Source organism: Micromys minutus (genome assembly GCF_963924665.1).
Source record: "Micromys minutus genome assembly, chromosome: 14".
NCBI lineage: Eukaryota > Metazoa > Chordata > Mammalia > Rodentia > Muridae > Micromys > Micromys minutus.
The window spans coordinates 46,899,469-46,971,557 of record NC_137983.1 but is presented as its reverse complement, the minus strand read 5'-3'; the positions used below and the strand labels follow the sequence as shown (position 1 = coordinate 46,971,557).

Here is a 72,089-nt window from a genome sequence, read left to right as displayed (position 1 = left end):
ATTTTTAACTATTAGCACTACATACAACTTTGAGGGTTTAATAAATGCTTTTGATGAGAAGACTATGAAGCTCTGTGCATGTGTCAACTCAAACCTACAACGAAACAGCTGTAGGAACTAGGTGTGTTAGCTGGCAGCTGGCAGGGGTTGGGGTGGGGCAAGGCATCCGAACTTTACCAACAGCTGTTTCTCAATGAAATTATGGCAAAGATGTATGTTTGGTTTTTGTAAACTCACAGTTTCGCTGCTGCTTAGTAGACTTGTTAATTAATATGTTCCATTGTTCACATTTACTTGAGACTATGCCAATATTTTGGGCAAAGAAAAGCATGAACTGTTGCTCAATCCTACTATCCAGGGAACATTTTCTTCTGCTTGCAGACTGTGTGGGAAGCAAGCTAGAGCTTTCTGGACAGCAGTGTCACTATCTGGCTATGAAGTGCCATTGCAGTGTGGACACAAAATGAGTGCTTCTAGAACAGAGCTTCCAAGGAAGGTGCTAGCAAGTGCTTGATCTCAACAGAGACTGAACAGTGGCTGGAATTCTTGGCTGCCAATCAATTTTGGCTTTTGAGTTAAGTATAAAGAGAATGAAGAAGACAAGAATTGGATCTCAGTTTTATGATCTCAGTTTTGAGATCTTGTGATCTCAGTTTCTTCAAAACACAGAATTGTAATTGAAATGCATTTTCATATCCCTCCCAGGTGTAGTGGATGGGAGTGAGTTTACTTCCGATTTCTCATTATTGCTTGCTGTTGCTATTCAATTAAATATTTAAATACCCTTATTATGCCTGCTGGTGGCATGGCAAGAGGAAGAATTATACACCAGCAGTGTACAATTATTCTGGTGTATAATACTAACAAGTTCTTCTGGTGTATAATACTAACAAATTAGTATATCCACTGCTTGAATTGGCAAGAAGGCTCCTGGAAAGACTAAAAGATCATGTGACCTAGCTATACTTTTTCTAAGTATAAATCCTAGCAAATCAAAACCAGCGAACGTGTATTTACTTAGCAGCGAAAGGTGGATCTAGGCTGGAAGGGGAACAGATGAATGTTGTAGGAGTTTTGGGTTGTGCCACTTTGTGCTTTTGGCAAGTCATTCTGGAAGGTTGCTCTGGAGAAGTCATTGTCAAACTGATTATCTGTGGTAACAATATTCCTCAGTGAATTGTCTAGTATCAGGTGAGGGGAAGCCTCATCATGGGGTGATCAGACTACAAGACTTGCTGTTTCTCAAATCCAAGGTGACAATGACTTATGGCAGTGACTGGAAACGTACATGTGTCTTGAGGGGCTGGTTGTAAATATGTGACAGTAAAATTCTTTATTTACTCTTGGTTTGTGTCTTCAGTCTTGAATGGGAAAGGATACCCACTTTAGATAAATATCCCATAAATGATTAACATGCCTATATATAGAGTACAGATGGAACCTGGCTCAAAGTATAAGAGACAAATACAAAATGAAGGCACAGATAACCAGGGTTATCTTGCTTTAACTCCCCACCAAGTGTGTGCCTTACAGCCAAAGTTCTTAGTCTTGTTTTGCAACCTTTCCCTGAGTCTCCAGTCTACCAGTCTCTGACTCTAGCATATTTGACACCTTACACTTTCCATGCTCCCAAAATGTAATAGATCAATTCCCCTAAATAGAGGAACTGCTCTATTTCTCTGCAAAACCCTGGACATTGACATCTAGTCCTAGGTCTTTGAAACCTTGGGTATCAAGAATGTTGGTCATAGATGGGAGGAGGTTCTTGGGAGGTAGTGAGTTGTGAAAACTGTCGACTGACTTGGGAGCAAGCCCCACATATCACTTCTGAAGATCCCAAGAAGGAAGCAAATGATGTCAGAATGTCTCCAAAGCCTTGGTTAGCCAGGGTTTCCCTGGTAGTGATCTCCCTTGTCTCAATCCTAAGATACCCTCCATTACTTGAATGTTCCCATGTGAAACAAACACAGTTCTCCTTACTTCACACTTCCATCTGAGGTTGGAAGATGAAGTCAATAGAATAATAAATGAAACTTGCCTGAGTATGACTCAATGCTGCTATAGCATTATTCTTATCAAGGAGACAAGGTAAGGGGAAGAGAGAGATGAACAAGGGAAGGTAGAGAAAGATTGAGTGGGTGTGGGGAAGGAGCTTAGTTTAATAAATGCCTGTTTCCCAGAAGCCCAGGCCACTGCCTTGATAGACTGAATATCCAATTGAAGATAGAAAGAAAAATTGCAAGTCCCTCTGGTCTTCAGCTTGGAATCAAAAAGTGGGTAGCAATCAAAAATGTGAGCACCATGCTAGGGGAATGACAAAGGCGAGGCCAATGATTACTTAAGCATACTGAAGAGGTCATGTAGATATAGGTGAAAGAATATTAGTTATGTTTCATAAGTGTCAAGAAAAGTTGAGCCAGTTTTTACCTGGTCAAATTGTGCAGCAAACTTAATGATTCCAAAGCAGGAGCCTCTAAGTATATTGAATATATTACCTGGATACTAGAGGAAGGCATAAAGAAGGTATATAGTTTGTATTAATCTAAAGGGAGAGCGGTGAATTTGAAGAATAAAAGATGAAGACTTTAGAGGTTGCAACTGTGCTCTGTCCTACCAGTAGAGGACAGCAAAACACCTTAGCATGTTCTCAGGACTTGGGGAGCTAAGGCTGTTTGTCTGCTGAAATGAACTTTCTATATACTATCCAACTATTTTATCGAAAGACTTTACTGAAGACCAGACAGTTTTAGAGAAAACAGTGGAATTCAAGACTCAAAGAACCAGTCATCTTGGCAGTACTCACCCCTCCTTGTTGCTCTCAGGCCTCACCTGCCACCTACCACTGTTCTATAGCTGCATTGTGAGCGATACTACTCACTACTTCCAGGAAGATGCATTTTTCCCACCCCGTCTCGTCTCTTTGTTTACTAAGCTATAAACTTTATCTAAATGCACACAAGTAATCTTCTTTTATTGTTCTATTCAATAAAAATAAGATTTGAGTTCAATAAATATGATCAGAAGAAAGCATAGCAAAGAGAGAGGAAAACAATATCTGTGAAAATATCTGATGTGGTTTTTGGTTTATTTTTAACTTTTATTTATTATTAGTGTTGGAGAGAAAATCACACGGAGGTCAAAGGACAACTTTGTGGAGTCAGCTCTCTCCTTTTGTTTTATGTATGTTCCAGGAATCAAACCTGAATCACTAGGATTGCATAGTAAATATCTTTACCCACTTTAAACAGAGAATTGCCGTTGGGTTTGCTTCCTTTCTTGATTGCAAGGAAGCTACGCCTATGCACTGCACAAAAACTTTTGACATCTTTTGACATATCCCCCAACAGATTTACCTTATTATCTTTATATTAACTTAAAAATAAATTGCACAAATTTTACTTTATTGAGTCAATAATGTTATTAAGTTTAAAGGAGAAATTTAATAAACATTAAAATTATAAGCATAAACAGTTCTTTCAAAAATAAATTATTACAATATAAATGCTGTTTGGCAAACTAAACTCAAAGCCATACTACCATAAGACCTATAAAGAGCCTGTGTCATGTTTGACTCATGGTATGAATTCAACAGCTCTGGAATTAGTCATAATGAACTTGCACATTATGGGCCAGAGGCAGAGTTCATAAGTCACCTTTGGCCCATGTTCCAGCATTGGGTGTCATTGCTTCCAAGGATGACCCCTGAGTAACTGGTCATTGAACTGATTGTCCTATAATACTCCGCAGGAACCACTTTCTCCTTCAACTTGGGGTTTTAACAGTCAGCTAGAGCTGCTGTAACTAAACATAACATATAGTGAGTGTCATAACAGGATTTATTTCTCACAGTTCTAGAGAATGGAAAGTCCAAGATCCAGGTTGACTCCACAAAGAGGCCTGCCTTCTGGCTTTAGACTGGCATTTTCTTACATCTTCACTTGGTGAAGGAGAAAGATCTGGGTCTTCTGTGCTTCTTTATGATGGTGCACTACCATCAGAATCTCCTGTAGTCCTAATGACTTCCCAACATTTTCGCCTCCAGTGCCATCACTTTGGGAGTGAGGGTTTCAACATTTGATGTTAAAGGAAGACAATCCAGCCTGCAATGACATTCCTAGAGATCCCTTCACAGGAACCAAGAAAATTTGGACAAAGCACTGTTTGGAGACTGACTTCAAGTGCACCTGGAGAGAAGACAGTTGGTGAAGTTTATCCTATAAAAGAAAGTTGACAAAATTCATCCTGTGGACATCACTGTTGTTCCGTCAAGAAGACAGGAACCATCAAGAAGCCCAGGATTCACAACACAAGTGTCAGGGAAGAGCTCTTCCTCACCTATTTTCTTTTACTATGGAAGCACCCTGGGTCCAAGTCTTCGCTCTGTATCCATCTGGGCTGAGGTTATTTTAAAAACACATGAAGAAATGGGCTTCATTTTAGAAGCTGGGGTTCCTCTCTGAATTAGGGAATTCTTAGTTTATGTACTGATAAGCCATAGGTACCCCAGAACCCTTGTATCATCTTGATCCCTCAGAAGGATGAATGAGAGAAAATACTTTACTTGTAGATTAATCAATTGTCACAATAGGAAACAAACTACCAAGCTCCTTGGTAGCTGTGTGGCTGCAGACAATAAGGTTCCTTTTTGGTTGTGCTAAATTCCAGTGTGGAATCCATGTTCGTTCCGCCCGATGAGTGATCATTTTTCATGAAGGACGTCCTAGTGTCACTCAGACAGTAGGCAGAGATAGATGCACAGATCCCAAAGCATATATCCACTGTTATAAGGCTTATTGTGGATGAAATATCTCATTCTAAATTTCACCCATCAGGACTAAGAAGAAAGGCAATATAGAAACTGTGGCAAAGAAAGCTTACTTTGTGCTAAAGAACAAGAAGCAAGGTACTGATCAATCAATTGGCCTTTGATGTTATGGTCACCAAACATCTTCCTTTGGACAAAGATCATACTTGTTCCTTTCCCTAAGGGGAAAAAATCTAATTTTCATCTACCTTTGTGTCTAGGGCAATGGATCTCAACCTGTGTGCTGTGACCCCATTGGGAGGGGCATCACATATAAAATATGCTACATATCAAATATTTACATTATGATTCATAACACTAGCAAGATTATAGTTAGGAAGTAGTAATGAAATAATTTCATGGTTGGGGGTCACCACATGAGGGGATGGATTAAAGGGTTGCAGTGTTAGAAAGGTTGAGGTTATCAGGACCTGCTGGCTGCTATTAAAATTTGACCAGGAACCTCAGGCACATGAAGTTACTGGTTTAGAGGATGACCACTCACCTTCATTAGGTCTGCAGGTAGCTGATTGTGGTTCAGCGATATACAACTAGAACATTGTCTTAGTCAGGGCTTCTATTCCTGCACAAACATCATGACAAAGAAGCAAGTTGAGGAGAAAATGGTTTATTCAGCTTAAACTTCCGCTTTGCTGTTTATCACCAGAGGAAGTCAGGACTGGAACTCAAGCAGGTCAGGAAGCAGGAGCTGATGCAGAGGCCATGGAGGGATATTACTTACTGGCTTGCTTCCCCCTGGCTTGCTCAGCTTGCTTTCTTATAGAACCCAGCCCTACCAGCCCAGGGATGGTACTATCCACAATAGGGAGGGCCCTCCCCCCCTTGATCACTAGTTGAGAAAATGCCTTACAGCTGGATCTCATGGAGGCATTTCCTCAACTGAGGCTCCTCTCTCTGTGATAACTCCAGATTGTGTCAAGTTGACACAAAACCAGCTAGTACATTTGACCCCTTGACAACGTGACAAACAAACACATCACTACTAAGCCTTAACCCTTACTTTCTTATTCATCCCCGAGATCTATATAATCTTAAGAGTTCCATAGTCTACAAAATCTTACATAATAAAATTTTAATCCCTTTAAAAGAACTGATATATTTTAAAATTCAAAGTCTTTTTTTTCAATTCAAAGTCTCTTAACTGCAGCTCTAGTAAAATAATTTCTTCCTTCAAGAGGGAAAAATATCAGACCATAGTCACAATCAAAATCAAAATCAAACTCTAACCATCCAATGTCTGGGATCTACTCACAAACTTATGGGTTCCTCCAAGGGCTTGGACCACTTCTCCAGCTCTGCCCTTTGTAGCACATGCCTTGTCTTCTAAGCTGCCTGTTCTCCACTGCCGCTGCTGTTCTTGGTGGACATCTCATGGTACTGGCATCTCCAAAGCACTGCTGTCTTCTGCTGCAACAAGGCTTTGCCAATAGCCTCTCATAGGCTCTCTTCATGGTGCCAAGACTCAACTCCTCTGCATGACCTCTTCAATCCTGGGGCATTAATTGCAGCTGAGGCTGCACCTTCACCAATGGCCTTCCATGTCTTCTCACAGTACAGAAAGCCTCAGCTGCACTTCATGACCCCTTTATGTCCTCAAAACCAGTATTTTGACTGACTCTTACACATTACCAAGTCTAGCCACAGCATGAGGTACAACCTTGGCTGTCTCTGGAACTCAGCCTCTTTGTGCTCTCAGAAAACACTTCCCAGAAGATTTCACCACAGTGATGCTGGTCTCTTAATCACCACTAATTTCTTAGCTCCAGCTGACCAACCTCAATAGTCTCAGTAATGCAAACATTTTGCTTTAGTAGTTCTGGTATCTTGTTAATCACAGCTGATTTTTCAGCTCCAGCTACCAAAACCACAGAATCTTCACAATCAAAACAGCAACAGCCCTAATAAGAGTCTTTAGTCTTCCCTCTGAAATTTCAGAAGCCAGGCCTCTGTCTTCTGCACTGTTCTTATCATTATCTTCCAAACTCCTATAGAACATCCCACAGAGCTCTTAATATCTCAATGGCTCTCCTAGCTCAAAGCTAGTAAGCAACATCCCTCCATAGCCTCTGCATCAGATCCCACTTCCCGACATGCTTGAGTTTCAGTCCTGACTTTCTTAGGTGATAAACAGCAATGTGGATGTGTAATGCAGAATAAACCCTTTCCTCCCCAACTTGCTTCTTGGCCATGATTTTTTGTGCAGGAGTAGAAACGCTGACTAAGACAAACATAATAGGTGCAAGAGAATGGGCTGTCAAGGTTTGTGGTTTGCCTTGCAAGCATAGCTCTTGATAGGGTGTCCTTTCTCTGTTAGGTCTGATTGCCATTCCATTCTCTAACTTAATAATGATGGATGTAATCATCACTAACACTTAGGTCATGCTTAGGCGTGCCAGGTTTCAGTTGGCATATTATTGATCCATTCCTTGGACAACTCTACAATGCAGGCTCTGGTAATGTTTACACACACACACACACACACACACGCACACACACACGCACACACACATACACACACACATACACACACACATACACACACACACACAATTTTTAAAGCCTGACTCATATAGTACATGGCAAATTGTCTGTGTTTTCATCTTTAAAGAAGTACTAGGGCTTGAGACCCACTGTGCCTTCTTCTAAGGCTCATTTACCTTGATATGCAGCCTTGTTTGGGCTAAACTGCTCAGGATCTGTGGATTCCAAGAATCCCCAGGACTAAATAAAGGAGGAAGCGTGTTCTTCAAACACACTTCCTCCCCCCTAAACAGAAAACATGAACATGAAGTCACTGTTCCGGGTCATATTTTAGTAGTAGCCAGCAGGTCCTGACAAGCTGGTTAGGGAGTGTACAGAAATGGCTCCCTCTTCACCCCGGAGCCCTGCCATGCCTACCTCTCAAATCTTTGTCAATTAAGTATAGGACAACACTGCATCTCTAGTCATTGGAATACAGCCCTAAGAGAAACATTTGATCAGTTATTTGATACTGCACTCTTGGGGACCTGCATCTCATTTTTTTTTCTAAAGCTAGAAACTGAAATATTAATCCTCAATCTGTTGTGGAGCATATGTCTTCTTAGTTCTAGGACTAAAACAATAAACAGAGACACTTTGTAAAAACATCCAGCAGCTGTACAATTTGTCCCTTATCTTTCCTGTCCCTTTCCCAAACCATTTCCCACACATTTATTAAAACAGCTCCCTCCTAGGCCTCCTCTGGAATGAAGTACAGAAGACCTGTGTTATGACTTCCAGTGTACTCTGTGGTATCTTCATATCAAATGCTACATGTTTCCAAGTCTTTAGATATAAAGTCCTGGCTTCAGGGTTAGTTTATATTGCAATTACCCAAACAGAAGGATAAGAAAAAGAACGGGGTCAGGAATTCCAACCAGTGTATACCTACAATTCTATGAATCTCTAAATCTCCAAATACTTCAGTACCTAGGCATCATTTATAAACACTACAGAACAACCTTACTAAAGTGATAGAAAGAGCTCTACTTTCAGACTGTTCTCAGATGTAGCAGGTTAGAGCATCTGACCCGGACTCTATTTACTCAGTTGATGTTGCATGTTTGAGAATTGTTCTGGTAGTATTTGTTATCCATTGCACTAGCATGGAAGCAGCATTTTTTTGAACTGCTCTGGGCATAGGCCTGGCCAAACAAAATCAGACCCCTGAAACAGTTGGCCTTAGTTTATCACATCTGCACCACAACACACCAGTGAGACAACATCACCACCACCTATAAAGGAGAAATCAGAGACTCATGGAAGAAAAGTTCTGCTGTCTATAGGCTTCTTCTTCAACCACCTGAGGATATGCAACCACTCAGAAACTGTCCTAGGCTTCTCAGTATGGACCATTAGCTAGAGGTGACTGGCAGGCTCTAGCAACACCTGAATACTTGAGTAAAACTGGAGTTAAGGGGATATACCAGTCTTCATGTTGGAGGGAGTGTGTGTGTGTGTGTGTGTGTGTGTGTGTGTGTGTGTGTGTGTGAATTTCTGTGAACCCACATGTCATACCTATGTAGACACTGCGAACATGTATTGTACATATGCACACACGTATGTTTGTGCATGAATGTGTACATTTTTGTATTTATGATTATTGGTGGCTGATCCATTAATTGACCCTGCTCAATCCTATACAAGGTCCTTCCTCATTGCTAAATTCTCTGTTCAAATAAATTTCTTAGATTCAACCTTTTATAATACATATATATCAAACTAATTCCTTGTCCTCTTTTTGCTTCACTTTTATACAAACCTTTTTCTGCTTGACACTACATTCACACACACACACACACACACACACACACACACACACACAAACACACACACACACACACAAACACACAGAAAGAAACAGAGACAGAGAGAGACAAAGAGAGAGACAGAGACAGACAGACAGACAGACACACACACACACACACACACAGAGAGAGAAAAAGAGAGAGAGAGAGAGAGAGAGAGAGAGAGAAGATGAAATAGAATGGGCACCTGGGGAAGGGCAGCTCATGAGCTGCAAAATTTTAGAGGAGGAAGAAAAGTAAGTTTGGATGCTATGGACTCTGACTTGTGTGATAGGCGAGCCTGGGGACCAGCATGTGCTTTGGTATGCTAATCAGCACTACAGATAGCTGATATTCCCTTCTGCCAGTAATAAAGGAAATTATATATTTGGTAGAGAGAAATTAGCTTCCCAAGTTCCTGAAGAATGCTGGTTTTTGACTATCAGACAGAATTTGGGAAAATAGAGTTCCTGTTGAATCTGAGAAGCTCCACACTGGCAACCTCACTCAGCATAGGCAGAGGAGTCACATGACAGCAGTAAGGAGTGAGTAATGGATATTTCTGAATGAATAGACAGAGATATACTTAGAATAAAAATAACATAACAGAAAGGAAGGGATCAGTAGTAGATATTTCTGAACAGATAGTTGAAGACATATTTAGAATGGAAGAATGTAACAGAAACATAGATGTCTTTGGTGTTCAACATTTATTCACTTTGGATAATAATGTTTAAAAATGTGCAAAGTGGCACTTTCCAATGCACATTGTTAACAATTTGCATAGTTCTCAGTTAGTAGAACATTTGAATGTATAACATTTGTAACCTTTTTTAAAAATTGTTGGCTGTTCTTATCTCCAGAAGAAAGACAGAAACCTTGTGCAATTTCCTTCAACCTGCTCTTATCTTAGTGTGTAGTGAGCAGGCATCTGTTTTTGTTCTCAGGCACTAGAGGGTTTCATCTGCTTGTGGGCAGGGTCAAAAGTTTTTTATCTCTGAAATCCTAAAGCTGAAGCCCTGTGGTTTTCTGTTGAGTAATAAGACTAAAAGGAATGCACAGCTGGCTGCATTATTAATCCTCCTTGATAAGATAAAACTACCACAGACTTCATTGTTTCCAATCAAGACACACTGTAATATACTTTTCTAGATCCAGGCTTGTCACGACACAGGTGGCAGATGATGTGGCTGTCACACCCATTGAAACAGGATAATATTTTATAGCATGCCAAGAGAGACATTCTACCTTTTTAGCTGAGGTTCTCAAACCTCAGCTCCAGTGATATGTAGTCAGTCAATCTTCTGTGGTGGGAAGCCACCCTGTGTCTCATGGGATTCTGGGCAGCTCCCCTGACCTCAGGCTCTCAGGTGCCATTGGCACCAGCTTACCAAAAATGTCTCCAGATATTGCCTGGTCAATATCAGCCACTAGAAAAAAAAAGCACTATTACTATTCTAACTTTATGTAAAAACTTAGGGGTAATTTTGGGACAGGTGTAACTCTCACCCCTCAACAAAGAACACTTCTTTGTGCAACAAACAGAGATTACAGTGGTTACAGAAAACTACTGTAGAAAACAAGTGACTGTATGATACCCAGCACAACTGACTCATCTATAATATAACTCCTCACACAAGACTCAAAGATCATAATGGAAGAAAGAGACAAAAAAAAAAAAAAACTGTAAAAATCATACCAATAGGGAATTTGCTGTGAAACTGTGTCTCCTGCAATAGCAAAGAAGCTATCTATGTTCATAAAATCTCATCAACATAGCTACCTAAATAAGACCTGAGCAAGGACATCACCAATAGACATGTTAACATGAAAGGGAGAAATATCCTGGAGCCTCAACCCTAAACAAAGAACTACAGGTAACTAAAGGATGTTGAGAGTGGAAGAAGTAGTCTTTTTCAGGGGAAGGGGGAAACAACTATACTTTAATTTTAAAAAAGAAAAAGAAAATTCAAGAGATACAAATATTCAGTTCATAAGAGGAAGAAGTTCAGGAGATCAGCTGTAAAGTGTGGTCACTAGTTAGTAAATAGTTATCAGTAACCCTACAGAATACTTAAAGAATTATTTAAATTATTTTAACGACAAAGAGGAGGGATCCTAGATTGTGGGCACATTAATTGGGTTGAGATAGTTGATCCTTGATATGTGCTTACTCTAGAGAACTATGAGGATGCTGCTAGATTTCTGAGGCAGCATAAAGAGACATTAGACAAGAAAGAGACAGGAGTCTGACCTTCCACAGATGGGACTCAGCTTATTGCTGCATACGGTGAGAAGCAGCCTCTTTCTTGAAGGAAGTTGAAAGGCCTGCCAAGGGAAAAATCTGGCTGTAACCCTTATAGGGGTGAAGAGTTCAAGAATGGGAAACTGTTACAGTCATGGGAGCTGTGAGCAGTTCTATAGTCTCTTTTTTTTCTGGAACTGTCTGCTTCTACCAAGAGACAGATTATCTTGAGAGATGGGTTATCTGTACAAACATTCCTTTCTAGGCTGAAAGGCAAGACAGATTATCTTGAGAGATAGGTTGTTTTTATAAACATTCTTTTCTGGACTGGCCCAACAAGATCATCTGCAATCCTGTAGGAATTGGATTTACACAGTCTTCTATCAGCTACCAGAAACACGTACCATTTCACTTGTCAGTTTAAGAAAGCATTTCTTTAAAAAAATAAATTAGGCTAAATGTGTTAAAGGTAGGTTTTCTATGTGGTTGTTCTCTGGGACTATTTGGTAGCAACTTTCCAGAGAACAAATTCTTTGAGCTCTTAGCTCACTACCCCATACACTATGCTAGAGGCTTTTCCTGCAGTGATTTATTAAGTAGGTCCCTCACTCTGCAATGATTTGGTACCACCATTCTTCACCTGTAATGTGAGGTGACAGAGAGATAAGAGGTCAATATCAGTTGATCAGTGTGCTGAGAAGCAAGACTCCTTTTACTGGCAGGCTCTGTTCTCCTCCCTAGTCTATAACTGTTTATTCTCTCTTCTCTTTCATGTGTTTCTGAAGTGAAAACTGCTGTTAATTAGATTTCTCAGCCCATGCCCGGACAAACACACCAAGCGAACACGGTTCTACGTGGAGAGGTTTAATAGAACGGGGACGGAGCAGGGGTCAGGGTCAAGAGAGGAGAAGAGAGGAAAAAGAGATAAAGGAGGAGGAGTTTCCGTCTTTTGTAGGGGTAGTGACGTCACTTGCTCCCAGCTGGCGGTGGGATTTTGAACCCATGTCTTCTGGGAATGTTTTGGCTGTTTCCATTGCGATGGATGTACCATGTTCCTGTCACCTGTGGGTGGGGCCATCGCTGAGGGAGGGGCTAGCCTAATGCCAACAAGAACAAGAAGTCAGAAGCAGGCATCACTCACTTTTCTGAAAACAGAAGCCTTTCTGTTGCGGTGAGAGATGTTTTCTGTCTCTTGGAAAATCCTCTCTTCCCTGTTGCCTGTTTGTAGGGATAACAGTATTGTCTGTGCTCAGAACTGTGAAGTTGATCTCCATCATTATGTATTCTTCTTGTCTACTGACTTAATGGCCAGCCAAGACACTGTTCCTATCCCACTGACTGAGACAGTCAATTAAGTAAGACACCTAGCTTAGATAGCCATAATTCAAGTAACATTTGTGCTATTTAGAAGCTATTGTAGGTACAGTGCGGTAGGGTACAAAAGGTGTGCATTACAGGCTAAAAGCCTAAATCTAAAGGCTAGCAGCTCTTCTCTCAGATAGCTCTGAGGGCTTAAGTTTATGTTCAGAAGTGTGCAATGTAACTTGTGTTGCTTGGCTGTTCCAAGGGTGAAATGAGGTGTGTGGAAAAACCATATGGTTGGTGATAATGTGAAGAAATTAGAATTTTTGTGCAGTCTTGGTTAACACATGAAATAGTACAGCCACCTTGCAGTTATTCAAACAAACAAGCAAACAAACAGCTACTACATAATTCTGCAATTCCAATTTTAAGTACATGTGTAAAGAACTAAAATCAGGGACACAAACAGGTACTCATATCTGCATGCTTCTGGCAAAATTATTCACAATAGCCAAAGGGTAGAAACATCTCAATTATGGGTTTGATAGAGACATAGATCAAATAGGGTCTATGTGAGCAAAAGAATATTACTGAGTCCTGAATAGGAAGAAGTCCCTGTTACATGTAACAACACCTTGAAGGCAAGATGCTAAATGAAATGGCCCAGTCAGGAGAGGACAAAGGCTGATGAATCCATATATATGTGGCATCTTGAGTTGGTCATATTTATAAAGAATAAAAATAAAACAGAGGCTGTCTGGGCTGAGGGGAGAGGGAATGGAGAAATAGCCTTAAGTGGGTAAAGATTTCGATTCTAGAAGGGGACAAGATATGAGGATAAATATGCATAGTGCTCTAATGTGTGCAAAAGTACTAACTGCATTATTAAAAATGCTTATAATAGAGAAATCTCAATTATTTGTCTTTAGAAGTTAAAAGCGGAACAGTACATGGCATAATAAGCACTGGATACACTAGGGCTTGCTTTATCTGCACATTGAAGAGAGAGATCAACAAAGTTTTCACAACAAGCCCAAATGTGGGTGAAATTATGTGGGATGGAAGAAAGTTTCTTTTAGCGGTAGAGATTTGCATCCAAGTCTGTATCCCAGCCTTTGTTCAAATTCCTCAAGGCACTAAGGGGCCATTAGAGATCTCCTACTAATGCTTCCTCTCCAGTATGCTTGCCTAGAGAGTCCCTGAGAACTCTTGAAGAGTGGGAGCATTAGGTACCTTTCCTCTTCCACGAGATCCACTCAGCCCTAGAATCAGAACATCTGCCATCCATCAGCTGGGTTTTGTGGTGGATGATGCTGCTGGTACCTGGTGGTTAGAGGCCAGGAAAGGTGGTTATTACCATGCCCTACAATGCAGGGGAAGCCTCCATGCCAAGTAATAACACGGTCCTGGATGTAAGTGGTACTGCACGTCACACTCTTCTGGTTAAAAGATGCTTTGATGTATCCTCAGTTGCTTGATAGCCCCCCACTGGATCTATTCCTGCCTATCAAAATTCCTTTCAGTGATGGTGCCAACAGAGGCCCAGTCTACCTAAAGAAGCATAGGCTTGGTCTGCTTGGAAGTGTGGAAGCAGAGGAACAGAAGCACCACCAGGGATACTCACTCAATTTACCCAGCATTCCCTGAGAGCATAAACACTAAAGCATCAGACAGCAAGTGAAGACCTCAGGGTGCTTAAAGAAAGACCAAAGTCAGCTCACTTTAATTTCAAAAGAGATACCAAACTCGGGGCTGTGTGCATGGTTTCACCAGTAAAGTGCTTGCTGCACAAACCTGAGATCTCCAGAACTCACACAAAAAGCCAGATGGTAGCGTATGCCTATAACTCCAGTTCTAGGAGCACAGAGATGTGATTCCTGAATCTCACTGGTACCAGCTGACACAAGCTGAGGAGCCTCTGGCTTAGTGAGAGATGGCATTGCCTGAAATTCTAGAAGTGGATGAGCTCAGTGGGTAAAGCACAAGCACCACATTACCAGAGCTCTGGGATCCACAAGGTATAAGGAGAGAACCGAGTCTAAAAATTGTTCTGTGATCACCACATATGTGTCATGTGTACACACAAAATAAATATGTGTAATATTTTAAAAGGAGTTGCTCATTTAAATAAATAATAATGGGGTAGGCAGTTGAAGAAAGAGATCTAAGGTAGACTGCTGGCCCTCTATCTAACTGTGTATCACACACACACACACACACACACACACACACACACACACACAAACACAAACACACACCTAAAAACAAGTAGAAACCATATTTATTTTTTCCTAAGGGAGGACTCAAAATAGGTTCTCCTATACAAATCAGAGTTTTTCACTTAATTTTCTTAAATAGAAAGTGGTAAAATAACAGCATGTTTGTTCGGGAGCGAGCAGCTGGTTGGGAAAGCCCCTTGAACACAGCATCATATTTTGCCAAATATTTCTACCTGTTAGTTTTGCTGGTCCTCTTTCCTAATGTGCCCATTAGCCAGTCCCTCTGTAAACCAGAGCCTTTCTCTCTAGCTATCCTGGGTGAATGTCCAGGTTGGGAGTCAGCACAGGGAGGGGGCAATTTACTGGGTGCATTTTTCAGATGTCAGAGGGTGACCTTGGTGAGAAAGGGTCAAGGAGAGCTTGCCACAGCATAGGTCATGTGATCAGTGGATAACTGTGGGTCACTGACTCATTGGTGCCCCAGCATATTCACATGGAAACAAACAAACAAAACAAACCAGAAAAACGTCCAGGTCAGTGCACATGCCCAAATATAAATGCAGAGCAAACAGCTAGGTGCCTAAGAAAGCAAAACAGTCAATTTAATTACCAACACCCTACCCCACCTCTCCCAGAAAAAGGAGTGGGACATTTAGGAAGAGAAAAAATAAAATCCGAGCTGGGTTGCCTCAGGAAGGATTTCCTTAATTATTATATGAGCATGACTTACTCTAAAAGTTTTAATGCCAAATCAGTTTTATAGGTTTGGCCATGCTCTATTTAAACACATGCTCATGTTAGAAAATTCCATGGCCACATACAATTGAATAAACTCTACATAGGGTAACTTAGATTTAATATATCAACATAACTATTAGTTCAATGAAAATAAAAAGCAGTCATTGAAAGCCCAAAGCCAGCGGCATGTTCAGGCAACTGACCCCAACTCCAATGCTGTCCTCATATTCTGAGCCCAAGTTTGGGAAATTCATGGTTCTAGAGTAAAATAAAGTCTGTGGACCTCAGGTCAGAGGATATCACTGGTAGCCCAATAGACCACACTATATGCAGGTAAGAGGCACATCATCTCGATTCACATGAAGCTCCTGTCTCACGGTGGGGTGGGCATGTAGCCAGGTACCTAACGAAGAGACAGAAACAACCCAGAAGCACTTGCTGTATCCAGCATGGTTATAACTCTGTAATATATTCAATCCCCACAATGATCTAACTAACTCAGGAGAGACACTTAGCACTAATGTAGACTGACTCACAGAGAGATTGAGTCATTGGGAGTTAAGCACCTCTCCTGAAGCCACCTGAGTTCCTCAGGAAGGACCCAAGTCAGCAGGTCCAGCTTGTCATATGGCACTACCTAACCCCACAACCCAAGTCATATGGAAAAGGGATGTTATGATGTCACTCTCCTGATAGGAGGTCATCTATTCTGCATCCCAGATTTAAGCATAGTACAGTATTTAAGGGCTTGGGAATCATGTGGTACAAGTACACTTGAGAACATGACTGATAGACCATACCAAGTATGGGTGTACACTCCTGTGTTCGCAATGAGATGGAGGCAGGAGGTTCTGGTTCAAGATTGGCCTGGGATACAGAGTGAGACCCTGACATAGGAGATAGGCTCACACACACCTACACACTCCCACACCCACACACACATACTCATACCTATTCGAGAACACACACACACACACATTCACACACACACACACACACACACACACACACACATACACACACACATGCTTGGGAGTGATGCAGAGAATTTGGCTTGTTGACAATTGTGGCTGAGCCCTTGTTGAGACAAAAGGTTTCTCCTTTGAGAAAGGCCCTCATATATGGAAGCACATGTCTTGTTGAGACATTACTAGCAATCTGCCCCGACTAGAAAGATTGGCTTGGCACCAGAGTGTGTGCAGCAAGCATCTGTCTGATCACTTGCCAAACTCCCCAGGGCCCTGGATTCCAGCCCCTAGCCTGGTCTGCTGGGGCTTAACTGGGAGCAAGGGTGAGAGGTATTCTAGGAGAGGAAGCAGTAGGTTTCAAAAGACAACACTTCCCCCTTTCCTCTCCTGCTTGGCTGATTCTCTATTTTCATTCAGAAACTTCATCATTTAAAAACTAAAATGGGCTTGGATTCTGAACACCTTTCATAAAGTTATGGGGTGGATTTGCAGCAAGTTGAAACAAACTTGCCTTTTGCCTGTGCTCCACGAGAAGACCTGTCCCTCTGAGTGTCACTTGCAATACAGGAAGCCATGCTTGCCTTCAGCCAGGTGGCATAGCTGCACTTACTCACTCTTCTGCCTTTTCTTCTAGACTTATGTAAGCATCATAATAGAATCAGGAACCAGGACTGGCGACATTTGTAGATCCAGGAACTGCCAGATATCCCAAACTGTCCACCAGCATTTCTAGGCCTCAGTTTTCTTATGTAATTAGTGGAAAATTATTGAAGGCAAGTCTGTTACACTAACCTCACAGACATCATAGGAAAGAGTGAGCCCAGCATAGGTTTTACACAATGTACAGACACATCAAGCTGGGAGCCACAACAGATAGCTGCTACCAGACATTCCAGATGTCTTCTCTAAAATGGTGTCAGTAGAGTACCTCATACATCATTGTGACATTACACCTAGCAGGGGACCTAGCTCAGGCACCTGCAGTAAGGCTGTCCATCCAGTGACCACATGACTAAGCTTAGGAGCAGTGCAAGATGGGTGTGTTTGATATCAGCAAGAAGCCTCTGAGCTGTTGTGCTGTACCAACAGTCTTTAGGGTTTATTCTATATGAATCTAAACACTAACCTACATATTCTGATACAAAGATGATAGGAGTGCCCATGATTTAAAACAGAGACAGAGAAGACTAGGAAAGTGTGCAAAAGTACAGAATTCAAAATGTGTGTGTGTGTGGGGGGGAAGATTATAGGATTTAGGAAAGAGTCCTGGGTATTCAGGTGGACAGATTTTACCACAATGGTGAAGAAACTATATTCAGGCTAGGGAAGCTGTCTCACCAAGGTGGAAAGTATGGGAGGAAACCTATCATGGAGACCTGGGCTGTCACAGATGGAGGCTGGTGGAAAGTGCAAGCCTAGTTAGACCTAAAGAATGACACCTCCATCTATCAGCCTGGGAGTGGCAACATACTCATCGAATGAGGAAGAGTATTGGATTTCCTTCCAGACACACTAGCCCAATCTATTCATTTTCCAGGAAGAGAAGGTGACTATTATGGTTTGCAAAATGATGATTCCTGCCCGACACAGCTGACTGCTACCTAATGCAGACTCCTGCTCTTTCACTGGGCAAGTCCTCATACTCTCAAGCCAGGTGTCAGGCATTCAACCAGATTAACACTGCCCATCTCATGGAGTTTCTATGGAAACTGATTCTGACTGACAACAGCTGAGCCACACATCTGACTTGGAGACTGGTGTCTTTTTGTCTGAGGAATAATAGCAACCGTCTCTGGTAGGGACTATTCCTCTGTAGAGCAGATGTTGCTGTATCGTTCCATTGTATGGGGAAAGTAGAATAGTCAGAATTAAAATGAGATAGGTGGTGTTGGAGTCTGGGATGGGGAATAGAGGGCCCTTCGTGGGTTCAGGATTTTGGTTTGGAAAAGTCAATGATCTAAGGATTGTTAGTGGGGGTATTAGCACAGTAATATGAATGTACTTACTAACAATGAACTAACACAATTGGTTGAATGGTAACTTTCATGTTATGGATATTCTTCAACAATATAACTGACAAAGTACTTTTAATGATTTCTTATTGTCCCTGGGAGAAACTCTCCAATCTTTGCCAAAGTGTTTGAGGCATAACAGGTACCCTGTCCTCTCTCTTGATCCCTCCTTTCCCTATGACTTGAGTTTGATCCCAGGAACATGCATGTGGAAAGAGGTCACAAAGTCCTGAAAGTTATCCTCTAATATCCAAATACCTCCACATGTATATTATGGTTCATATATCCACAAGCATACCAAGTCAAGTATACACATACACACACACACAAACACACACATAATGTAAAATAAAATTTATCATCTTTTAAACTCTAAAGAAAGTTCCTTCTAACCCAAGTAAGGTTAACCCTTGTTGTGTATACATGTGTACTTCTTCACTATGGAATTTAGCATTGGAAGCTTACCTAATATTTCAGTGTTGTGTTAAGAATGAGAGCTCCCATCTATCTGGCCCACTGTCAAGGTCTTCATGACTCTCCTGTACAAACCTTATACACTAAGATGACTTTACATTGGCAGATAGATCAAGGGCAAGCTCAGAGACAGAGAGCAGAATCTATGAGATGCTGAGACCCAAAAGAATGATCAATCACAAGACCACTATCACTCAAGCCTCTCTCTTTCTCTAGATGATTTACAACCTAGGTTTTAAAACACCTCCCCAAACACCCAGTCAGTCTGTATTAGCTCTTGTTCAGATTTCCTTCACCCGTTGTTCACAGTGGCCTTCCATTCTTCAGGAGAAAATAGAGACTCAAGAAGCTTAGCAAGTCCCTCAAGGTCCAGGAGCCCAGGGCCATGCTATGTCTACAGTGTGCTCCTTTGCTTTTCAGGCTTAGAAGACATGGCACTCGGGACCTCCTCTCATCATCTTATTGATGTACTTCTTCCACAGAATTCTGATCAATCCCCATGACAGTAAATTCCAAAGTCAGCACTTGGTCTAGTCCCTAACATGACTAGCTGCTACTCATTTAACTGATACCAGAAGCCTCTAGGTTCCTTAGGACAGGAATCAGGACATATTCCTCTTGATGTTCCTTAGATTCAGGCCTAGATTTCATAAGGAAGGTGACCACTTTTGATATTAGTTGAATTAATAAATCAAGTGATATATTGATTGTCATAAAGTGGAAAGTGTTTCTTTCAAAAACACTACTGAAGATAAGGTTACAGCATTGTGGACTGGGAAAGGGACCAATGGAGGGGCCTCGATTACTGCAGTTGGAAGATTGTCGGAACCACCTTAACTTCAAAATGTGAAACCAGGAAGTGTTTGTTTTCAGAAACACAAAGCAACTTCAAAGCAGTGGTCTGGTCATTTGGAGAATGTGTCAAAAGGGCACTTGCTGCTGGTGATTCTCCTTGAGAGGTTGATTTAGGAAGGGCTGCTGGCCTGAACTCTGATTCTGAACATATTATAAAAGTCTAGAAATTGAACCTGAGGATGACAGGTGACCCATCACTTGCCTAAGATCCTGTTCAGCCAGTTCAGCCTAAGCCCTGTCTCTGAGTTGGCCTTCTACCTCTTCCATTTGGATTTCTCACCAGGTCACTACCTCCTCTCCCCCCTCTTTCTTTTCTTTTTCCTCTTCCTTCATCCTCCTCATCCTCCTCTTACTCCGCTCTTCCCTCCCCTTCCTTCTTCTTCCTGATCTTCCCCTCCTCTTCTTCCTCTACCCCTCCTTCCCCCTCTTCTTCCTTCTTACCTTTCTCCTACTCATTCTCCTTCCCCTCTCCCCTATTCCCTCCCTTCTTCCTCTCTTTCCTCCTCTTTCCCCTCCTGCTCCTCTTTCTGCTTATCCCCTTTCCCTGTGCTGACAACTATAGCAGCTTGAGACTCCTGGGATCCTCCCATTTTTGTAATTTTAATCAACAAAAATCTCCACAGAGAAGAATGGCTTACCACAGTCTTGGGAGAACTGTGGCAGTACTGATAGATCACATAGTATAGATCTGCTTCTTCACTGAGGGCTTGCAACTTTCTCCTCTGTGTGCAAAATAAACTGCATGAAACCACATTAATTCATTGAATTTCTGAAATGATTCCAAATGGCTTTGATTTCAATGATGCTAACATTAAGAGACACCCCCAAAGGCTCATGCAGCCTGATGGCCAAGTATACTCTGTCCACAACATTAATGAGACCATCATGGATATAGATTTATACAATATAGACATATACCCAGAGAATATCTTAGCAATGATGGGAAACAAATGTAGATCTTAGTAATTCAAGAGCACTGGAGAATGGTATATATGCTCAGAGTCCATGACCCTGAACTAGAATGAAGATCAAGGGTGAAAAGTATCTTAAGGACTCTCTGGGTGACATCATCCAACGTTAGCCCAGGTGCAGTAGCCCAGTCATAGCACTCAAACAGGTGAGTCACAGACTGTTTACCTGAAAGCTCAATGAAACCTTCCAGTGTCCCTCCATCAGTCATGATGTGATGTTGAACCAGTATCTTCATTCTGGAATTACTTTCTGTATCCACAAAACATCTAACTCTCTGGAACTAGATCCACTTTCTCTTTCCTTTCCCAACTAGCCTAATACCTTTCTTTCACTAAAGCTTGTCTATGAGATCTGACAAATGACATAAAGGCATCACAGCAGTATAGGTCTTAATTGGGTAATGCTACAGCACTGCTTGAGGAGGCCCTGGGTTCCTACAGGAAACAGAAATTCCCTGGAATAGCTACTGGTTAAGTCCTTTCCATCTTAAATACTGTGAGTCTGAGATTTGACTTGTCAGTAAGTGGTGATTCTGAACAAGTTACGCACTGTTGATATCCATCCTATCAGACAAACAGGGGTCTATTCTTGGCCCCACCTACCAAGTCACAGTTTGGAGCTGAGGCAACAGACCAGTTCTAAGTACTGATAATTTTCTTTATGGACTATGTTTATATACCAGTGGGAAATAGTTCCAAGTTAGAAGCATTGAAGTAAATGGGAGGATTTTGGGGGAGGACAAGATAAATGTCTCCTTTGTTATCTCCTGCTAACAGGGGACCACTGATAGCAGAAATTGCTTTTTAATTTCTAATGGAGAGCCAGAACCCTACCTTATCAGAATCCACTGTGATATTTTCTGCTGAAGCAGGTTTGGTATGAATCCTCCAGAAACACATTGCTGGGATAGACCTCCCACCCTTTGCACCTATCCTTCAGGGTAGGCATCATTCCCCAGTCTTATGGACGTACCAATCAAAAACCATACTCACCCACAAGCACTGCTGAGGGATATGGGGGAAAAAGATAGGCTTCTACACTGGAATTAAGGTTCCTTCTGAGAAACAAGACAGGGAATTAATCACAGTGTGGTTGTGGGTTTATAAGCACAGCCTTAAAACCAAAGTGTCTCCAAGCTTCCAAGCAGACAACTTCTGAAAATCAGAATTATCCTTTAGATTCTGACCGCTCCCTGAATTCCTTAAATTGTGATTATTGGCACCTAACATTAGAATTTTGAGATGTGTTGCTAAAAATTGTTATCTTGTTTTTCCTGCAGGATGACATAAGTATATAATGCTATATACATTTCTCTGCAATCACAGAAACAGTCCATAAAGACATGTGGTATTATTACACCGAGGCAAGTCTCTATGCCAGCTGCATCCTGATGGGATTGGGATTCCTACAGTAAGAAATGGAGCCAGAGGGTATGTTTCCTTTCTACTACATGGTAAGCTCTTCTTCTGTAACCCTTAAGTTTCCTGAAGGGGCACTAGTGACCCTTCTTACATAAGTGTGTGTGTTTGTGTGTGTGTGTGTGTGTGTGTGTGTGTGTGTGTGTGTGTGTGTGTGTGTGTGTACAGTAAGAAAGAGACAGAGAAACATACAGAGACAAACATAGATATGGGTATATTTATATATCATATATATTTTTCTCTCTTTCTCTATAGATAAAGAAAAAAGAGGAAAATAGATGGTTGGTACATATGTATGCTTCTATATATTTGCTTGTGTGTGCTTGTGTGTGTATGGTGTCTGTGTATTTGTGTGTGTGTGTGTGTGTGTGTGTATGTTTGGGGGTGTTTGTGTGTGTGTGTGTGTGTGTGTATGTTTGGGGGTGTTTATGTGTGCTTGTGTGGGTATGGTTGTGTGTGCATTTGTGTGTGTGTGTGTGTGTGTGTGTTTTGGGGTGTATGTACCCAGAAGATGTATGTCTTTGTACAGAAAGGCATTCCGCTGGTGTGGCAGTAGTTTCTACAGAGTCCATGATGGTGTCTCCTACAATGTGGCTATAGCCTAGGATTCTCATCATATCAAGTGGCACAGACTAGTCCTTGTTCCTGGCAGCTCAGCCACAAACCCACTCCTCCAGCCCCAACAATGATTCTATGGGCTTCTCAGTATCCCCTTAATAAACTCCACTATTACATGTTGGGCAGAAGTGTTTACTGCTGCTTGTAAATCAGATCCTGCATAATATTCTAAGAAATCTGCTCATAGATTTGCACTGGACAGTCAATGCACAGTAAGGCATTTTAAAACACTACAATACCAGAACACTTGGAACCTAGCTAAGGCCATACACCAAAATGACAGGTGCACTTCCATGGACTTAACTCAGATGCTGTCTGGGAAGACAGAGTTGGAAAACCTCAGTAACACATTCCCAAATTGAGAATACTAGCTGGCTTGAGATTCTCAGGCAGGAAAGTCTGGATTCAGAGGGATGAGGAAGCAACCTATCTGTAGTTTCCATCCCTGCAATCAGTTCCCCTTATAATAGGAGGAAACAAATCCTGAGCACAAGGAAAAAGCTAAACAAAAGAGAACCATAGGAGCCTTGAGCCAAAGAGTCACCTAATTGGGTTGCTGGTCTTCTTACAGGCTCCCTGAACCTATCTAACCTGAGGGGTCCTGGTGGGGGCTGCTTTGCCTGGAGTTTCTTAGAATCCCAACATGAGTGTCAGAACAGGCCTGACACCAGATGCCTGTTTCTGATTTCCAGGCTGCAAAATAAAATCCAGCTAAAACTGGAGAGAGGTAATGTGCCCACAGGACTTGGACTCTGCTCAGGGCGAACAGCGTGAAGGTGTCATTAGAACTCCACTGTGGTTTGCAACGCCTCCCTTCAGCTCATTTACGAGGTTATGCAACCAGTGTTCCTATTAAAAAAAAAAAACAAGCTCATTCAAGCCTCATCTGTCAGCTCAGCTACCTTGGATTCCCACATCCTCTCTGCACTCTGGTCCCTGACTGCCACCGCCATGAAAAATCATTACTTTCTTCTGGTGATATTATTTTTTCTCTTCTCCCAGATGGAGCCAGGTAAGCTTTGGGAACTTGTTGATGACTCTTGTTGGGACTGGGGACACCGAGGCTAAGGGGGAACGGATAGTAGCTGACTCTACTAGTCTTCTGAGTCTAGTAACAGAGTATCTTTATTAGACTGTGGTCAACAGCCCTGGGCAGCAAAATGTGCCTGGTATGGATTCAGAGAGAAGTGGGTATTTCTAAGCTATGATGTTTGTCCCTAGAATGTAGGAAATATCTTGTGTGGGAGTCTGGTTTTTCTGTGGTAAGATTCTTTACACTGAAAGACTAGCTTTTTGATCCAGAGACAGACACCAGCCTCAGCTAGGTCTTTGGGTGGAGCCTCCCTGGTGCAAGCAAAGTGCCCCTGTCCCCTCACCAAGCCAGCTCAGCCAGTTTAAATGCCTGGAAACACCAGGTATGCAGTCAAGAGATGACAGGTGACCTTTCACATTCTCTGGGAGCCACATTCTTCAGGCAAGATCTTACTAGTCAAATGGAAGGGCTTCACATCCATCCAGATGATATCTGGATTCTCTGGGCCAAAGCAGCTTGGCTCTAGCATGGGAAACAGTAGGACCCTGAAGGAGTGATTAAGGACATATGTTCCCCACAGCCATCTCTCAAGGTCACATTGAGAAAATCATAGATTCCTGAGTTTTAGTTTTTATACTCGTAGCAGGAGGGCTCTAGGGAAGAAATTTTAGTTGTGAAATTGTCCAAAAAAGTCCTGTTTTCTTTTTCTCCAGGCTATCCTGCTAACCTCTGGAGCTATGCATTTGAAAATAGTTATGCCCCAGTTTTCCCATGTGAAATCTGGGTGCAGGCGCATTTTCAACACACTGTTTTGCATAGTGATGTAATGGCCCATTAGAGAGGTAAAAAATTGCATTTAATAACTTACCCCTCTTTAGAGTCTAGAAAATGTCAGTACGCACAGGCAACACAGGGCCTGCTATTGATATACTTGTCTTGGTGCATGTTTGGGAATGGGGGTGAGAATTCTTCCACTGAGTAAGAAGGAGAAATTTTCTTCTCATGGCCCAAATTTAAAAAAAAAATCTAAAAGCATATTTTTCAGAATGAAGACTTATTATTTTTGTCTAGTACTCTAAATTTGATGGTAGGCAAACTCATTTAAACCACAGAAATTGGCCCACCTCCCAAAAGTAGGTAGGTAGGTTCAGCTGTACTTCTTGATACTTCATTTTAAGAATGAATCTGGAATCCAGGACCACTTACAAGGATCGCTATGGTCTCCTTGGTAGAACCACTCTACTTATTCTTTTAGGATACAATTATTCTATCTGTATAACCTGCCAGTACAAGGTTTCTCCAGCTGCTTATTGGGAAATAGCAAAGATCAGAGTCTATCTCACTCCTCAAACCAAGATTATAGTGCTTACATCACCCTGAGTCTCAAGGGCCAAGGAATACCATTACAGATCACTGAGTTCCATTTTGACCATTAAGGAACACCTGTTGTACTGCTGAGTTCTATTTTGACCACAGTGAAGGGCACTATTTAGTGAGAGTATTTTTCTCTGGGATTGATGGCTGCTATGACACCTATGCTCTAGATAGGGAAGAAGAATGAAATCCCCTAAGTGTCTTTTGCATTAAACATGCAGGCTCCCAAGAGTCTCCAGAGCCAGGCTGCTGGTGGACCTAGCATGTGCTTAGCTTAAGTTTGGTGTGTGAAGTTTGACAGTTCTTGGTTTGATTTGTTTGGATATAGTCACAGGTTGTAGGTAAAAATCATTCAACTTTGTAACATACCAAATGCTGTTTTGGGGTGTGCATACACTGTGAAACAGTTAGGTCTAGCTAAATACTGTACCCATCACTTCACGCATTTGCTGGCATTGCTAATGTGTTGTCTTATTCTCTCCACACTGTCCCTGGGCCTGTACTGCCTTCTGAACTCAGAGTTCGGTGTGGAGGGTACTGGGCTCTGTTTCTGGAAGGCTTTATGGGACTGGCCCAATTTCATGTCTCATTTAAGTACTCACAGGTACCAGTGTCCCACCCCACCCTCATGTCTGATAGAGTCCCTAGACCTTGCCTCATCTAATTGGTCTGTAGGATTCCACAAGACCATCTAGTTGACCAGATTTTCTTCCTGGCAGATAAAGAAATGTGATCCCCACTATCTCCCCTCACAAATAGTCTGTGAAAACAGAAGCAAGGTCAACATAACAAGATCCCAACCTAGGTCTTTGGACACCAAGGGTGCTTGAGGCCGACATTGAATAAATATTTGGTGAGCCATAAACATGAATAGGGAAATGCCAGAGAAAGGAGAAGGCATCAGGGAGAGAGATCTCAGACTCTATAAACCTTCAGTTCTAGAGGAAAACTATACACATACACTGATTATATAGGTGTGGGCCTCTAACTACTCTGGAAAAGGTTGCTGGGTTCAGCTGCCAAGAGACCTTGTAAAAAGAAGATGGCCTCTCTGAGACACCAAGAAAGGCTTCTTTGAGAGACTGAGATAGAAGGAGAAACAGAATTCATTTTGGTGGGCATGGTGTTTAAAATTGTTCCTCTTTCTCAGTTAACAGTGATAAGATGCTGCATAAATTTAGGCTCCTGTCTTGTTGCAACTGTAGATGTGGCTACATTCTTACTTTACCATGGTGAACTGGGCTGATCAGGGAATGTTACTCCAAAGAGGTCCCTACCACAAGCTTCTGCAGACACCATTACTCCCTAACACTTTGGTTCTGACCATTGGATGCAGAACTCTGAAATGAGAACTCTGCAGAGGACATTGTATATGTCAGCCAAGCAGACAGATGGCATGGTTAAAAGACAGAAAGAAATCAATAAGACATCTAAAATGAGTTCACTGAGTTCTCATAATACTCTTAAGGGGAACGTAGAATAAATGTCTACATTTTATGGACAAACAACCCAACCGAAGTTTAGGGATTCAGCTCCAGACCTTAGTGAGGGTTATGTAAAGAAGCACTGGGTGGGGGCTTGAAATCCTATAAGCAAATCCAGGCATGGTCAGGGCCATATCAAGTGAGACAGATACTAGGAACTCCCACTAACAAAACCATGTTTCCTCCTCTGTGCCTGTCTTTCATCCTTAAACCCTGAAGGGCAGAGACTTAATCCAGTCCACGGCTATAGGCATTCAGAACTCTACAAACTCCTGTCTTCTTCACCTGTAGGCTGTGGACACAACTGTGTTAGGCTAGCCTTTTCCCTGCCTTAAAGCAGGCAAATGACTCCAGGCACTAGCACTGTGTGACCCCAGTCCCTACCCTTTCCTCCTCAGTTTCTCATCCAAACTCCCCACCCTGACCTGATTGTCCTAATTCTCCCGGTCACTTCCACTTCCTATAAACGCTTTCAGTAATAGAAATTCACCTTCTCTGGTGTCCAGATCCCATCTAGAAACCACAAATCTTGTTATCTCAATAAACCAGCCATGCAGCCTCCATGTCTGTCCGGAGAGAGCCCCTAGTTAGCAGTATGTGAGGGTCAACAGACATACTGCAAAGCAGTGTCAAAGCAATGCCAAAAGTATCACTTCGTAGCTGAAGGGTCAGCTCTGTATCATCTGTGTCCTTAGAATCTCTTCCACATGGAGACAATGCCAGGGCTGCTCTACTGACTCAGCGAGGTTGGTGACAATGACACACACCCTCTTGGGTCCCTGCCTTCTTTCACTCAGTTCCCAGAGCCCCACAATGAGATCACCCCTCACACCTTCTCTCTCAAGAAGATTCTAGATGAGCAGAGCATTCAAACTCAGGGATGTGAAACAGAGGTATGCTGGAGGAGTAAAGCCAGCTCAACTTGGGTGTTGGGAGCGACTTGAATTCAGAAGAGAATCTGACTTTTTTCTTCCCTGAGCTGCTTTGCCCTTTGGCTGTTTTTTTCCTGGGAGTGGCAAGTATAGTTAATTCTCTTCCCTCTTGGCTTAAGCAGATTGATTGGCACATCCCTCTGCCTCTCAAGCCTCCACTCACGACCACACAGACACCCCACTCCAACTTGACCTTGACTTTTGTTTTTAATGCCTCCAGTTGGAGGAACCAGAATCCTTCTGGCCCCTCCCCAGCAGGCTGGCAGCACATTTCCTTGTCCTGGCCAAGAGAGTTAGACTTTCTCTCAATCTCAAGATAGCAAGGACTGTGATGAGCTACTTTTTATGATTGACATTCAGCCTCTGCTGACCATCAAGCCCATAGTGTAGGTCAGGGGTCACTACCAAAAAACTGTAGAGGGTTCATTATATCTACACTCTATTCCATGGCTTTGACTTCTCTACAGGTATAGGTTGCAATGACAAGTCTACCTGTAGATCTAGAGGGAGAGATGGGAGAATTGGGGCCTCAATTTTTCTTAAACCATTGTTGTTTGGCAACCCATTCCATTTCACCTGAAGTTCTTTTACTCTCAACACTTTATCTTTTCACCAGAAATTCTTCAGTCTTTCCTTGCGATGTTTATTTGAAAACTTCCCATTTGCTGATACTTGCATTATACCGAGTCCCACCCACCGGTCTCAAGGTGGATTTCAAATGAAGAACTGAGGATACAAAGTCCCAATATCAGATGCAGCCTGATGGGTGCATTCATTTTCAGATTCAAAGCTCCCTGTAGCTCAGTTGCCAAAAGACAATTTATTTTCACATGTCTCTTATATGAAGCTCAAATATTACACTCAGTCTTATAATATATTTTCTTCATTAGTATTTTCGGTCATTCTTCCTGAAGTCCTTAGGCATCTGCCCTATGCCAAGTCATGCTAAATTGATCTAAGTCTCATGCTGGTTTAGTAAGGCGGGAGTGGAGAGATGAATGCCACTACAATGTATTATTCATAAAATATAAAATTTTCAAAGAATAAATTAATAAGTAAAGAAACATTACTGGGTAGAGATTCAGAATTCCTGGTATAAAATCAGGATTATATATCATACATACAAAATTAAAATATGCCAATAAACTCAGGTTTTTCTATCTTCAAGTTGGGTGGCGAGCAAGATATTCATTGGATAACTAAGAACAGCTATAAATATAGTAGCCAGTCATGAGATATGAGCAGCCTAGGGTATAAGAGTAGGGGAGATCTCACAACCTAAGTTCTAGGGTTTTCAGTTAGAGAGGTGTTATGGTCCATGATAGTTCACACAGAAGATTTGTTCTAGAATAGAGTGTGGCTGGAATACCGACATTATACAGACAATACAATAACTGGTTTTGTTGTATCATTTCTAAACATACATGAAATTATGTGATTATACCCAAAGCCCCATTGCTCTTCTTAGTCTTCATTCACCTTTCCCATCTACAGCCTCAGTACCCTCACACTTGCTCCATGACACTCTTATCCCATGTATGAGAGAGAACATTCTACACTTAAGCTTTGTAGGATGGCTCTTCTCATGTAACATAACAGTCTGGTTACACACACCCTGGGTTTGATTCTATCAACTCACAAACTATATTTTTACGTAGTTGGGATATTTTCTAGTTTATAAGTCCTGGAATAAATTGCAATTGTGTAGCTAGGTCTGGATATGCACTGTTCATAAATATTTGACATAAGAATATATAAATGTGGGATTTCTAACACTTGTGGGATGCTATTGCCTTCACTCAGAGCATTCTTCCCTTTGTTAATCCTTTCTGGAAATCAATCACAGACATACATATGTTTCTACTCTGGCAATCACTTCCTAGCCTAATCAATTTGATAATAAAAATTAATCAGCCTAGCAAATTTGACAAGAGCCAAATTATCATAACAGCGTAGGTTTATTTCTATGCTTTTCATCATATTTTTTGTTATTATAGCTCTGCAGTATAATTTTTTAAAATGTCTGTGGGGAGATTGTGTGCACACTTGCACACATGGTACTCACAGAAGTCAGAGCAGGGCATCCAATATCCTGGAACTGGAGTTAAACAAAAGTTTTAAACCACTGTTTGGGTAATAGAAATTGAAGCTGGATCCCCTGGGAGAGCAACCATTTTCCAGGTCCTTTTTTTTTTTTTTTTTTTTTTTTGCATTACTTGAAGTAAGGTATTGTGATCCCCTAGCATTGCTCTTTCTGTTCAGAAATGCTTTGGTTATTTTGGAGCTCTCTGTGTCACTCTATACTTACAGATTGTGTCTTATTCTATTCTTATTCTATGAAGAATGTCACAGAATTCTGATAGGTCTGCCTCCACTCTGTCCATCATGGCAGTAAAATTGCCTTGATGATTCATAAGTATGAAATGTCTTTCTATTTCCTCCGTGTTCATTACTTTTTCTTAGAGGCTTTATTGTAGAGGTCTCTAACATTATTTTTATGTGTGTGTAAAACAAGTTTGCATAAATTATGCAGGAATGTGGGGATGTGATTTTTTTTTTAATTTTTCCAATGTGAATGGGCTTGCTTAACTTATTTCTTATCCTGTGCAAGTTCAGAGAATGGTGATGGCCAACTAATGTATGTCAAAGTCAGAGTACTTTCAAGGAATCCCTAGGGAGGGCATTGCATAAGACTGTGATGGTGAAGCTTGGGTTGCAGAGATCCCAGGATGTTTGAGATGCCGGAGCCATGAGATATCTGCCAAGGAGAATTGCATACAGAAAATGGAATAAGGAATCAGTCTAAACATTTAAGTTGCAGGCAGCAAAGGAACAGAGTCAGTGTCACTCAAATCTATTGAACCCGAGTCTTCAGATGCAGTACATGGGCCTACAGAATTTTTTTTTTTCCAGCATGGGTTTCAGTTTTGCTTTGGTCTAAGCTTTCCCTGTTCTTTTTAGTGTTGAAAGTGTGTGATTTGTTCTGTAAGTTTACAGGGGTCATAGTTAAGACATTGTTTTGGGTCTCAGAAGAGACTTTGGGTATTGGACCAGTGTTGCGACTGTCCAGTAACAACAGTGTTGCAATTGTTAGACTATGAGGACATTTGCAGTTGGATTAAATGTATTCTCATCATGAGATGGCCATGGGAGAATGTTGTGGTTTGAACAAGAAATATCCCCCATAGACTCATGCACCTGAACAAGTCAGAAGTGAGCGACCAACTCTATTGGGGGTAGGTTATGTCGCCAGTTTGTGTCAAGAGTAAGTGGGTTGGTCATGGGAGCTTCAGGAAGGGTAGCCTTGCTGAATGAAGAAGTCACAGGCTTCTGAAGGAATATAGCTTCATTCCACTTCCTTTTCTCTCTACCTGCTTCCTGTGTGATAAAATGTGATCAGTTGGCTCCCTGCTTCTGCCACTATGTTTTTCCTGACTCTTACAATGTCTTCCCCACTATGATGGGCTCTATCCCAAACCCTGGTGGCCTAGACCAACATAAACCCCATTTCTTAAAGATGTTTCTGGTTGTGAGGTTTTATCACAACAACAGAGAGTAATTAGGAGAAACACTATATTAAATAAAATTGGTGAGAATGCATAATGTCAACTCCTTTCTGGTATTAAAGAAAATACTTTCAACTTTTTCCTACCCCATGTAATGCTGGCTATGAGTAACATATGAAACTTGCTATGTTGAGGCATGATCATGTACCCCTGGTTTATTCAGGATTTCTGCATAGTAGACATCAAATTTACTCTGAGTCATTTTCTGCGTCCATTGTCATGGCTATGAAAATCTTTTCCCTTTATTATGTTTATGGGTAATATTGTGCTTGTTTCAGACATTTGGAATCACTCTTGCACATGTGGGATGAAATAAACTTGATCATCATGTATTGACTTTGTAATGTGTCACTGAATTATTTGCAAGAATTTTTAAACTGTCCATCAAGAAAATTGACACATAGCCTTCTTTTGTTGCTTTTGTGTGCCCTTATCTAATTTTTGCATTGGTCTAATAACTACTTGGGGTAATTAATTTGGAAATGTTCTTTTCCTTATTTTGTGTAATATTGTGAGGTTCTTTAAACCCCTGGTAAAATCTCACTAGTAGTGAATTTTGTTCTGTTGGTGATTGAAGTGTGGGATATAAGGGTGTGGGTCAGGTGTTGAGGGTGGGGGTAGTGGAGGGGTGGGGTGTGGGTCAGGTAGGGGGGTCAGGTGGCGGGGTGGTGGAGGGCTGGGGGTGACTACTACTTCAGTCTCATTGCTCTGTGGACCTCCATCATCTCAATTCACTGTCCATAGGTCAAATGCATCCAAAAATGTGCCCATTTATTCTACATTATATAATTCACACTACTACAATATTTGGGGTATTCTGTCATATCAGATGTAATACTTCCCTGAACATATCCAATACTATTGGCTTCATTTTTCACTTTTGCTTCACTTCGCAGCTAATGTGGCCATGGCTTTGTCTATCTTGATTACCTTTTCCTGGAAGCGAGCTTTTGTTTCATGGATCTTTTGAACTGTTTCTGGGTTTTTCCATTTCATTCTTTTCAGTTGTAACTGACACTTACTTACTGCTTTATTTTCTTGTCACTAATTTGGGGTTTGAATTGATATTGCACTTTTAATACCTCAATTATATCATTATCTTACTTGAGATCTTATTTGATTTTATTTTAAGCACTGATAGTTATAAATGTCCTTGAATGACCATTGGTATACACATAGGGTTATAGCAATGGGTAATTTGTTGGTTCCATTTCATTGCTTCCATGAAGTTTAATTTGTTTATTTAGTTGTTTATTTTATTGTTGCTTTTGTTTAGGATTTTTTTTTGCTTTGTTTACTCTTTATTTTCTTAAGACAGAGTTTCTCTGTGTAGCTTTGGATGTCCTAGAACTAACTATATAGACCACACTGCCCTTGAACTCACAGAGATCCACCTGCCTCTGCTTCTCAAATGCTGGAATTAAAAGCATGCATCATAATCCTCTAGTTTCTATAAAAATTTAAATCCCCTTCCCCTTTTCTTCAGTGACCTACTTATTTTTGTCTAAAAAAAAACTTCCTATTTTTCAGTTTATGTATTTGTACCATTTCTCTTGTTGTAAATTCCTAATTTTATTGTTTTATAATCCAATAAGCTACAAAAAATTTCAGCATTTATTTGTTAAAACTTGTTCTGTGTTGTTTGGAGCCTTGGAGTGGAAGAGCATATGGCTGTCCTTATGATCATTTGATCTGTGTTACAATTACCCAAAGCTTCTGTGTTCATTTTTGTCTAGGATACTATCTACTGACAATTGTGTGCTGATACCACTCATTAGCACTGATCTACTGATCTTGATAGTTCTCTCTCTCTCTCTCTCTCTCTCTCTCTCTCTCTCTCTCTCTCTCTGCCCAATAGTGTTTTGTTTTTATGAAATTGGATCTACCAAACTGGTGAATATATATTGCAATCATTACATCTTTTACTTTTTTGAGATTTTTTCATACAAGAGTATTGTATTTATATCATTCCCACCTTAATCTCCTCCCTTCCAACTCTTCCTACATTGCCCCACTCCCTCTCAAACTTATTAGCTCTTCTTTGGTTGTTAGAGTTCATACATAAATACATACACATATGTAAAGACAACCTGCTCAGTCCATTTAGGGTTGTTTATATATGTGTGTGTTTAGGGGTGGAGAACCAATCATGACCTTATCCCTGGAACAGACTCTCTCTCCCTCTCTCAGTAACACTTAATTTCATTTGTGAGTGGGGCCTCATGAGATGGCCCCTCTCCATGATGTAATGTCAAGCAATGTTGCTATTGTACAGGTCTTGTTCAGGCAACTATATTGTTAAGACTTCACTAGTATAGCTCACTGTCAAATACTGAATAAGCTGATTCTCAGAAAGTACCTTGATCCTTTTACTTAACATCCCTCCCATGCCCCTTCTTACATCTTCTTGATTGGCTGCTCTATTATTATAAAGGAATCTTGTTCTTCACTTAGGGCTAATTTTTATTTAAAGTCTATATAGTTGCATATGAATAAAGTTACTCTTAATTCTTTTTAGTTACATTTAATCATAAAATGATTTCCATCCTTTTACTTCAGGTTGTGTCTTTTTCCAGTGCAATTGGATTTTATAGGCAACAACAAACAGTTGGGTCTTGTGTTTAGTCTAATCAATCAGCCATCATGCCCTTAAACTTAAATTAAGGCCATTTATGTCTAGGACTACTGTTGAAAGTTTATGCTAATTCCAATAATTTTCCTGGCTTTGTTCTCTCTCTCTCTCTCTCTCTCTCTCTCTCTCTCTCTCTCTCTCTCTCTCTCTCTCTCTGTCTGTCTGTCTCTCTCCCTTTCTCTCTTCTTACTTCTAACCATGTTCCATCCCTCCCTCTTTGCTTGGTTATTATGCTGAAATGTTTGATTCTTCCCTATTTCTCATATTTTTTATTTATTTGTCCCATAAAATTTATGCTTTCTCAAGGTTTCATGATTATCACCAATTCTATTCATAGGATATAGGATGCTTTCTATTATCTTCTGCAATACTACCACAGTAGTAATGAACTGTTTTAGTTAATGTCTATCTTATAAGGTCATTATCCCCTGTGTTCAGAGAAGCTTTGCTAGATATAATAATATTGCTTGAATGTTGGTTAGGTGTATTTGCCCTAATAGCTTGAAATGTGTACCACTATGTGCTCTCTCTTGGTCTTTACTGTTTGTACTGATGGCTATTGTTGTAATTCTGAAGACTGGGCCTTCATAGGCAACCTGTCACTTGGGTCTGCAGGTTTCATCAGTTTTTCTTTGTTTTATACTAAAATCATCTTAACTATTATTTGCCACAGATCACTTTTTTCACTGGTCACATCTATTTTTGAATTGCCAATTCTAAGCTGGACATCCTCTCTCTATATTTGGTAACTTTCAACTACAATTCATAGATTTCCATTTACATTAGCTAGTATCTCTTTCTCTTGTTGCCTGGAAATTAACCTTTGTCAAATGCGTATAGTCTGTCTTGTGACTGATCTAGTCTGTTTAGTACAACTGATATAGCAAGATTGACTATCAGGGGCTATATCTTTAAAGAAAATGAAATCTTTTTTCCCTAGAAGCTATATAGTATCAATATCTTTGTGGTTCAGGATAGGGGCTCATGAGCCTCTCTTCACACTGAAATGTTGAAATGTAGCGTCCTTAGCCTCAAGATCAACTCTATAGCAATGACCTTTAAGAGAGAATTTCCTTATGGGCTACAAGCTTCTCTGTCTAATTCTCAGAACATTCTCAAATGTTCTCAAATATTTGGGCTTATAGCTAAAAGTCTAAACACATCTGTTCTTCCCTTGTAGGTGTCGGCATTCTCACAAGTCTTGGACGCAGAACAGATCAATACCGATGCCTCCAACATGGAGGATTCTGTCTCCGCTCCAGCTGCCCATCTAATACAAAACTACAGGGAACCTGTAAACCAGATAAACCCAACTGTTGTAAGAGCTGACAGTGGTTTGAAGAATGGACATAAAGGATGATCAAGGGATTGTAAAATTAGTGTTTTAATTAATGAAATGTTTTTGAAGTTTATTTACATCATATCAAAATAAATTTTATGTCTCAGTTTAGAAGAGCAATTCTTTTAAAGTGTTGGGCTTAAAACAAGAGGTAGGAAAATCCAAATCTGCCTGGCCCTGAGTAATGATGGTCACAATTTGAGTGATATCACTTCTATATAATTTTTATCACCACACAAGATGCATCCAGCACAGGAAGGTTACACAGAATTGAACAGAGAACACAGTCCTCAGGCCTCCTGGGATCTAAAAGAGAATGGCTCTTCCATGGTCTCAGCAGTCAGTTCTATGACATCCTATCTGCATTAGAAACTTTAGCATTAGAAACCCCTTCATAACTGTAAGTTGTCCAACTCCATCCTCCATGGGTAATGTTTGGATTACCTGGTAAGTGCTTTTATAAAAGATTCAGCCACAACTTTCCAATCTAATTGTGTTGCAGACATACATGAATGGATGAAAGCAATCATGACATTCATTTTTTTGCTGAAAATGCTCTTCCATCTTCTGATGGCACACAGGATGTGGTAGTTTTCGTGACCTACTGCTGCAAACTCATATGTAACTCTTAGTAGGTAGAAAATAAATAAAAGGTGCTTGGATCTCTATTTCCAAGGCCAAAAATAAAGTCCTGTTGTAAAGCGAATTTATTTCCCAGTCCACATTAATATTCATCAATGAGATTATCTTTTCTATAGAGAAAAGCTGTAGAAGGGAGATGCTGACACTGGGAAGGACATGAGTGGACTCAAATATTCTCAGCAATGCAGATACAGTGGTTGAAATCCATGTTTTTAATCTTTTCCTTAACCTGGAAACCTCAGCAAGAAACCAAAATAATTTTACTCTGAGGATAAATTCCAGTGAATGTGGGGGGGTCCCTTCTTTCTATACCTAACTTAGGTCTTCAGGGTCTGCACAGGTCTGATTTTAGATAGGCAACCTCCACTCATGATGGGGTGTTCTATGTAAGCTAAGTAAGTTCAGGTAAGTGGTCTGTTGGGTTATATAACATTTTTCCCTGATAAATAACATATAGTAATGTGTTTAACCACTTTCAGTAAATAAAGAACAGCAGTGTAAATTTTCAATAGAATATAGGATTTCTCTTCAGAAAGATCTTCCCTATCATTTATTCAAATAATCACAGAGAGATAGACAGACAGACGGATAGACATATATATTTATATTTTGTGTCTATACATATATATAGATAAAATATATACATATATACACATATATTATATTAATTAGTAGATATAATATAAACATAATATAAATAGAAACTATACTATATAATAAATATAAATATAATATGAAATATATATAAACCAAAATTATATAGAGAGGAATATATAATAAATAAAGAGAATATACATATAAAATATATGGGTTTGTATCAGTAGACCAAAGACAACCTATATAGTACATTAACTGATACAAAACCATATATTTCTGTTTCTTAATATTCTAATAAGATTTTCTTTCATTTGGCTTAGAAATTATCTGCTTATACCAATAACAAATGAAATCTAAAAGTCAAAGAACAGGTTTTTAAGAATACTTACATGGACAAAAAATAAATACCATAGCAAATCATCACAAGGGGAAGCAATATAATGGGAACAGATAAGGTGTGACAAATCTTGGGCATATTGAAGAAGGTGGAGCAGAGGAAAGTTTGCAAACACACAAAAAAAATGATTACACTCAACATTTTGGAACAATACACCTTGATGACAGTCTTAGTCAGGGTTTCTATTCCTGCATAACTTCATGCCAAGAAGCAAGTTTGGGAGGAAAGAATTTATTTAACTTACATTTCCACGTTCATCACCAAAGAATGTCAGGACTGGAACTCAAGTAGGTCAGGAAGCAGGAGCTGATGAGGCCATGGAGGGATGTTACTTATTGGCTTGCTCAGCTTGCTTTCTTATAGAACCCAGGAGGCCCAGGGATGGCACCACCCACAATGGGCTCTCCTACCCTCATTCACTAATTGAGAATCACTCATTGCCTTACATCTGGATCTCATGGAGGCATTTCCTCAAGGGAGGCTCCTTTCTCTGTGAAAACTCCAGCTTGTGTCAAGTTGACACAAAACCAGCCAGTACAGTGACAATGATCAATGTGAATGGTCATAACCTAGTCTTCAATGCATAATTGCTGTCAGATGCCCTTGCAAACGTTTCCTCTGAATAAGCATGCGACAGCTTCCAATTCAGCTGGTCATTGTGAGAATCTATTGTGACAGTAACAACAGATGTTGTGGCTGAGAGCCTTTTTTTAACCTCCTGGTCTCATTTGCATTTTTGGTAGTGTTGGTAGAGGTTATTTAAGTTTTACTTTAATAACTATTAGGTTTTTTCTAACACAATTATAGCAAGAATTGTGAAATCTTTCTCTTTAAATTAGTTCCAAAACCCCAAACTTACTACACAGTCTCACAGATGGTCCCTGGTGAGGCCATCCTGAGTTTTACACTGATTCCATTTTTCATTTCAGCAACCAGCCCCTCTCCCTTTGGAGCATATATATTACTACTTGGTTTCACATCCCTAGAACCAGTCACCTTCATCACACATTGGTTTCTAAATTGGTTTTGTTTTGCTCCCCGAGGCCACTTCACAAATGTATTTCTCACAGCCGTAGTCCTCTGGATCCTTCTAGAGTGGGTAGAGAAGTATGGGTATGTTAGACTGGCAAATCCATGCTCATATTCCAATGACTCCAAGCCTCTCAACTGCTACCCTCCCATTAAGCCATGGCAAAGCATGTGGTTCCAGTTTGCTTTTACTTTATTTGGTTGTTTCACAGAGTTAAAATCCCTTCCACTTTCTATGGTATGTTAAATGAAAAGCTTCTACTTAGTGGGATAATCTAAATACATCTGGACTGGTCTAACATTGTATTTTCTCCATGATTCCAATCCTTTAGCATCTATTTTGGCATATATTTTTTCAGATACTTATCTGTATAAATTAGAAAAGCAAAGTAACCCATTTGAAGGATGGTATGCTCCTTATGGGTAATATTTTCTGCTTTGCCATTAGTGTTCTGTGCCAACTAGAGTCTCATAATATATCTAGGGGTCACTATAGTCTCATGATATATCTAGGGGTCACTATAGTCTCATGATATATCTAGGGGTCACTATAGTCTCATGATATATCTAGGGGTCTCTATAGTCTCATGATATATCTAGGGGTCACTATAGTCTCATGATATATCTAGGGGTCACTATAGTCTCATGATATATCTAGGGGTCACTATAGTCTCATGATATATCTAGGGGTCACTATAGTCTCATGATATATCTAGGGGTCACTATAGTCTCATGATATATCTAGGGGTCTCTATAGTCTTGTAATATGTCTAGAATGAAAGGAGGGATGAAATGTGCCTTGGAAATACAATCCGGATCTGATGTAAGAGATGTAGTAACTATTTCTTCAAGAACTGCATTGCTGATTTTTTTTTCACATGGGTTACTTTCTCCTCTCAGATTCTCCACAAAAATTCGTTCAGTGTCTCTGGCATCTTCGGGGTGTTGGTGCGAATCTGTAAAGTATCTTTCAAAAAACAGAAAACAGTACCTTCCCCATTGGTTCTCTAACAGAAACAGTAGACACCCTGTGAGTTGGGAATCCAACTCACATTGTCCTCTGGCCTCTAACAGGATGAGATTCTGTATCTTATTTTTAGAAATTGTAGACTTAAAATATCAGATACAAATTGAATTCAATACTTAAGTATGAAATATCAAGCTCTAAATTTACTTTTAAATGTCCCATACCATGAGTCTGAGCAATGTTTTTTTATGCGTGCTCTTAAAACATAGGTGGCAATAACAAAAATAGCAAACAGTTATTTTAACAATTCTTCTGTACAATTGGAGTAGCAAAAGACAGAGAGACAGAGAACACAAGGAGTAACAGCAAGTAGTCCCAAACCACACATGAATGTGGATAATAACCAAATTTTATAGGTAACTACAACAACTGGACAGAAAAAAAAACAAAACAAAAGCCAATTTAAAATTGGCAGAGTAGGACATAAGAGATGGTTCAGTAGTTAAAGATGCTCCAAGAGAAACTGCATTCTCTTCCCAGTACCTATCTGACAGCTCACAATGATTTGTAACTCCAGTTTCACATTTCCAGGGATCCAATGCTCTCTCCTGACCTTCTGGGTTTACAAAGCACCACACCACACATGGGGCATAGACATATATACCAAGGCAAAGCACTCATAGACATAAAAAATAAATAAATGTTTTTTTAAGTCAGCAATGTAAGGTTGCATGATGGCTCAATATGTAAGACTTTCCTATGCAAGGATGAAGACATGAATTCTGAATCACTAGTAGCCCATATGAAAACAAAGTATGTCTGCACACAGTCTGGTAACCATGGCATTGTGGGATGAAGACAGTTGTCTTAGTTACTTTTCTACCAATGTGATAAGATGCCATTACCAATGCAACTTATAAAAGAAATTAATGTGGGGCTTATAGTTTCACAAGGTTAGAGTCTATGGTCATCAAGGCAGGCAACATGGTAGCAGGCAGACAAGCATGGTGCTGAAACAGTAGCTGAGAGATGACATCTGAGACAGCATAGCTCTTTTGAAACCTCAACCCCTTTCCTAGTTACACACTTCCTCCAGCAAGGCCACACTTTCTAATCCTTCCCAAACACTTCTACTAACTAAGAAACAAGTATACAAATGTGTGATCCAACTTCGTTCAAAGAACTGCACTAGACTAGCTCTTGGTTCAATGAGAAACCTTGTTTTAGAGAAATAATACAGATAATAATAGAGTAAGAAACCTTTGTCCTCCTTTGTTCTCTGAATAATCACAAGCATGTGAGTGTGTATGTGTATGTGCACACACACATACACATGCATATATGTACATGCATGCATGCATATGCTCTCTCTCTCTGTCTCTCTCCCTCTCTCTCTCTCTCCTTCTCTCTCTCTCTCTCACACACACCCACACACACACATATCTCCCCTGACACCTACATGAAGGAAATAGGTAAAGAACTTTGATAAGACATTGTTAAAATAAAATACACAAGAGTTTCATGAAAAATTCTCAAGATTGCTGATCATTAGTGAAATGCAAATTAAAATCACAAGATAAAACCTCACCCCTATTATTTATAAAAGTTATGTACATTGATGGAATATGAAAAGGGAAACTTTTATGTGATGTTGTCAATAATATGATTAATATAACTTAAATTTTATTGTAATTAAATTTATACATACATACATATACATATATACATACATATACAGAAAGAGAAAGAGAGAGAATATGGAAGGTACATTTATGCCATGATACACATGTATAGTCCAAAGGAAAACTTTATGGAATCTTTCTGCTTCTTCTACATGGGGTCAAGATGTAGATTTTAGGTTGCCAACTTGTGTTGCAACTACTTTGCCATCTTGTGGTAGTAGGTGCTGAGCTATCTTATCTACCTTAGTATAATCTTTATAACAAACTATATGAAGACTTCTCAATAAACTACTTGTAAATTCCATTACATGGTACCCACTCACTTTTGTGTATTCATACAAATAAAATGTATAAATGAAAGATATGTTAGCACTTTAATATGCATTGACACACTATTCATAGTGACAGAAATACAGAATCAGTATAGTTAGGAGTACATCATGGAAAAATGAATTGAGAGAAAAAAAATGTATACATCAACTGAGCCTGCCTCCACTATTTCCCTATTCTTATGCCTATTTCTGGTCCCACAGCTCCTACAGATGCTCTCCTTTGTGAGTTCTCCCAAAACTAAGGCTGCCCAAACCTTTTTAAAGTCTGAGGCTAGCTTTGGACATGCAGTTTGTGCCTTGACCACCTGGAAATTTTCCTCAAAAACAGAGAAAGCCTCACTTTCTCCACACTCCCAAGCCTAGCTCCAGATGTGTACCTTGTGACTTGCTTTGTCTGTTGATGCTCCCAGAACCTCAATCACCAGCACCATCAATACCCCCTCAAGCCTAGTTCTGGATGTTCTGCTCCTGTACTGGCCCGGCCACACTATAGTCTCACACAAGATGCAGGATCAGTGAAAGAAGCCCATATGTCCAGGTCATATCAGAAATACACAAACTGGACAAAAGGTCAAAATGCTCTGCACCCCATATCCACTTGTTAGTCCATAGGACCTTAGGTTCATAGGAAGACTCTAATGAGAATTACCTAGACTATCCCAATGACACAAAATTTGAAAGAACAGTAATAAACCTTATCTGAGAATTCAAGTGTAAAAAGGACACAGACACCTCAATGAACTTAATAAGAATAAAAATAAATGTCTGAATTATGACCAAGAAAATACAAACACATGGCTGAATGAAATGCTAAAGGCAGCTCAGGATTTAGGATTGAATTGAATAAAGGTGTAGAAATATTGAAGGGTACTCAAAATAAAAAGTTAATTTAATAATCCAATTACAAAACCCCAGGGAAAGCCTTACAAGTAGAATGGTTGCGTAAAAGAGACTAGCAGGACTTGATAAAGTGGAGAATAGGACCAACTTTGGAGAATAGTGCAAGCCAAGACTATGATAATTTTTGTCATGAAATAAATATACAATAACTGTAGGACACTATGGAAAGAACAAACTTTTGAATCAACAACAACATGGATGAAGAAGAATCCCAGATTATATCTGGCATAGCGAAGATCTCCAACAAACTCATAAAAGTAAATTTCCCCCAAATTTAGGGAATACCCATAGAGAAGCAAACAAAACTACAAATAGACAAAGTGAGAAAAAAAACTCACCATGACATATTGTACTTAAAATACTAACTGTACTAACAAAAAGATATTGAAAGCTGCAAGGAAAAAAATGAGGAAAACCAAAAGTTACATATAAAGGAAAACCCATTACAATATAACATATTTCTTCTTAATGGAAACTTTAAAGTAAAGAAGAACCTGGTATAATGGGTTTCAAGTTTTAAAAGACTATAGATGGCAACCCAGACTATGTACTGTCACAAATATCTACCTTAGTTGAAGGAGGAAGAAAAAAATTTCATAGTATAAACAGTCTTCAGAAATTTATGTCCACCAAACCATTCCTACAGAAAATATAGAAGACAATACTTAGGAGTGAAAAAAAAACCATAAGCACAGCCAACAGACTATGGAAAGAAAACAGAATTAAAACTACTAAAAAGATCAGAACTAAGAACACAACAACAAACAATAACAAAGCCAAAATGACAGCAATCAACCCTCACATATTGATAATAGTATTATTGAACATCTATAAATGAGAATGGCCCTTTAATCTCCAATCAAAAGGCACATATTTATTCAATAGATTAATAAACAAAATATGTTTTTTTTTCTGTTGCCTACATAGGAATCTCTTACCTTCAAAGGAAGTTACCACATTAATGGGAAAGAATGATAAAAAGTACTCTAAGAAAATGAGACTAAGAAGCAAACAGATGTTGCAATTTTAATATCTGACAAAGTATATGCCAAGCTAAAATCAATTAGAAGAAATGAAGAACACTTAATTTATAATCATGGAAAGACTTAACCAAGAAAACACTACAACCCTACACTTGTTCACTAAATCCTTACTCCCTCAGCTACATAAGGAGCAAATTTCTGGGCTTTGAGACAGAAATCATTTTTAACTATGTAATATTAGATGAATTCAATGTCCCATTTCTTCTATACAAAGGTAATCTATAAAAATTAAAAGAGAGCTAGCTAGTACTTTGAGAAGATAAATAAGGTCCACAGGCAAGTAGCCTTGATGGGTATACATGCAAAAATTCTCAATAAGATACTTACAATCTCAATATAGGCATATATTTTAAAAATTACCCACTATGGCCAAGTTGCTTTTCTGTCAGATATGTAGGCATTGGTCAGTATTTAAATCAATTAATATAGTATTGATAGATGCAAAAAATGGTTTTGAGAAAACTGTAACGTGTTTTCATACGTCTCAGAAAGAGTTGGGATGGAGAAAACAAATTTGAGCATAACAGAGGCAACATAGGACACGCCCACAGGCAATATTGCCCTGATAGGAGAACACCTTGAGTAATCCCACTAAACCCAGGAACAAGATAGGGCTGTAACCTAGTCCCATTCTTTTACAATATAGTGCTTGAAAACACTAGCTAAGGCAACAAGAGAAGAAAATTAAATGGATAGAAACAGGAAAAGAAGACAAATTGCAGATATAATTTTATACTTAAAAGATCTCAAAAGCTCACCTGAAATCTTCTAGAAATAATCAACATTTCCAAAAAATCAAAAACTTTCAGAGAATAAACAAAAATCAGAGGCCTTTCTGTACACCAATTACAAACATGCTGAGAAAGAGATACAGACACACAACCATTCACAATAATCTTAAATCGTTTTCTAGAAATAAACCAGGAAAAGTATGTTAAAGATCCACACAATGTAACTTTAAATGTCTGGAGAAAGAGATGGTGGAAGCCAGTAGAAATAGAAAGACATTCCATTCTCATCTATGTGTAAAAAATGGTCTTGTGATAATGGCCATCTTACCAAAACCAACATATGGACTCAACTAAGCCCCAGTCAAAAATCTCATCCCAGTTTTTATAGAAATAGGGAAAGCTCGTAAAACTCATATCAAACTACAAAGGGCCTTGGACAATCAAAGTAATCCTGAGCCAAAAGAATAGATCTGGGTGTGTTTATATTCCAGATCTTAAGACAGATTATAGAGCTGTTATTAGAGTTGGTTTTAATGCCAGATTGCTATAAATGAGAGTCAGCTGAATTGGGAATCTCACTTAACAAACTGGCCAGAATGGCATCCGAAGGTTCATTCCATCTGTGGGCAGTACCTTGTGATAGGACCCAGATAAAATAAGTGTATTTCAGAAAGAAATTTGTTCTCAGCTTTATCTGCCCTGTTATAACTGATGTTGTTGATTCCCTTGCTAACAGTATAGCCATGCTTCCAAGTTTTCCTCATAGAATAAGGACCAGGAGCTCTCCGAGAACTTTCAAGACTCCTTATGATACCAGACTAGGACTACGGAGGCAACCTGCCTTGTGGACTAACTGACTACTGGTCATCACCCACTACTGAGAGACAGATTTTTTGGGGGGACTGCTCTAGTATAGTGCCCTCAAGCTCAAGGACAAGGTACTGTGCTCTTAGCATTGCACATGTGATTCCTTTGTGGCTGCTATTTTAAATGTCACATAATGAATTCTGGTTTGTTTTTCCTGTTTTTCTTTTGTCATTCTCTTGGTTATGTTCTTCTTGAGAACCATGACTAGTAATAAAAACAAAACCTGTACTGAAACAAAACAGGCATTTAGATCCTGGGGAGAAAATAAAAACCCCAAATATAATACACATAACTACAGCCCTCTGGTATTTGACAAAGAGGCCCAAAATACACACTGAAAAAAAAAAACATGGCATCTTCAACAAATAGTGCTGGAAAACTGGGTGTTTACATGCAGAATAAAATTAGACCCAAATCTATTACTCTGTACAAAAGTCAAACTCAACTCTGAGACTGATAGAAGAAAGAAATAGCCAGTACTCCATAAGACACAGGTGTAAATAAAGACTTTCTGAATTGGACTCCAAGAGATCAATGCCAACAATTGACAAATGGAACCTCATAAAACTGAAAAGCGACTATACAGAAAGACTCAATCAGTCGAGCGATGGAAAATTCCACATATTTTGGAAATTATTTGTCAGCTATAGGTATGGTAGAGGATTCATATCCAGAATATATAAAGCATGCAAAAGCCAAAAGGGTAAAGGGGGAAAGGTCAGGTATGGGGGGATACAGGCTTCCACATACAATACAGTGTAACTTAAATTTCTTTATCAGCATGGCTTGTTCACCTAAAAATGCCTTACTGATATTGCCTGTCAAATAAAATCTTATCAAAGAAACATTGTTGGGATTCTGTAAACCCCACCCCTCAGATACCTAGCAACAGCCAGGTATACCCCACCCCTCAATTACCTGGCAGTAGCCAGGTATGCTCTGCCCCAGTGACCTGAGACTATAAAAGGAGCTGCTTGCCCCCTCTTCTCTCTCTTGGCCTCTCTTGCTCTTGTGCTCTTGCAGCCTTGCTCTCCTACTCCTACCCCTCCACTTCCCTTTCCCTTCCCCCTCTCTCCCATGTGCTCATGGCCAGCCTCTACTCCTCTACTGCCCCCCCCCTCTGCCTCTACCACCCTCTTAACTCTCCCATAACCTGAATAAACTCTATTCCGTACTATACTGTTATGTGGCTGGTCCCTCAGGGAAGGGATTCCTAACATGGACCCCCCAGAGGCATCTCCCTTGCCCCCAGGCCTCGCCACACCTCCATGGGCCATATGCCCCCCACTCTCTTCATCCTTCCCCTAACAAACATCATTCAGTAGAACAGTTTGGATAGACACCTTGATAAAGAACATAATACAGAGCTTTGTTTTTAATGTAAATATACAACCAAACATAACAAGAAACCACTATTTGATTTTTAAAATATATTAAAATGAAAAGGAACTGAAGATATACAGCCCTATGCAGTAAGAAAATACTATGAGAAAATGTCAGAGAATTTAAAGAAGACATCAACTATTTAATAATTATTGATGCAAAGGCCCATGCACTCTAATTACAGTGTGTGGATTGCCAGGTTTGAAGAGCTTCTACAAGTTAGAGACCAACCTGTTCTACACAGTGATTCCCACACAGCTGTGGTCTACAAAGTGAGATGCTGTGTCTAGATTCTTTCTTTCATGATTTCTGACCCAGTTTCTCAGTTTCTCTGAGTCTTCCATTTATTAATTCATTTTTATTAGTTTGAGTCTTTCATGATTTTATCATACCCACCCCTCTCAGATCTAGCTTCCTTTCCTATTACCCATCTTTATGCCATTCTTTGAACAAACCCTATGGAGTGCAATTTCTGTTGTCCAGATAATATTGGACATGTGGCCTTCTACTGGAGCGTGGTCAAAAGTTACCCAAGGCTACTTACTAAAGGCTATACTCTTAGAGAAAACCGTCATTCCATATCCCAGGAGCTATTAAATGCCAAAAGATCTTTAGATAGGAATGAAATTATCTGACTAACTCTACTCTCCATCATGATATTTAATCTGGTTTGAGCTTGTACAAGTCTTGTGTATACTGATTATATTGGCTGGCTTTATGTGTCAACTTGACACAAGCTGGAGTTGTCACAGAGAGAGGAGCCTCAGTTGAGGAAATGTCTTCATGAGATCCATCTGTAAACCATTTTTTAACTAGTGATCAATGGGGGAAAGCTCAGCCCATTCTGGGTGGTGCCATCTCTGGGATGGTGGTCCTGGATTCTATAAGACATCAAGCTGAGCAAACCAGAGGAAGCAAGCCAGTAAGCAACATCCCACCATGTCCTCTGCATCAGCTCCTGCTTCCTGACCTGTTTGAGTTCCAGTCCTGACATAATTTTGTGATAAACACCAAAGTGTAAGCTGAATAAACCCTTTCCTTTGCTTCTTGGTCATGATATTTGTGCAGGAGTAGAAACCTGACTAAGACACTGATATAGCCACTCTGTGTTCCTATGTACAGCTAGCTGCCTTGTTGTGTCTAGAAGACACTTTCTTTATTATCATCCAATATTTCCATCTCCTCTTCTGTAATGATACCTGAGCTTCAAGAGGATGTGTGATACTTATGGCTAAAAATTCTCAATCTCTTACTCTCTGTACCTTGGCCAGTTGTGGGTCTCTATAATAATCACTATCTACTGAAAATAGAAGCTTCTCTGAGGAAAGCCAAGAGATACATTAATCTATGGGTATAACAATAAGTCATTAGGAGTTGACTTAATGATATGTTTAATTGACAGTATAATAGTAGTAGGTTCTCCCCTAGGGCCTATGACCTGTCTAAACATAGGTTCTGACTCTGTAATGGCGCCAGGTATGTGTTGCACCTTGTGGAGTGGGCCTTCGAACCAATCAAAAAGCAGTTGTTATTCACATGATGTTCATGCCACTATTGCACCTGTGGGTATGCCTTGCCAGGCCATTCATTAATGTGCCTCCAAGAGTTCACAGATGGGTATAATTACATTTTCTTCCAGTAACATGCATAGCATTTTCCACCACTATGAAAACTGGCTATACCAATACTAACTTTATGTCTACATGTTCCATGATTTAAGTATGTGGTGTTTTCAACAACAGGGACTAACCTTCCATTTCTGGTGGAAAAACGAGAGTGACAATAGTTTGTAATTTGGGGAAAATTTTGGAACCTTACTGTCTAATTATTCCGAAAAATTAAGCCATTCCTGGTACTGGTAGTAACACTGAGCTTTTTATATATTAGCCCATAGTGTCTAGTAGGGCATTACCACCCCATATAATGTAAGTCCCTTCCCACCTGATTTTATAAGTTGAGTCTTCTTGTTCTATAATCCTTTTAGCCTTTTATAGCACCACTTTCTGTCTCCATGTGACTCTCTGTTCCTGTGTCAATATGATCTCTGTCTCTGTTTCTCTGCTCTCTTCCCCTTCTCTCCCGCATCTCTACTGTGGTGAAGGAAGTACCTTGAGTTCACTTGATTCATATGGATGTTTTGCTGTTTTGCTGCTGTTTGACATAGATGCTATTAGTTTTCTTCTGACTCAAGTATGGTTGCTAGAACCTGGGGTCCTCATCAAGCCATTTCTGTAACACGGGTTAGGTATTCTTCTTTGTATTTGAGCTCCAAGGCCTATTCTCTAGCCTTCAGGCCCCATATTTAATTCTGTGAGTTTAATCAATATCCTCTTAATAATCATATCTCCTGCTTAAGGTATAAGAGCAGTTACTACTGCTTATAATTGGAGATACTGGGAACCCTACCCACAGAAATACACTGAAAATCAATGCTAAAATAATTTTGATGAACATATAAAGGGCACAAAATACTAACAAACACCACACACAACTCTAGCTCCTTATGCATGATCCTTCAGCCCCCTGAGAAATGTGCTAGGGCCTGACAGCTGGAAAGACAGATGTCAAATCTCAGAAATACATGGACAGTTTGAAACACCAAACTTTTATTTGATCCCAAACATAAGTGAGAATATAATATTTACTAGAGGATTGTCAATTCCCTCAATCTGGTTATCTTAATAATAGGGATAAACTCTGGGCCACTGCTATACAGGAGACCAGTACTATCTTAGAGTCAGGAAGCAACCTGCTTGGGCTGCTAAGCTTTCTCTCATGAGCTTTATGACCATTGCTACAAAAGGGATACTGGGATAGCCCACTTTACTAGGAACTCCTCAGAACCTCCAACCAAGAGAAATATAACAGGCCTCCCAAGACATATCTATGTCCACTAATCAGGATGAAAAGAAATTCACCCATAGCACACACTACTCAACAACTACTCAAGGCAAACAGTAGTAAATTGGTCATTGGAACTTTACTCAACTGTAACATTTCTCATTAGTTTATAAATGGGGTTATACAATTCCCCCACCCCAAAACCTATAAATAACAGTTGTCTGGAAGCTGCTGTCCACTCATCCCAAGGACTCTATTATCTTCTCTGCACTCTGGACTTAGCCTGCAGTGACCATAAAGATTGTCTACTTTCCGACACTGATATTGTAAAAAGAATTTCTACAGCAGAGACTTACTTCTCACATTTAGTGTTTCTTTTGGTTTTTTTGTTTGTTTGTTTTTAAAGAAAATTTTACTTTATTCTTTATATTTGTACAAGTAATAATAGAATCTAAAATTGTGTGGTGTATTAGCCCACATAAGTCATATATTAGCATGAAGAGAAAAAATAACTAATTAAAAGACAGACTATATATCTGTAAATTTGATATTGAATTAAAAGAAAATAGCCAGCTTATTCCTCTACTCAGTGCCTTACAGAGGTAATTTTGAAAACAGTTCAAACAAATATGTTTTCTTATCCACTTAGATGACACTAATTTCTTAGACAGGACAATTCACAGTATGCTTGTGATGAAGTTCCCCTGAGAGATTGTGAGATGAAATACTAAACTCATTTGGGGGAATAACTGAAGTTTCCATTTACAACTGAATGTACATCAACATAAGAAAACTCCATACAGTGCCTTTCTTTTCATTCTTGGTGATGGAACTGTATATTTGTCTATTTTCCTCAGTGGCTCCACCATCTGTATACATAGAAGACTCTCTTACATCTGAAGACTCTCTGGTGAGCTTACAGGATAGATGATTCTGCCTCTAAAAATGTAGTAGCGTCATTATGGTTGCAGGGTAAGAGTCTAGGCTCAGGATAACTGCCCTCTCCTTGCAGGTGAAAATAAAAAAATGTCTTACAAAGTTTCTGGAGGTGCTTTTGTTTCAATGATGGAAGCAAGTGTGCTCTATGCAGAGAGACAGACATGAGCGTAGATTGGCATGTGTTATGAGGGATTAACCATTTACTACAAACCAATTGAGAATAAATGACAGAACCCAGAAGCCAACCAAATAATCTAGAAACACTATTCTAATAAAGTGGTTTTGGAAGCATGATGTTGTCCAGCTAAATAAATGTTTTAACAAATGGGAGGTTCAAATGTTAGCATGCTCAACAGCAATGATGTAACTGCTTTAGCAATGTCGTAAACACTGGGTTCTTATGGGCAAACCTGCATGAGAGGGATGAGAGCCCAGATGGCTCCTGGGATAGCTGATATGGCCAGTGGAACAAGTCATCTGAGCTTCCACAACCTGCTGGAGAATAAATAGCCCCACTGTTATGGTCTCAGTAGTAAGCTCATCGATAGGGATCATCTGAGGAACCATGACTACCACCTCCTCTTCCATGACTTAAAACGATGGGATGCTCAGACTTAGAGCTATTCTCTCATTTATATACATTAAAGTTACCCTGTCCGGTTCTCATACTCTACAGCTAATAATGCCTGGGTTTTCAAATCAGCATTTTTCAATGCCATAATGCCATTGCTTAGATATATCTCATAAATCCCTGTAAGGTCACAGCCACATCAAGAGTCAGCCCTTCCTCACCATTAGACCTGTAGAGACCCATGGGAGCTGAATACTGAGCACACAGCCTTTCTTACAACACCCATGTCTCCTCAGTCTGCCACAGCAACTTTACCCTTCACCTCTACTAATTGTGACACTAAGTTAAAATTACCTACTATAAAAGAATTTCTTCCAAAGTCATCTGGATCCAGGCATTTTGAGTAACACACATACAGTGGTTTGAACTGCACACATCTAAGCCCTTGCTTCAACTAAAAATATGACACAATCTAGGTTCCTTGTTCTTTGAGGAGAAATCACAAATGCCAGGGTAAAGGACCTCGGGCAGGGAGCACTCATACACTGTAAGTTATCCACACCTTTAGGACCTGCTAAAGCCTGACCCACCCTGCTCCTAAGGATGGTGTACCCTACAAATGGCTTGATTTGTTTGATAACAGGCAGGTCATAATGCAAGCTCAGAGCACATGGCAATACATAGTCGGAGAAAGAACAACAGGAAAACTTTGCAAAATGTTATTGGGGTCCTTTCTCTGGGAGACTTGATTTTCCCTTTCTTTAAAGAGCTTTTTCAAGTATGTGAGGTGTAGACCGGTTTTGTTCTGAAATTAACTGGGAGTCCAGTACTCTATTTTATAATTCAATGTATACATTTTTTTAAATACATACCAATAGTTTTATATCAGAAAGTGGATCTCTAAGAAAATACTGATACTGATTTTGAAATAGCAGGACACCAAATAGGAAAAATGCCAGGGTCCAGCCTCAGTTGTTTTGGGGGTCTTGAGAATGGGAGGATTGGATTGGGGTGAAATCTGAATCTCAGGCAAGGTCGCAGGTGCAAGCTGGCAGGTGACTCATTGCTGTTCTGAAGCTGTGCTCAGAGACAAGTTTCTCTCTCTCTCTCCCTCCCTCCTTCCTTCCCTCCCTCCCTCCCTCTCTCTCTCTCTTTCTCTCTCTGAGTTCACCTCAGTCTTTATTGGTTACACAATTCCTTATTATACAATAACACATAATCAAAAGCGTTTTCATTATTTTCCACAAGCCCATTTATTTCCCCCCCAAAACTTTCTGTAACTATGTCACCAGAAAGCACAATGTGCACACAGTCACAGTTCAGTGTCTGCTAAAGCAAGTTATGCATTAACTTTTAGCTCTCAGTACAACTATCAAATCACATGTCACATAGGCATGAACTTGTGCTTACAGCATTAGCGTGAGAACAGAAAGGTGCTAAGCAGGTCAGGGTAATGCTAATATCTTTAGTTTACTAACTTGAAAAACATCTTCATCAAGTTTATTGAGCTTATCCAAATATCCATTTCTACAGTGTCTTTCAAACTCTTTTCCATATGTAATATTAATTCCTCTTGGAATTAGCTTCCCCAGGGGCTCCTTCCCAAGCCTGAAGCATATCTCTTAAAGCCTGTACCTTAATTTCCTTAGACAGGTGATGCTATAGGGTTTCAATCTTTCTATAAGGGTCAGTTCACTAATTCAACACCCCTCTCATGGGGTCCAAGCTCTTCTGCCTATCCCTTATATATTATATCATACACCCATCTTTCAGTTTTCCCCAACAGTATTTCTAGATCAAACTTTCTATTTTTAGAGATCTCCCCTTGAGGGGCTCACACCTTTGCTCACTAGTAGACCCATCTATTTCTTCCTCTTTCTTGTTCCTTGTATTTCATAAGGACATCCTCTCCTTACTGACCCAGGCCTAGTGTTCCTTTTCCTTGGGGTCTTCAATTCTCTTAACTGCTAAAGCTTAAGGTTTCTCCAAAACATTTCCTGCTTCAAATACTTTCTGGTAAAATTTAATCACCATGAGTTAGCTAAATTTTTCCAGAGAACAATTAAGGCAGTTGCCCTCCACCTCCAGAACCCCTTGTCCTGTTATGTTTGGGTTGACTGCTTGGATGCCCAGGGTCATAGCAGTTTGTTCCTAGAGACATCAAAGCCATTTTCTTCTCCAGTAATGCCCTCAATCCCTTTCTCAGAAATTTTTACCAGAATTCTATTTGAAGACAACTATGGTATAAGAAAAAGGCAAAACAGACAAGCATACAAGAAAGAGCAAAGGTATCTTTATTATAAAAATCCAGAGATGCACGTTTCAGGGTGATGATGTTCCTACAGCTGAAACTGTGCCATGCAGCTGTGTTTGTAACTGAGTCACACCTGACAGAAACATACTTGTTGCAATACAAATTGGGATTAGAGAGTGTGTGTGTGCGTGCCAAGGAGATATGGGATGGCTAGAACAGAGCATGATTACATCTAATATCTTAAAACAATAATTCTTAGTCAAAATGGTTAGTAAAACCCTGTACTCCATTAACTTAAAAATCCTAGAGGAAATGAATGAATTTCTAGATTTTACTAAACCACCAAATTAAAGCAAGAAGAGACGGATAATATGAACAGACCCGTAAGAAATGCAAAGATTAAAATGTGTCCTTTCTGAGGTTTCTATGACTATGATAAACACCATGACTAAGATTAACTTGGTAAGGCAAGTGCTTATTTAATCTTATAGCTCACAGGTCATCATCCAGAGAAGTTAAGGCAGGAACTCAAGCAGGGCAGAAACCATGAGGCAGAAACGGACACAGAAGCCATGGAGGGGAGCTGTTTACTGGCTTGCTCCACATGTTTTGCATTTCCCGCTTTTTTATAGCAAGGAGGACTTCCAGCCCAGGGATGGCAGCACCCAGAATGGTCTAGACCTTTTACATCAATAATCAATCAAGGAAATGCACTACAGGCTTGCCCATGGGCCAAGATATGGTGGGGGAATTTTTTTTTCAACTGAAGTTTCCTTTCATTTCCAAATGACTCTATTCCAAAATGACTCTAGCTTGTGTTTAGTTGAGATAAAACTAGCAAGTGGAACTGCAATATAAAGGCTTCCAACTAAAAATGGCTAAGGAAAAGTTGATTCATAGAGTCCTGTGAGACTTTCAAAGAGAATCTACAGCCAGCTTTTCTTAAACTACTAAAACAGAGGGAAAAAAAGAAATAGAAACAAAAAGAATGTTCCCAAACTCTTCCTATGAAATAACTATCACTGTCATAGCCAAAGTGGGTAAATACACACACACACACACACACACACACACACACACACACACACACACACACACGTCACACGCAGAGAGAGCTATAAGACAATATTCCTAATGAACATAGATCAAATGCTCAATAAAGTACCTGCAAACATAATATAGACACATGTCTTTATGATAAAAGTTCTAGATACAGTAGGACCAGAGGTAACCTCAAAATAATAAAAGATATATATAAGAAACCCACACCCAAGAGCATCAAATATGAAGAAAAGCCGTAAACGATCTTACTGAAGTCAGGAATAAGACAGAATAACCACTATCCCCACTCCACCTTAATATTGTACTTGAAGCACTATCTGGAGCAATAAGGCAAGATAAGGAGATTAAAAGGATACAAATACATAAAGAATTCAAGCTATTCTTGTCTGCAGACAACTTGATGCCATGTATTAGTGATCCACAGACTTAATCAGAAAAATTCTAAGTTAAGCAAACTCAGCATCTTGGCAAGATACAAAGCCGACTTGCACATACAGTCATACTAATAACACCTCAATTACCACAAAGATGCAAACACACACAAACACACACAAACACACACGTGCATAGAAATGAAAAATGAGCATCCTTAGAAGTCAGAAAGCTAGTAAAGAGCCTTTCCAGCACTCCTGTGACGTAAAATCCAGGACCACTCTCTTTTCTTTGGCTTAGCTATCACAGAACGCAGCAGTGTTCTGCTTTGGTCATCCCCAAACCTGATTCCCTTCTTCTGGCTTCTCTACCCCAGTATTTTATCATCTTCATCCTGTTCATACATCTAGCCCTGTGGGACCCATTGTTGTACCATGTTTTCTTTTTCTGGGACCTGAGAAGGTGAGAAAACTTAAGAGTATCAAGTTTTTATTTAAAAAAAAAAAAACTGTCCTAAAAAAAAAAAAAAAACTGTCCTTCACAAGTCCTTTTTGTGTCTTGTTCTTGTCAAGCTTGAGTCATCAAGGTATACAAACAACTAAAGCAAGAATTCGTCATTTCTGAGAAACACTCTCCAAGGAACATCGAGAACAGTGTGTGAGTAAATACATGGGCACTGTGGCCCAGTAAAGTCTTCAAAGACTGGAAGAATCAGGGAACATGCTGGCTTCTCAGTCTCACCCTGGTGCCAGGCTCTAATGTTGAACCTATAAATGACAAGATCTTATCCACAAGCTTTCTCTGTGAGAATTTTCCAAATGATTTTCTCTGTCAATAAAAAGTTCAGCGGGGAAAGAGATGTTCCAGTAGATTAGGTTAAGAACACCGACCTTCTAGATCAAAGGTTGATTTTTCCCCCATTTAAATGCTAATCTACCACCAAGAATAACAAGAAATCAAGGAACAATCAAAGCATCAAAGCTTGATAGAAAAGAGACTCCAAATGACAAACTACCTCTATGATATTTCATCCTTATGACAATAAGTAAATGTTCCAGAAAAGAGCAGAAAATGGAAGGTATTCTCAAGATGATTTCCTTTTTAAATTTTATTATTGTATGTGAGTGGGTATTTCATTTACACATATGTGTGTGCAGCATGTATCTGTAGTACCCATGAGGCCAGATGGATCCCCTCAGACTGGGATTACAGAGGATTGTAAGCAGCTCAGTGGGTGCTGGAAATTGAACCCAGGTCCTCTAGGAAAGCAACAAGCACTCGAAGCCCCTGAGCCATCTTTCTAGCCCTGTAGATAGTAAACATTTTATACTAAAACCTGAAAGAGGAATTTGAGTAAGTGTCTAAAGACCAACAAGGCCATGAGAACTGAAGGATAAAACAAATCAAAAAACCCCTTATTTAAAGAAATTATAGAAAAAGACACTACAAAATATATGCAATAAATGATCAAAAATAAAAAGAAGCATTACTTCCATTAAAGAGCCCATCTACTTCTCAACAAATGTTCGAATGAAAAGACTACTATGCATATGGCAAAATTCCAGTCCATGAACTAAATCAGGAAGGTCACAAATTAGATGGTGTCTTCTGTGAAAATGCTATAATCAATCTCTCCTTTAAGAAAGACTTCCAGAAATTTCTGTAGGAATCGATCTGAATTCATCAATGAAAGGACTGCTCAAATCTGAATCCATGGGGGAAAAACGGAATCTCCAAAGCTCAACAAATGAATTTATATTTTAACAACAGAAATTCATTTCTCACAGTTCTGGAAAGTATTAATCTGAAATTTGGGGGATATAAATGATACTCAGAACATAGCAGGCCATGACTTTATTTAAGTTTAATTTCCTCCTTCAAAGGCCCAATATCCACATGCAGTCCCAGTGGGGAGAGTCAAGGTTTTAGCATATACATTTGAGAATGTGGAATAAACTATATGATTTGTAATACAAGTCTGACAAAGAAGAAAATATTTTGTATAAAAAAAAACCTGCAAAATTAACTAAAATGGAAAAGGAAGATTTTCTTAAGGTTCTATAATCATGGATGCATGGCCCAAGTACTATATGATACAGATTAAATTCTATGAAGTGATCATGTACTTTACATCCAAAACTCCTAAAAGATAAACATTCATGTTACATGTAGCATGGAGTCATACTTGTAGAAGGTCAAAGATGTAGATATTTTTGGCCCTGTGGCCAGAAACTCCCTTACTGACCAGATATCTTTATTGTATTGTGATATAAGCAAGAATCAAGCCTCCAAGCATGAGTCATGCCATGGTCAGGGTTTGTAATGTCTCCTGCTTAGAACTGCTCTGGCCTACTATCTCTAACTCCAGAGTGATAGACATTGCATTACCCAGACGAATATTCCAGACAGAGAGAAGAAAGTGAAATAAAATATCAGGATTCTGGGCTGGAGAGATGGCTCAGTGGTTAGGATCACTGACCGATCTTCCAGAGGTCCTGAGTTCAAATCCCAGCAACCACATAATGGCTCACAATCATCTGTAATGGGATCTGATGCCCTCTTCTCGTGTGTCTGAAGAGAGTTACAGTGTACTCATATAAATAACAAATAAATCTAAATTTTAAATTAAAAAAAAATTTGGAATGGAGTAAGGTAGATCTATCTATGGTTTGAAGTCTTCAGATTCAACCAACTTGTTCACACATCAAAAAATAAATGAAACTGATGTTTGCACCAACTCCTACTTTCACTGAGTATTTTTTTTAAATCTTTGAAGTTTTCATTGTAGAGGTCCTTTACTTCCTTAGTTAGGTTTATTCCTGGGTGTTTTATTTTCTTTGAGGCTATTGATAATGGGAGTGTGTCCATGACCTCTTTCTCTGTATGTTAGTGTTGTATAAAAAGGCTCTTGGTTTGTGAAAGTTGATGTGTATCCTACCACACTGCTGAATTTATTCATTATTTCTAGGCTCGTTCTGGTAGAATTTTGGGATCTCTTATATATAAAAAAAATCATATCTTCTGCAAAGAGAAAGGTTTGACATTTTTCTTTTCCTATTTGTATCCCTTTGCTTTCTTCTCTTGCCTCACTGATTTAACTGGTACTTTAAGCACAAAACAGAGCAGAAGTGGGGATAGAGATTAACCTTATTTTAGTCTTGACTTCAGTCAAATTGCTTCAAGCTTTTCTCTACTGAGTATGGCATTAGCTATGAATTTCTTATAGATAGTTTTTATTGCATTGAAATATGTTCTCTCTAGTCCTACATTCTCTAAGATTTTTATCATAAAGTCATGCTTGTTGAATTTTTTCAAAAGCCTTTTTCTGCAGCCATTGAGATGTTTTTATGCTCTTTTTCTTTTTCTTTCTTTTTTTTTTTTAACTTTTTTGGTTCGTTTATTTACTTATGATTTGGAGGGAATTAGTATGGCCAAAGGTCTGTCAATCTTATTCATCTTTTCAAAGAACAAACTTTTAAATGACTTAAATTTTTATATTATTCATTTGTTTCTATTTCATTGATTTCTTCTCTAATTATTTCTTTTTGCCATTGACTGAAAGTGGATTGGGTTTGTTTTTGTTTTCACATTTTTGAGTTGCATTAACAAATAATTTATTTGTGCTCTTTCTGAGTTTTGGTGTAGGCACTTAGAGTTGTTCATTTTTACTAGAGATTTGTTTATGGTCAGTTTTATGCCATTGCAATCAGAGAAGACACAAAGAGCTGCTTCAATTTGTTTTGTGTCATAGGGTGTGTTTTATTTTAGAAAAACTTCCCTGTCCATCTAAATAGGATATGTATTCTTCATTCTTTGGGTAGAATATTCTACAGATATCTTTTAAGTTCATCTAATGTATGATACTAAGAATTTTGTTTCTCTACCTTTTCATGATGAGCTGTCTATTGGAGAAAGTGAGGTACTGAAATCACCTACTATTAATTGATTAATGGCAGCCTCTGTTTTAAATATATTAACATGTTTTAAATAACGAATTTAGATACCCCAGGGTTTGGTGCATACACGTTCAGGAGAGTTAACTGTTCCCTTAATTAGCATGAAGTGTTTCTCTTTATCTCTTCTGATTAATATTAGCTTGAAGCTTATTTTTTGTCAGATATTAGGATAGTTGTGCCTGTTTGCTTCCTGGTTTCATTTGATAGGAGTGCTTCTGTTTATCTTTCTGCTTTAAACTGGTGACCATCTTTAAACATAAGATGTGTTTCTTGAAGACGAGTAGAATGATTTTGTTTGCTAATAGTCAGTCTGTGTCTTTTGATTTGAGAACTGAGGCCATTCATATTTAAAACGATTATGAAAATGCACAATCACTGTATTGTTGAGTTTTGGTGGTAATGTTGGTCTTCTCAATGGTACTTGATATTTTAACCATTATGGCTTTGTATTTATTTTTTCAGTCTCTCTGTTATGTTCATTTCTCTCTTTAGCCAGAAATACTGAATCATGTAAATTATTTTAGATTCGATTTTCTGGATATACATTTTTTACATTATGGGAAGTTTTTCATTCTTCTTTAATTATGGCAGATAGTGGGAGTATATTAGCCTGGGCTGGCTATCACAGTCTTTTAGTACTCCGGATGCACTGCTTCAGACTCAAGTGACTTTCACACTTTCCATTGAGAAATCCATTGTTATTCTGATGGATTTCCTTTTATATGTGCCTCATGCTTTTTCCTCTTACAACATTCAATACACACTCTTTGTCCTGTATACTTACTGTAACTGTGATTTACTGTAGAGATTTCCTTTTCTGGATTTGTCTATTTTGGTGTTCTGTGTGGTTCTTAGAAGAATCTACATCGTTTCTATCCTTAGTTTGGGTAAGTCGACCATCTTATTGAATGCCAGGTCTATGTCACTGACAGGATTCCTTTCCCTCATCTATGTCTATAAATTGGAGGTTTGGCTTTTTCTGTGGTTGTCTTATTCTTCCTGTACGTTCTTTTTTCTGTGTTTCTTTTCATATTTCTTGTCTATTTTATCTAGATTCTCTACACTGAGTCCTGATATTCTGTCTTCTGCTTGATTCATTCTACTTGTAAGGATTTCCACTGGGTTTCTAGTAGAGCTATTGGACTTCTCAATCCATGTTTATTTCAGCAGGTGTCCTCTTCAATGTTCCAATTACCTCACTGAATTCCAGTCTTAAGTCCTGGGTCATCTCTGCCATTTACTTCAACCTCATATTTGTACTTCCTTGGATGTTTATTCTTAAGATTTTTTTCTCCTTAATTTTATTGAGGTGTGTATGTTTTAAACTTCTTGAATTCTTTGATGAAATTTATGATTGCTCTTTTAAATTCCATGTCCTGGGGTTCATCTTTGGTAATTATCATTGGCAAACATTTCTATAGAACTGGTAGGTTTCAGAGAAAATACTGCCTTGACCATTCATATAATTGATGCTTTTGCAATGAGGTCTGGGCATGTGGATTCTGCTGTTATTGCTGTTAGTTCTGTGTCTGATATGGACAGAGCAGATTGGGACAGAACATATTGGGCCTAAAGGTTGAAATGGCTTGGGTAGAATGGATTCAAGTGGACAGAGAAGACTGAGCTGGTATGCAGAATATTTGTCCTGGTCTAAGCCTAAAGTGTGTGCATGCCTGTGTGTGTTGCAGGGGTGTAAAAGTTAGATGTGTTGTGGGGAGAGGTCTGTGGATGCTGACTGAGTATCAAGCCTGAAGCAAAAGCAACAAGTATTCCAAAAATCACAGAGCCATCTACACCCAACCAGATCATATTTTTGGTGGTTCTAAGTATACCAATTGATGGAAATTTGGGTTTGAAGCCCCACCTAGTGATAAAACAGCAGAAGTAATTCCAGCTTCATATTATGGGCAATTTGCATGTTTATCTGTAATTCTATCCGAGCCCTGATCAGGGATTCCACTGATTTGGGTAAGTATTTGTTTTACTGATATTTAATTTTTGTGCTCTTTCTGTTCATTTTCTAGACTATGGATCTAGGTCATATTCTAGAACCTTTGGCACATGTATAGCTAGCTGTTAAAATTTTTTCATCATTTTATAGGCTTCTTTGCTCATATACTGTATACACATTTTTTTGGTTTAATTAGGTATCATTTTTTCAACTGTTGGTCATTATGCCTAAGCTTACTAGAGAACTATTCAAAAATCCACTTCTTGTCCCTGTAAGTTGAACCATATTTTCTGCTTTCTCTAAGTTTTGTGCAGGGTGACAGATTTGAAAAAAAAATCTAGTTTCATATTTCTCTATGTATGTAACCAATCCACTGGAATCATTTGTTGAAGATTCTGTCTTTTTTTTCCCCAATATACACTGTTCATTTTATTTTATTTGTCAAAATGTAGTAGTTGTAGGAATGTGGAATTACAGCTGGATCAGTTCCATGCAATTAATGTTGGTTTTGATGCCACTCCGTGCTGTTTTCTCTTCTATGGACCACAGTGTATCCCTCAGTCAGCAGTAGCGATGCTTTCATGAGTATTTTTATTGTTGGAGTTTTATAAGCTACCCTGGCTGTGTTGTGTTTCTATGTAAATTCTGAGCAATTTCTTTTTTTTTAGTTTCAGTGGAGAATGTGCTAGAATTTGATGTGGGTTGTGTTGAGTCTGTAGATTGCTTTTGGTGATTTGACCATTTTCAATGCATTAATCCTACCAATCTATGAGCATAGGAGGTTTCCTATCTTCTGGTCTATTCTTTGAAATATTTCACTGCCTTAGATTAATTTGTTCCACAGGTTGTCTTGTTCTTGTTTGTTGGTTGTTTTTGTTTTGTTTTTGCCATTTTGCTTTTGGGTTGTTTTGCTTTGCTTTGTTTTGAGGCTGCTGTGATAGGAGTGCTTCTCTGATTTTTATTCTTGGTATTTTTTATTTGTTATTAGTTTACGGGAGGCTACTGTTTTAATGTACCTTTATACTTTGATCAATGAGTTTATCAGTTATAGGAGGTTTCTTTCGTAAGGAAGGTCTTTCATATTTAGAATCCTGTCATCTATAAAGATACTTTGACTTCCTCCTGTCCTATTTGTTTTCACTTCATCCTCTTCATTCATCTTATTTCTCAAGCTATGACAACAAGGACTGATTATACTGAACAGAATGAAAAGACAAACATGTCTACTTCCTGATTGTAATGGGAATGCTTTACAGTTTTTACCATTCAGCATATTACATGAGGTATTGTTAATAATTGCCTTTATTATGTTGAGGAGTGCCTCTATCCTATATCCTCCAACACTATATCACAAAATGTTGAATTTTGCCAAATACCTTTTCTATGCAATATACCATATAAAGAAACTCAATAGAAATCACATGATCATCTGATTAGGATGATCATTGCACTAGGAAAGAGCAAAGAATGCAAATAAAATATCCTCCAATTAAGAATTATTGTAAAGATAAAAATTATGCAGCAAAACTGAAATACAAGATTGTGTGTCTAAAGGCACAAGAGTAGAGAATATTGAAAAAAGAAGACAATAAAGTCACACTGAAAACATCCTATGATTAAAGAAGATATTTTTAAAATTGAGTTTATTTATCAGCATCAGCAAAAAGAGCAGAGGAATTAGACCCCAGACTTACTTGGACTTCATGTAGATGTTTGGGGTCAGCCAGCCCTCAGGGCCTTCCTTCAGATCTGCCTTCAGCAAGATATGCTTCAAATCTTTCTCACACATGACCCACTTTCTTTTAAGATGGGCTTCCCACACTTTACACCAGTATAGAACTTACAGAATTGGGAGTGAGAAACAGTTACTGGAACTCCAATATCCAATCTGTGCAATAAATATCAAGCAATCGTCCAGCTCTCTAATAACTGATGGCCATCTTCCTGGAAACTAGGGACTCTTCAAGCTCTATCTGGGCTTTTTTAGGGGGGTAAGTGGGGAAGGCAACCTGACTTGGGCTGTAAACTGTAAATGGGTCAAAAAACAAGGCTGCTTGTTATTACCCTGGAGACAGACCAGGAATAACTGAAACCTGCCCAGAGATCAGCCCTAATCACCTCTGAGGTCATGGTTGTCAGAAACACAGTGAGTGGATAGCCTAGCCACAAGTGCTCAGCAAATGGACATAAGCCAACAGCCCCCTGAGACTTCTCATCTTCCAATAGCCTCCCCAATAGCCTCTCCTCTCAAGCTTCCTACTGGCAGACCCAACCCCCTAAAAGAGTTACTTCTATGAGAGTGGGGGGGGACAAGAAAGGCATCACAGAAATAATGGATGTAAATAAAAATGTAATATCTACATATTAAGAAATCATCAAACTCCCAGGAAGCCTTTGAAAGAAAAGTATTGGTTTTCCACTAAGGTACATGCATCAGTGTTTACTTTAGGATTAGGTTCCCGAAAACCATGGAGGAATGGCAGCTAGGTCATCAGGTACAATTCCACTCCATGTGGGGGACATTGGGAACCAATATGCCAGTCACATGATGGAAAATCAGAATAGTTTTCAATATAGGACTAGAATTGTTTACTCTGGTATATCAGTATGGAAGTAGAGCAGTGGTCCCAACCTTCCTAGTGTTGTAATCCTTTAATACAGTTCCTCATGTTGTGCTGATCTAACCATAAAATTGCTTTTATTGCTACTTCATAACTATAAATTTGTCAGTGTTGTGATTTGTGACATAAATATTTGTGTTTTCCAGTGGTCTTTGATAATCCCTGTGAAAGGGTCATTTGATTCCCAAGAGATTGTGGCGCACAGGTTGAGAACTGTTGATCTAGATGTTTTTGTTTTTGTTTTTTCCATTCTTTTTCCAAATATATATAAAGACTGTGTGTGTGTGTGTGTGTGTGTGTGTGTGTGTGTGTGTGAAGATGTCATGTTATAACAAAGGCCAACTGAACTTTTATACTGTTGAATATTTTTGAGGTGAAGATCTAAAATTTGTTCATGATACCTGGAATCCAGAGTTTTGCCCAAATACTCTCTAGGCTCTCTGATATCTTATATCCTTTGTTTCAAAAAGCTCATTATGAAGTTTTGTAGCAGAGAAAAATAAATGCTTACAAAGTAATGTATGAGTCCACGTGTTCCTGCTCTTCATGGTCCCTGTGTGTTTATCTCCTGACAGAGTTTGTCAGAGAGAGTCAGCATCTGAGAGGAGCAGGTTCAGTGATTAGGGAGAAAAAAATCAGAGTTTGAAAAAAAAGTTTCTCTCTCTCTCTCTCTCTCTCTCTCTCTCTCTCTCTCTCTTTCTCTCTCTCTCTCTCTCTCTCTCTCTCTCCCTTTCTCTCTCTCTCCCTCCCTCACTCCCCCCTCTCCTTTCCTACCCTCCCTCTCTTCTACCCCCTTCTCTCTCTCTCTCCTTTTCTACCCTCCCTCTCTCCGACGCCCTTTCCCCTCCTCCCCTCATAATAATAGTATGCTGGATAGTGTCTGCTAAGACTGTTAGAGGTCTAGTGCAGAGAGGTGAAGACTAGGGCCCTCCTCAGACCATGCCTGTTACATTGTGGCAACAAAGAGACAAAACTTCCCAGCCCCATCAATGATTCTGTGAGCTTATAAATTTTTCTTTAGTAAACTCTCAGTGTTCAACACTCTAGATGAAATGACTACTATTAACTGTCAATCTCATAAGATCTAGAGTCATGTAGAAAGAAGTGTGACTCAGTTCCAGGGTGCTTACCTAGCATGAACAAGGTCTTCTCTTCAATCTACAGCATCACAGATACATATAGAGACAGACAGACAGACAAATAGAACATACAGTATATAAGTCTCCATCCTTTCCTCTGAGGAGATATTCAGTTTAGACAAGCCTTCTGACTTGTCTGTGAATGTTATCTAGATTACCTTACTTGAGGTAGGAAGGTCTATTCTAGCTGCCAGACAGAACAAGAAACAACAATCAAGTCCTAGAAACAAGCTCTCGCTGCTTCCTGAGTGCAAATGCCTTGTGAACAGCTGTCTAAAGGGCGTGCCTCTGTAAACTCTCGGCCTTGATAGACTTGCACAGTGGAACTCTCCAAAATTAACAGTTCTTTAAGTTTCTCTGTGAAGCAATATTGTCTCAGCCTCAGAAAAAATAACTAAGGCATTGGTCCTCATATAAATGCATATTAAATCTACAGTGATTGATAGTTAATATCATGATATAGCCATATCACTTCTAGGAATATGCCCAAGGAATCTAAGGCAATGTACTACAGAATTATGTGTACTTAAATGTTTACTCCGGTGCCAATTCCAATAGCTGAGTCCTAGAATCAGCCAAGATATTCATCAACGGATAAATGAATACAGAAGTGTTGGATTTTACACCGGCATTTAATAAGCTGTAAAGAAAATCACATTTAAGCCAGCTGTGGGTAATTGTGTGGAACTGAATACTTTCACTTGTAGTGTAGTCTGTCTCACATAGAAAGATACATATCACATGTTTTCTCTCATATTTGGAAACTAATTTTTATAGGTGACATGAGGGTAGAAGAGGTGAGTGGTGGTTATATTTGATTAGAAATATAGAAAGTAGATAACTCTATTGAAGAATTGCCTCCGTCAGACTGTTCTATGGACATGTCTGTGGGAGAATTTTTTGATTGCTGGGTGTTGTAGGAGGGCCTTGCCCACTATGGGCAGTATCATCTCCAAGCAGGTGAGTTTGTACTATATGCAAAATATAACTAAATATGAACCTAGACTCTAACAATACTCCTCCATGAATTTTGCTTCCAGTTCCTCCTCAAATTATTGCATCACTTCCCTGGATGATGAAACAACCTTCGACATAAAATGGCACTTTTCCTCTCCAAATTGCTCTTGGTCATAGTGTTTACTATAGCAACAGAAAGCCAACTGTAATGGCTCTAGTTGGGAAAAGGAAGAGCTTGAGTGCAAGAGAGAGAAGAGGTGAAAGAGTTATGCAGGGAGTCATTACACTCCCTTTGTGTTATACAATTAATGAATTAACTAACTAATTAAATGCAAATAAATGCCAGCATGACGTGCATCCCTATGACTATATGCAAACAGCAGTTTTTCCCTTTTTTAAAAATTAGATATTGTCTTTATTTGCATTTCAAATTTATCTACCTTTCCAGTTTCCCCTCCAGAATATACCCCTATCTCATCTCCCACTGCCTCTATGAGAATGCTCCCCCACCCACCCACTCACCTACCCTCTCCCACATCCTGCCCTGGCATTCCTCTACTCTGGGGTATCGAGCCTTCATAGGACCAGGGGTCTCTTCTCCCATTGATGCCTAATAAGGCTATCCTCTGCTACATATGCAGCTGGAGCCATGGGTTCCTCCAAGCAATCAACATTAATAAAAGGGCAAAATTAGCACTAAAAGTATTTAATATATACTGGATGAAGCACATATTTTAACGTGAAAAACTAAGTCTACTTGCTGAGACATCAAGAAAGCTGATCACAGAATGGCACTAAAGATCAATAATAAATATATTGTTAAAGTATTAGAATCAGTGTGCACATGATGAGTGCAAGGCACTAGAAAATCAGGACTGGAAAGAATGGCAAAAGCTTCTGAGACTTTATCCTGGGGCCCCATAGGCCATGGGAGCTCACTTCTGAGACTTTATCCCGGGCTCCTATAGGCCATGGGAACTCACTTCTGAGGATCTTCAATAGAAGAATCCCAAAAACTCATGTCCTGTAGGAAGAGCAAACCCAGTCTTTATACTTCAAGGAGAAAGATGATGTCAGAGAGAGCGACAGAGACAAAGAGAGAGACAGAGTACAGCACTGTCTACCAGAGGAACAAATTCCATCCCTTCATCCAGCACATATTTTATAAACACAAGAGGGTAAAGTCATCAGGCCTGCAGCAGGGACAGAGCTAGACAAGAGGAACAAACACCTGCCTAGACCAGGCAGCTAACTGCTTGGAGTGCTGGACCTCCCTCCATCCATAGGCTTTTGAGGTCATAGGATAGAGATCCTATCTGGGGCTACCTTGCCAGAGAATCCTCAGAACTCCCCACTCTAGAAAACACAACAGGAAGCAAGATTTCAGGGTTTCCAGGAGCAGAAACTGCAGCTGCAGGCAGACAAACATGTATCCCCAGGTTTAAAAATCTCTCAAGACAAATGGTCAGTGGGCCAGCTGGAGAGTTCATTTAGATTAGAGCTCCTCCCTTTGCCCCATTTATAAGCTTACACAATCATACCTCTCTATAAATCTAGCTGTTCTCTGTCTTCGGGATTCTTCTCTTGCCTCACCCACATAGGAGTTTTTCATTCTCTCTTTTTTCTATTCCCAGTTTACAGCCACCATGAAGACTTTCTGGCTCCTCTTGCTGACAGCCAGCCTCATCTCCTTGATGGTCAAAGGTAAACATCACCCCCTAGAGCAACTCCCCAGGGCAAGGAAAACAGACTGAGGAGGGCTGAATAATGCTGCTTTGTAGGCCCCAGAGAGAATTGGGGGAGCTCCCTGGGTGCAGTGGTTGCATTGATGCCCTTAATATCTATAAACTATACCATGTACCATGGGCACCATAGGTCTGATCAAGGCACAGACGCAGGACTCGTCACTGGCAGCTCATCATTTGTCTATGCCGTGAACAGGAGGGAACAATCCTGTGGGGAGAGGCACCCACCATGTTTGTTCCAAGTAAAATGCCACCTCTTCTCCCAAAGGCTTGCCAGCCAGTCTTATAACTAACCAGATGATCTGGCAGTCAGGAAAGACAGAAATGTGACAACCAAACACATTTTCCAACGAGATCTCCCCTTTGTACAAGGAACCTGGTTTTGTCTTACAGAAGAGATGCTATTTCTATGAGACAAAGTTGTCCCTGATAAGGAAGAAGCAGAAATCTTACAACAGGGATCAAGAATGCATTTGAACCAGGCAGTTGTGGCCCACTAATCCCAGCACTTGGGCAGGGGAAAGGGCAGGAGCAGGGGCAGAGGCAGAGGCTGGGGCTGGGGCTGGGGCAGGGGCAGAGGCTGGGGCATGGGCAGGAAGTTCTCTGAGTTCAAGGCCAGTCTGGTCTATACAGTGAGTTGCAGGACAGCAAGGGATACACAGAGAAACCGTGTTTCAAATCAATAAACACTAACAACACATTTCAACTTCTGCACTGTCACACACTGAATCTTGGCTGAATCACGTTTCCTGCCTTTGTTACCTCATCCTGAAAACAGGGCTCCTCTAAGAGGAAGCAGGGCTGGCAAAATTTATGAAAAACAAAACTTATTATTCTTGTCTGCAGGCTATCACTTTATCTTAGAGATTTGCCTTATATTTGTGGAAAACGTATTTGCCTAAGTTTTCCTTTCTGAAGCCCCTTGTTCAAAGATCAAGGTTTTTCAGGAGTTTGGTTGTGGCTCATTAAGAAAGTAATCATCTTACTGAATTAAAATGTTTAAGAACTGGTAAATGTTAGTAGGTACTGAGCAGTAAAGTACATGATGTTTAATTTATCTGAATTTGCAGTGCATTGTGTGTGTGTGTGTGTGTGTGTGTGTGTGTGTGTGTGTGTGTGTGTGTGTATGTGTGTGAGTGTGTGTGTGTGAGTGTGTGTGTGTGTGTGTGTGTTATCTACTAACTGTCAGCTTGTTTCTGAGTACCTGACTCAAAGACAAAAATGAATATTCTGGGTAGGAATAGCCACATGTTCTTATCCATCCTAAGAAAGGAGATGGCATCCTGGGACATAGGCATTAAGAATGCTGCATTTGTCAGATAAATTGACTCTAGTTTTCTCTTGTTTGTTCCTACTGAACTCTGGTATCAGAATAATGCTGCATTCAAATAAGGAATTTGCTAGTGTTCCTTGCCCATATGTTCTATGGAAACATTGGAGGAAAACTCTTTGTGTTACTTTGAATTACTTTAATTCTTCTTTAAAGATTGGCACAAGTCAGCTGTGAATCCACAGTGCCCCAGTGGTGTTTTCCTGATGGGCAAGTCTTTAACATTTCAATTTCTTCCTTGTTATACATAGATCTGTTTGAGTGGTTTATAATCTCTGAGTTTAATTTGGGTAGATAAAATATGTTTATGAACATATCATTTCTTACAGGTTCTTATTTGTGTTTTATAGAATAAAACTTTACAATGCATTTACTAATATATTGTAATAATACTTTTTCCATCTTATTTTATTAGATTAGGATGTGAAAATCATTCTTTTGTTTCTGTTGTCTGAGGACAATAAACATTGATTATCTTTTAGGGACATCTCTCCAGCCCAAGTGTTCCATTCTTATTCAATGACCTCCCATAATGCTGCAGACATTTTACCAATTACATTCTAAATATTCAGAGATACTCGAAACAATCAGAGATGAGCACAAAAGCTGGAACTGAGATAGTCTTGTTGACTGTGCTGCTATCTGAGATCAATATTGTATCGAGGCTGCTAACAGACAATGCTAGGAGTAGGATGGCCAGGTTTCAGTGTGATAAGAATCACTAGGATCTAGAACAAAGATGAGAATTGGAGACCAAAATGGTCCCTTCTGTGAGCAACCTACCATGCTTGGCTTAGAATGCTTTCTTGGTAGGTAGTAGGATGGGCAGAAGTAGAATGTCTCTTCTTTCTCTGTCTCTTCTTTCTCTGTCTCTTCTTTCTCTGTCTCTTCTTTCTCATTCACATCCAAACAGCATTGTCCACTTGAAACATCTATGTTGATGAACATACCCACTGAAGCAATTCAGAGGCACATGTTTATATGGAGTTCCTTCATTTTTATAAGGAAAAATTCAATGTAAGTCATTTCATGGCCAGGCCTACCTGGAGTCTCACACACACACTTTGATGGCCATGCCTTCTACATGAATCATTAGAGACTTACCCACAATACCACGCTAAGCCTAGGACCCTAAGCTGTCAGCACACTTATGTGCAGAACTTCCAGGTGTGTCACTCCACATCCTTGCCCCATCACCACTCTAAACCTAGGCCAAACTAAAAGTCACACCTTCATTCACAATCTCTGAGTGAGTGGTCTCAAACTACTCTATATAATAGACCCAAAGGGTGCTTTGAAAACTGCCCCCCCCAAAAAGTAACCAATAGTTAGACTCAGCTGTAAATTCTGTGACACAATAACACCTGATCTAACAAAATTTTCTTCTTTTCAGGTGTTGGCAGTCACGCTGGTACAATTCATACCAGGTTCAAATGTATACCAAAAATAGAATCTGTTTTTGGTGACAATTGCCCTTTCTACGGCAATGTGGATGGCCTCTGTAATAAAAAGAAATCTGTATGCTGCATGGTGCCTGTGACACTGAACAACATATAGAGCAATGAAGCCATATAAAGAACATTTTACCATTGTTGCAATAAAGTGAAACTTCTGTTGAAAAAGTGTTTTTGTCAAAACAAATTGAGTCCTGTGTCTCATTTTGAAATATGTTAATAAATGTAGGAATATGAGTCTTGAAACCGAACAAGAGCCAGTGGATGCAACCTTCTCATACCAGAGGAAGGATGATCAGGCATTAAATAGTGTCATTTTAGACTCAGCTTATCTCTAAACCAACATGGGGGCAATATTGGGGATTATGTCGACTCAAGAGGGGTTCCAGGACCCATTTAGGAGAAAAAACTAGCAGATGATCCTGAAATGGCTCCACCATAGACTGTAACACTATGATGAATCTACTCTGTTGGGCAGGGTCTGGGAGACTGTATTTGAGGAAAGATTCCTGCTATTAATATGCTTTTCCTGGAATTATTAAATATATATATAATATTCACTAGGTATTAGACCACTCTTTTGAGCAGATTTCTATAGAACAACAAAGATGTACTGTTTTCTGTTGATTATATATATATATATATAGATAGATAGATAGATAGATAGATAGACAGATAGATATAGATACACACACAAATAGATGTTTTCTTAATTTCTTTTTATGTATTTTTTGATATTTGCTTTATTTGCATTTCAAATATCCCCTTTCCCTGTTTCTCCTCCAGAACTGCCCTAACCCTTCCCCCCTCCCTGTACCTATATGAGAGTACACCCCCACCCACACACTTCCTCCCACCTTCCCACCCTGGCATTTCTCTACACTGGAACATCCAGCCTTCACAGAAACAAAGGCCTCTCCTACTGATGCCCAACAAGGTCATCCTCTGCTACATATGCAGCTAGAACCATGGGCCACTCCATGTATACTCTTTGGTTGGTGATTTAGTTCGTGGGAGGACTGAGGTAACTGGTTGGTTGATATTGTTGTTCTTCCTATGGGGTTGAAAATCCCTTCATCTCATTCAGTTATTTTTCTAACTTCTCCATTGGGGACCCCTTTCTCAGTTTAATGGTTGACTCCTAGCGCCTGCCTCTATATTTGTCTGGCTCTGGCAAAGCCTCTCAGGAGACAGCTATATTAGGCTCCTGTAAGCATGCACTTCTTGGCATCTGTAATATTGTCTAGGTTTGGTGACTGTATATAGGAGGGATCCCAAGATCTGGAAGTCTCTGATGACCTTTCCTTCACTCTCTGATTGACGGCAGGTACCAAAGTTAAATCAGGATTAGATAAATCATCTAAACAGCTCCATAACCCCTAAAGAAATAAAACCAGTCATTAAAAGTTTTCAAACCAAAAATTCCTAGGACCAGATGGGTTTAGTGAAGAATTCTATCAGACCTTCAAAGAAGACCTAATACCAACACTCTTCAAACTATCTGAAAAATAAAAACAGAACCACTACCCAATTCAGTGTATGAAGATACAATTGTGCTCATAACTAAACCACACAAAGACCGAACAAAGAAAGAGAACTTCAGGCCAATCTCCCCTTATAAACACAGATGAAAAATACTAAATAAAATTCTTGCAAACTGAATCCAAAACCACATCAAAGAGATCATCCATCATTATCAAGTAGGCTTCATCCCAGGATGCAGGGATGATTCAATATATTAAATCCATCAATGTAATCCACTATATAAACAAACCCAAAGGGGAAAAAAAAAACATGATCATCTCATAAGATGCTGAGAAAGCATTTGACAAAATCCAGTAATGTTCCTTGGTAAAAGTCTTGGAAAGAGCAGAAATTTAAGGACCATATGTAAACATAGTAAAAGCAATATACAGAAAACCAGTAGCTAGCATCAAACCAAGTGGGAAAAAAACCATGAAGCAATTCCACTAAAAGCAAGGTTTCCCACTCTCTCCCTACCTAGTCAATATAGTACCGAAAGTCCTTGCCAGAGCAATTAGACAGCAAAAGGAGGTCAAAGGGTTTACAAATTGAAATTGAAGAAATCAAAATATCACTATTTACAGATTATATAATAGTACAGTTAATGGCCCCAAAAATTCCACCAGAGAACTCCTACAGCTGATAAACAACTTCAGCAAAGTGGCTGGATATAATAACTCAAACAAATCAGTAGCTTTCTTTTTTTGACTTTAAGATCATTTTTTTTATTATATACTCTCTTTATTTACATTTGAAATGTTATCCCCTTCCCCCACCCCACTCTGATACCCCCTCCCCCTCTACTTATCTTCAGGAAGGTGCACTAGCCCCCAGTTATACCCTCTACTTCAGTGCCTTGGCATTCCCTTACATTGGGAAAACATGCCCTCACTGGACCAAAGGTCTCTTCTCACATTAATGCCAGACACTACTATTTTTCACTACATATGTAACTGGAGCCATGGGCCTCTCAATGCATGCTCAATGGTTGGGGATCTAGTCCCTGGGAGCTGTGGAGGATTTGGTTGGTTAACAATGTTGTTCTTCCCATGAGGCTGCAACACTCTTCAGCTCCTTCATTCCCCATCCCAACACCAGTACCCTCACCAGGGTCTGTACTCCGTTTACTGGTTAGTTGCATATTCAGCTGAATGATACTGGCAGAACCCCTGAGGAGGCAACCCTATCTTGTTTCTGCTAGCAAGCACCTCCCAGCACCAGCAATAGTGTTTGGGTCTGGCTGCTGCACATGGGGTGAATCCCCAGGTGAAGCATCTCCTGAAAGATCCCCTCTTCAATCCCAGCTCTTCCACTTGATCCTCTACCTGCTCCCATGAGTGTTTTGTTCTCCCATCTAAGGACTGAGGCTTCAAAATTTTGGCCTTCCTTCTTTTTGTGCATCATAAGGTCTGTGAATTGTTTCTTGGGTATTTAGAGCTTTCTGTGTCTAGTATCCAATTATCAGGCACTGTATACCATGTATGTTCTTT

General features: G+C 39.6%; 1 protein-coding gene across 1 annotated transcript; it reads left to right on the top strand.

Moving 5' to 3' along the window:
* Positions 1-23,873: 23,873 nt before the first annotated feature.
* Positions 23,874-35,310, top strand: LOC308429495 (beta-defensin 1). The gene is made up of 2 exons (XM_080928354.1): positions 23,874-23,965; positions 35,155-35,310. The coding sequence occupies exons 1-2, from the start codon at positions 23,905-23,907 to the stop codon at positions 35,301-35,303; spliced, it is 210 nt and encodes a 69-aa protein (XP_080784480.1). The 5' UTR covers positions 23,874-23,904; the 3' UTR covers positions 35,304-35,310.
* The last annotated feature ends 36,779 nt before the right edge of the window (positions 35,311-72,089 follow it).

Bases quoted from the DNA above. Each gene is read 5' to 3' on its own strand.
- LOC308429495 (XM_080928354.1), top strand. From the start codon at position 23,905: ATGAAAAATCATTACTTTCTTCTGGTGATATTATTTTTTCTCTTCTCC. The intron at 23,966-35,154 runs GTAAGCTTTGGG...CTTCCCTTGTAG, and splicing joins CTTCTCCCAGATGGAGCCAG to GTGTCGGCATTCTCACAAGT.